Below are 72,089 nucleotides of genomic sequence, written 5' to 3'. Positions count from 1 at the left end.
AGGCAAAGATCTGATGGTTAAAACATATCAATCATTATCAAATGAATTCAGCGGAAATCATTGTGTATAAAACTCAAAAGTCATGGCAGAACAAAAGCAAACTCTAATTGCTAATCATCACCCTTGTAGATAGCCTGGACCCATTCCTCTGCACTATTGGGAAGATAAAGCGAGATGAAGAAGTTTTGGGAGAGTATAAAAAGTACCTGAGTTGTGGCGGCTATTTTCGTTGAAGAACGTGGCCTGAGGGCTAAGACTTGAGGTGACCTGCTCAAAGTCGCAATGTCTTTTGGAGATCTTTTGGTGTTGATGATGGGAGAATCATTATGAGTTTAATTCTAAGACAGGTCCTTTTTATTCACACTCAGTGAAAGAAGAAAAGTCTTCTTCATGGTGAGCATGTCTACAGAACTCACCAGTGACCATCAGTTTTCTAAATGCTGCATAATTCTATTCTACTCATCCACAGAACCATTACAGGGGGGAGAGTGCTGCTATTAACTCTAGTTTTCATTAGATGATGCGAAGCTTATGGAAAGTTAATTGAAGAGGCAATGATACTACTTCTCTTGAAATGATCATTACATATGGCGTATTTGTGTGAAATGTCACACTGTGTCCACAAATACATTCAGTTATCATGTATTAGTCAAAAGCATTAAAAGGCCTAAAAGGTGAGTAGCAAGATGACTCAGCAGGTAAAGGTGTCCAGTTGTCAAGCTTGACATCCTTAGTTAAATCATTGGGCCCATGTTGCTGAAGGAGTAAATCAGTTCCCCAAAAACTGTCCTCTGAACTCCATGTATAAATAAACATGTTTCATTGTCTATTAAAGCTATGAAGTTAATAAGATCTTCATTCATTATGCCAAATGTGTGCCTGTGATGACACTGATGTGAGCAAACCCACCGCACCACCAGTCACAAAGCTGAACTTGGCAGTTGTCATGAATAGCACTTTTACTGCTTTGTAAGAAAATGTCAGTGAACATCCTTACGGTAACTTCATAGTAAGTGGTGGGGTCACATTTTGCACGTGAGTCTTTTACTGAGCTCTTTGTCAACGTCGCTGAACTCATGCAGAGGAATGGAAGGAAATAGCCAGGAAAATAAACATGAACGTGCAAGTATGTCACATCTCCACGCACCTGAGAGTGAAGGGACACAAACCCGGGTCCCTAGACAGAAGCCTCTGAGTATGAAACGTGTCTCATTCCACAAGGCTGTTCGGTTGTTTGACGCACTCTACCACCCGTCTTTTTGATGAAGGCTTAGGAACGTCCTTTCATGTCTCCAGAGAATATTCCTCTCCTTGCTGTGTATTCTCATTGCTCCTGCATCGTAACTTCTGCCATCACCTCTGTAACACAACGTCAGTCTCTTGGGATTAAAATATTTCTACTTTATTTGTGAGTCCTGAAATATGTGGGCTTTGCTGTGCTCATTTTCACATCCCTGAAAAAGCATGCAATCTCAATGAGTCTATCCGCAAAGAAATGTGGGGGGGGGTTGAAGTGAGAGGAAGGGGTGGGTTTAGAACTCATAATAGGAATGGAGGGGAGAGGAGACACTCAGAGTTATGTAATGGCTTCTTTGGTAGCATACGAAAGCAGTTGAAAGGCCCCCTATTGCAGCTGAATGTTGAACTGGAAGTTAACATGAACCTGGGTTTTGCTAAGAATAACACCTATGAGATAGCAATGTTTGAAATAAGCCTGTCTCTGGAAAGGTTCCCAAACCTTGTAATTTTACTTTTATAGTCATGGCCCCAGAGTGTTTGACTTTCCAGATCCTCTTGCTGAGATTCAAGGGTCTGTTTATAAAAGCTGTATCTTAAACATGTTCCTCTGTGAGGTACAAGTGGGATTTGTACTCTGTATAAATGAATCCCCTGGAGCGGTGTTGCATTCCCTTCTTGTAACCTTCTCTATTTGATGGAATAGAAAGAGAAGGCAAAACAATATCATATATGGTTGAACATAAATGTCTCTAGGGGAACAAAGCCACCGAACAACGAAAATAACAATAAGAACAGTTGTAACAATACCCCAAACATTGTCATCCAAGAGGCAAGTGCACAGATGGGTGTGGTAGGAAAAAAAAACTAGATTAGTCCTAGAGAACAAATGGGGCATTTTAAGGATAGTGTTATACCAGGTAAACAGGAGACAGAGATACTAAAATAGGGTTGGAAAACAAAGAAGCATGAAACACTATGGAGGATTCAGGAAGGGCTACAATGGCACCACCTCTATTGGATTCTATTGTATTCTGAACAAGACATTTAGGTCTAGAGCAGAGTCCAGTAAGGAATCATGAAGTAAGGTAGTCTAATGAATTGATTCGTCAAGACTACGGTACCTTTCCAGGATTCCATTCCTGGAACATGTCTGGTTAGTGCAAACACACCAACTAAGAACACACGCCTTTAATCCCAGCACTCGGGAGGCAGAGGCACGTGGATCTCTGTGAGTTCGAGGCCGGGCTGAACTGACAGCCTCCAAAACAATACAGAGAAACCCTGTCTCGTAAAACCAAAAAAAAAAAAAAAAAAAAAAAGAAAAAGAAATCCTTTGGGTTATGCTTACTGTGGCTCATCAGTCTCTACTTGCACAGCTAACTGTGTACCCACTACTGATATTTAGCAGTGTGTCTTGACTGACCACCAGGGGCATTCATTGGTACACTGTTGCTCAAAGCATAGACTATGACACCCAGTTACATGTTCGTGCAAATCAACCCAATCACGAAGTCCATGCAGCAAAGGGAAGAGTTGAGATATCTGGGACCTTTCCATCAACAGTTTCCTATTTTGAGGCAGAGAATCTAGATTCCTTTTCTATTGTCTTGTTTTCTCCTTGTCTCTCCTATATACCTCAGGCACAAACATTTCTCCTTAATTCCTAGAGAGATTGATTTCCTCGCAATATCTCACTTCCTTTGACACATGTTTTCTGCATAAATCACAAAGCAATTTCTCACAGCCTTCCTTTTGACACATTTTCTCTTGTTGTTTTAATATTCTGTAACAAAGTCTAAATGTTTAATTCTTTGCTTTGCTCGTGTCTTTCTGTTTGCTTATTCTAGCAGAATGTTGCACTGTCTGGCTCATGGCAACATCAGGAAAGTATTTGTTGCTTGAGTGTCTAGTTCTCTGCTTACCAACATGTGTTGAACTACAATTTTTCAGAGATCAGAAATGACATGGAGCTGGGGAGGGGAGAAATCTGAGACCCACGAGGAAAAAGTGCTATTCCACAAATCCCATGAAGGATGCATATGGACTGGGGTATAGCCTTGTTCCTAGCCAATGCATTTTTCCAGTATTTACTATGTCCTCTGCAGTGGATCAGCACACTTAAGGGTAAGTAACTTGTTCTGTAGACTTACTCTGTGACTTCTCCTCTGTTGAATAAATACAAGGAACATTTTGATCAAAGAACCTCTCGCCAGCAACCTATTTCTGTCAAAATCTGTCATTAACCTAATAAAATCGGTTTGTGTTTCAAGACAGCTCCTAGAGTCAAGCTATAGACTTCTTGGTGGGAAAGCTTTCAGAGGTGGTTGGTGGCCCCTGCTAGTGACTCACCAGGGCTTCATGAAGCTGTCCAGCAAACCTTCATCTGCTTTTCCCTGGCATCTTTGCTGCCCCCATTCTCTATATCTGAGAACTAACAGAGGCAAGGAGAGATGGAAGAGTCAATACTTGGGACTCTAAGCCAGAAGACCATATGGAAATGTTTGGAGATTAGAGCCAACACATGTGCTAGGCTCATTCTGGGTGAGACATTGGTATCCCCCTACAGTAAAGAGGAAATTGCCTGCAGTGACTCACTTTAGAGAAAGCAAACATAGCTTTAGTCAATCTAGCCCTGCCTCCATCACTTTCTCAAAGGGGAAAGCTGTAAGCATTCTTCACAGTTAAACTGAGGAGGGCATATCAGGTACCATATATCCTAAGATAGCTGTTCTGGAGAGACTGAGAAGAGCAGATGTCTATGTCAATAAAGAACCAAGTAGCCGACTTTCCAACACTGCCACTACCACAGTGGGTCACCTACTGTGAATGAAAGGCCCCTCACTTTTGCTTTCTTAATTTTATCACAATCCTATGAAGAAGACATTGCAAGTCTGTCAAAAGCAAGAAATCCTGTGATCATTAGAATAAAGATTCTATATGAAGCCAAGCATGGTGGATCATGTCTATAATTCTAGTACCTGGAAAGACTAGGCGTAACCCTGAAACAACATTCATAATCTTTCTGTTCGGTTGAAAATGCATCCATCAACCCTTGTCCAATCAGAATGATAGGAAGCAGAATTGTGGAGATTATAGGAAACAGTAAGGATCTGAAGGATATTCTTTAAGATTATAGGCTTTATTATCTACTGACCTGAAGCCCAAAAGGCAGTCTTTGGAAGGGAGATGTCAGGATGGATGGATATAAACTAATGTGAGTAAAGGCAACCTGGAGCTCTCAGCTGATATGTGTGCTATACCTCTGGATGTGCTGATAAGAGCACCCTATGGGAGATGCTTTGTTCACAGCACTAAGCATACTTGTCTGGCCTAAAATGTCAAGACGCTAAAGAAGGAACCAGGGAAGCACAATGCCTATTGGATTAACTACTGCCTTATGTTGACCAGGTGCTCTAGGAGAAAAGTGACATTTGTAATTTGTCATACAATATTGGCACCTTTCAACGTGTGTAAAAATGTTTAGCAATCCTGATGAAACAGGAATTGTGTATTCCAAATATCATCACAAAGTCCCAAAGTGTGGGTTCTGAACTCAAGCAAGATGAAGATATTTCTATGTGGCTTGAAAACCAAGTCAGTATAAAATGGGAGCTTTTTGACTCAAATTCCCACCCACTGTGGGAGAGAACAAAAAATGTTACAAGGAGGGGAAAATGTCTGAAAATCGCCACTACAATCTCTTTCATAGCACTAAGAACTTGCTCTCTTCTCCTCCTCCTCTTCTTCCTCCTCCTCCTCCTCTTCCCCCATCATGCTCCACCTTGTTCCTTCCTTCCTTTCTTCCTTTCTTTCTTTCTATTCCTCTTCATCCTCTTTCTTCTAAGAAGATTGTGATATGGCAAAAACTTTCCTTGAACTGTTGGGAACAAATTGTCCCTTTGACCCCAGTAGAAGAAGCTATAGAGCTGACATCTGAGTAACATGTCTGAAGCACAGATATATTCTGATTTCAGCTTCAGTGGTTTGAATGGCATGACAGAAGCTTTTTGTAGAATTTTCTTTTGGCCCTCTACTTTCACCAATCTGCCTTCAATCAAGAGGAATCTCATCTCTTGAATGGTGAAATATCCACAAGAATGAGTGGTGTGTTTGTACCAGATCTGAGCTTCATAGCATCTCCAATTCATGGACTTTTAGTGAAAGGTACCATTGGGTGAAGAATCTGGTCATCTGAAGGTAGCAACAGCTCTCCTCACATGTCAGAAAGTCAACTTTTGACATTTCAGAGCAAAGGGAAGGTGTTTCAGCCTCTACTCATGTCTTCTTCACCTGGCACCATGACACTATAGCTCGTCAGAGTAGTCTTTAGCTTGGAAATTAATTTAAAGAATTTCTGGAATAAGGTGTCAATGAATATGGTTGAGCAGGTGTCTGTAGAGCATAATGTCAAATCCTTTGGGTGTATGTCAAGGAGTGGTACAGCTAGGGCATATGGTATAATTATTTTAGTTTTTGAGGGCTACCTGTACTCATTCCCAGACTTGCTGCACCTGTTTGCATTGCCACCAACAGACAATGACGGCTTTTCTCTCTCCAGAACCTTCCCAGAGTTTGTTATAAGATGTCTAGCTTATCTGCACCATTGTGACTGGTAAGATGAAATCTCAGAGGTGTTTTAATTTGCATTTCCCTAACTGTTAAAGATGATGAATGCTTCTTTGCTTTATTCCTTAGCCATTTTTATTTCTTCTACTGAGAACTTCTATTGAGATCCCTAACCCTTTTTTGAGTCATTAGTTCCCTTGATTCACTCTTTTCTGAGTTATTTCTATATTTTGAATATGAATTGTCTTTATGTTTCACTGGTATCTCTACAGTAAATGGAGATCATTACAGAAAAACCACAACTGGACACAATGCAATGATCAATGGAGTGTAGAGAGAAACACTCCAATGGATACAGCTGTAGCACAACTCCTACATCTATTGCTCAGGGAACATCACAGAAGAGGGGGGCACAAAGATTGTTAAAAAATCAGAATACCAGGAAGTTGTGAAATAGTCTCCCCTAGAAATAGCTGCATGAACAAGATTGAAACAATGAAATTATCAATTGATATGTTCACATGGAAGGAGGTAAGTTTCATGGGTTTCTTTCCCTAGACAAAGAACTACAAACAGCTAATGACTGCTGGCAGGAGGAGAATTAGGCTCTCCCAAGGATGAACCCCTTGTTTGGCTACCCAATACAAAGAGGTCATCTGTGACTCCATATACACACAAATAATAAAAAATGACCTCAGGCCGGGCGGTGGTGGCGCACGTCTTTAATCCCAGCACTCGGGAGACAGAGTTCGAGGCCGGGCTGGACCGATAGCCTCGAGAAACCCTGTCTCGTAAAAACCAAAAAAAAAAAAAATGAACTCAAAAGGTTTCTATATGTGTATGTGTGTGTGTATGTATGTATGTGTCCCTATATACACAAATAATAAAAAATGGACTCAGAAGATATATACATATATGTACATATATATAATAAAGAAGTCATCAATTTGAGAGTGGAGGGACACTGAAGGTTATGAAGAGAGGAAATGGAAGGGGAATTCATAGAATATTCTTTAAAGTGTAAAATATCTTCTGAAGTCATTAATTTAAGGATTTTTTTCTTACATTTCTTATCCTAGTTACTGCTACTTGACAACACTGTCCAGCTTCTTGCTTTCCTCTTGGGTCACTACTGTGATACAGGTGTGTATTACTTGTCTTTGTATCTCCTCCAGTGCCTGGCTTTTAATTTTAGTGAAAAAGTTTCTCTAAGCATTTTCCTAAGTGATTTTGATTTCCCAAAATAGAGATAGATAGGACAGAAATTTTACCAGCAGAAGCTGGGACAATGATTTGAGGATCAGTGTCTTCCCCCATAATTTATTCTTTTCTAAGTAAAGAATTCACTGATGCCTGGTCTGGTTTTGTTGTTGTTGTTGTTTGTTTGTTTGTTTGTTTTACCTGAAGTCCCTGTCATCATCTGGATATACACTGACCATTCCAAGATTCCTTTAAAGGAAATGTCATGATCTGAGGCTATAGTTTACTCCAATGTTTTCAACATCAGTCTAGTTATACATAATAAAACAAAAATCTCAAAAGCTCCTTCTATTGGAAGTCAACATTTTCAAACTACTATAAGATGTTAAAATTTTTATTTTATTTGTAATAATAATTCAGCAGTTAAGCTGAATGATAATTCTCAGTTGTTGTAGGCACAGCTATCTGTAAGGACATATGTCAGTTAATTAAAATAATTGGCTCATTCCATTCCTATATGCACACATTATTGATTAACAGTTAAGAGTTTAGCCCACCAGCCTATTTTCCTCAGTTAAACAGGAGTATTTTATTGTAAAACCTGGTGTTGTTTTGGTTATTTTTTATGGAATGCTGTTATAACAGACTTTCTCTTTTTAGATCAGGCTTGCCTAATCTCTCAATATTTCAAGATTACTGGAGCATGTCCCAATAGTTGCCTAATATCTCTCTGTCTGTCTACACACACACACACACACACACACACACACACACACACACACAGAGAGAGAGAGAGAGAGAGAGAGAGAGAGAGAGAAAGAGAGAGAGAGAAAACCACCACATTCCCCCCACACAAGACATTCTACATAAATATTTTATTCATGTTTTAAAAATGCATAATTTATGTCCTCAAATTTTAAAGCATCTGGTATATGTTTTCAAAACAACATGAGTTTTGATATTTAATTTCTTCAAATATAGAATTCTTATTATCTCCACTCCATTTTTGGAAAGTCCATTTCTCCAATACTTTGCCACATTATATCAACATTTTTACATTCACAGATACATTTCTGAGTAGAATGTTCAGTTCTAGCTATTGCATATTTTTCTTTTATTCCTGTCTTGTACATTTCATCCTGACCAAATTTTCTCCTCACTCCAATCCTCCCCATCATTCCCCTACCTTCCCTTTCCCCAAGACCTCCTGCATTTCCCTTAAAAATATAAAAGCAGTCTCCCACTGATATCTATCAAACAAGGGCTAATAAGATATGATGGGGATGTCTTCTGTACATGTGTTTTTCTTATTGGTTGATGAATAAAGCTCTGTAGCCAATGAGACAGGATGATAGGTGGGACTAGGAACAAAGAGGATTCTGGGAAGTGTAGGCAGAGAGTAGTCGATATGTAGGACACCAGAGGAGTAAGAGGTCCCCGGACCTTTCTCTGTTAAGATAACACCATGTGGAAGCACATAGATTTATAGAAATTGGTTAGTAATTAAGGCAGAGCTAGCCAATAACGAGCCCAAGCCAACAGCCAACAGTATTATAAGTAATATAGCATCCACATGCTTCTTTTGGAGGTCTGAGGTGGTTGCAGAACCAGGAGGGAATTCCGCAACAAAGATACAATAAGACTAGGCACAAAACCTCATATCAAGGCTGGACAGGTAAAAATCAGTAGGAGAAAAAGGATCCCAAGAACCAGCAAAGGAGTTAGAGATTCCCCTCACTCCTGTTGTTAGGAGTCCCACAAGAACACCAGGCTACACAATCATTAGGTGTATGCAGAGGACCTACCTCAGACCCATACAGGTTCTGTGTTTGTCACTTCAACCTCTGCAAGCCCCTGTGAGGTCTGCTTAGTTGGTTCTGTGGGCCATGTTCTCATGGTGTCCTTGACCCCTCTGTCTCCTACAATCCTTCCTCCCCCTCTTCTGTGCTGTTCCCCTGTTAAGAGAAGCTTTTCCTTTGCTAGCCGCTTTGGTTTATTCCCCGCCAGCCGCCTGGGCTCTGCCACATTGTAGTTTCCAAATAAACACACAGGAGGCTATATTAATTATGAAGCTGTTGGCCTTGCTTGTTTCTTACTGGCTACCTCTGACTTAAGTAATTACCCCATAATTGTAAGTATGTCTCTTACCGGAGAATGGTTCTGGGCTTCCTACCCCCATGGCGTTACATGTCGACTCTCTTGTGTTTCTCCTTCCCAGAATCCTCCTGGATTCCTAGCCCCACCTATCTAGATTCCTATTGGCCAGACAGTGCTTTATTGACATATACACAGGACTTCCTCAACACTCTGCTAAGTGTTTGATGCTGGATCTCTGAATCCATTCCCATCAGTTGCTTGATGACTCCCCTTTGATGACAATTGGGCTAGGCACTAATCTGTGAGTACAGCCAAATATCAATAGAAATATCCGAAATATATAAAGAACACAAAAAACTAAATATCAACAAGCCAAATAATCCAATTATAAAAATGTGGCACAGACCTAAACAGAGGAGTCTCAGCAGAGGGATCTCAAATGGCTGAGAAACACTTCAAGAAATGTTCAACATCCTTATGTTCAACATTAGGGTAATGCAAATAAGACTACTTTGAGAGTCTACGTTACACCTGCCAGAATGGCTAAGATCAAATTGGGAGCATGGTGGGGAAGGGGGGGGAGTGAGATGGGTAGAGGGGGAGAAGAGGAGGGGGAGGAGAACAGAGGCCTGAGACAGAGGAGGAATAGAGGAGGGTAAGAATGGAGATGCCTTGATAGAGGAAGGCAGTACAGGTTTTGAGAGAGGTCTGGCACAGAGGAAATGGTAGGGGATCCACAGGGATGACCCCAACTAAGAATCTAGGCAGTGGTGGAGAGGCTTCCTTTGATGCCCTTTCCCTATAATGAGATTGATGACTACCTTGGTTGCCATTCCTAGAGCCTCCACCCAGTAGCTAATCGAAGCAGAAGCAGGCACCCACAGATAAACACTGAGCCTTCTTCCTGGAATCCAGTTGCATAGAGGTAGCAGGGATGAACAAAGGAACAAAGACATTGCTGGAGAAACCTGCAGAAATAGTTAACCTGACCTAGTGAGATCACAGAGACCCTCATTGTAAAGCTGGAGAACCAGCATTGAACCAAGGTCCTCTGAATGTGGGTGCTAGCTAGGAGGCCAGGGCAGTCTATGGGACCTCTATCGGTGGAACCAGTGTTTAACCCTAGAGCACAAATAAACTTTGGGAGCTCTTTCCCTATTGAGGGATACTATTGCAGCCCAGATACGGGAAGGAGAGCCTGGACCCTCCCCCAAATGATGTGATGGACTTTGCTGATCCCCCATGGAAGGCCTCACTATCCCTGGGGAGTGGGTGGGGAGTTGGGGGGTCGGTGGGGAGCCTGGGAGGATGGGAGGGCAAGGGAATGGAGGGATTGATATGCAAAGTGCCTCTAAAATAAAACATATATATTGAAAAAAAAACCCTTCAACACACAATCTGCCCTGGCTACAAGATGTGCTGAGGTTGTGGTAACACAGAGCTTGTGGCCAACTGTTGACTGGTCCAGCTTAAAGCCCATACCACAAGAGGGAGCCCATACCTAATACTGCCTGGGTGGCCAGAAACCAGTGGTAGAGGTAGGATAGCCCTGAGATCCAGGATAGAACCAAACAAGACTGGGGGGTGGGATTCAGAAATTTTAATTAGTATATCTCATAAGTAAGTTTTTGATACCTGCTAGAAAAAGTAAAAATTTCTTTCTTTTCAGAATTTCCATAGCTATTTTTGAACAACTGTTCTTTAAGTAACATTTGGTATGGCATGAAATTCCATTAGGTTCATTAGGAAATGATCCTACTGAAAAGTTGACTGGCATGTCAAATTTGGCGCAAGCCAACAGCCATTTAAATAGTCCTTTCTCTAAGCTAACCAAATATCACACTGTTTTCTCTAATTCTCCAAACCTTTTTCCAGTACAGTTAGGAATTTAGGGTCAGAAATTTGCAAATCACCTCTAATATAGCCCTGAAGACAGAGATATGCCTTTGATAAACACCTGTTAGCCTGTTTATATTTGTTATTGCACAGAACTCCCGGGCAATTTCTCCTCTGTATTATATTTCCTCACTTGTTTCATAAATTTTTCTCTGCAATGACACTTGACATCCTTGTTGGTAATTTGTACATTCATAAATATGGGTGTTTCCATCACCAGATTGATCTTCTTTGTGTAAACTCATTCTCCTTCTTCATTAACCTACTCAAGCCTATGTCCTGACTTATGCTTGACCTACACCTATGTTTATCCCTCCACAAAAGGTACAAACTTCACCTTCCAGATCTTCTTCTGACCAAAAGCCTGTATCTTGTTAGTCTTCTCTCTCCCTCTGTCTCAATCTGTTGTGCTTGCCTTCTTTCCAAACATAACTTCTTTGCCTCACTGGCAACCCCTGTGCATGATAACAGGTGGCAGTTCTACTAATCAGATGTTTTCACGAATCAGTCTTTTCCCTATCTCATGTCCCTACACACCTGTTATTATAGAGCTATAGTCCTCAAAACTGCTTGGTATTGGCACAAAAATAGACAAGTGGACCAATGGAATAGAATTAACACCCTAAGATTAATCCACAAACCTATGAACAGCTGATTTTCGACAAAGAAACTAAAATTATACAATGGAAAAAAGATAGCATCTTCAACAAATGGTGCTGGCATAACTGGATATTGGCATGTAGAAGACTGCAGATAGATCCATGTCTATCACCATGTACTAAACTTAAGTCCAAATGGATCAAAGACCTCAACATAAATCCAGCCACACTGAACTTGTTAGAAGAGAAAGTGGGAGGTACCCTTGAACAAATTATAACACAAATACTGAGATGAAAAATTAATAAATGGGACCTCCTGAAACTGAGAAGCTTCTGTAAGGCAAATGACACACTCAGCAAGACAAAAAAGCAGCCCAAAGAATGGAAAAAGATACTCACTAACTCCACATCTGACAGAGGGCTGATCTCCAAAATTTACAAAGAACTCAAGAAGCAAGTCTCCAAAACACTAAAGGATGCAATTAAAAAGTGGGATACAGAACTAAATAGAGAATTCTCAATAGAGGAGTCTAAATGGCTGAGAGACACTTGAGAAAGTGTTCAACATCCTTAGCCATTAGGGAAATGCAAATCAAAACAACTCTGAGATACCATCTCACCCCTTTCAAAATGGCTAAAATCAAAAACACCACTGACAGTTCATGCTGGAGAGGATGTGGAGAAAGGGAAACACTCATCCATTGGTGCTGGGAGTGCAAACTTGTACAGCCAATTTGGAAATCAGTATGGAGATTCCTCAGGAAAATGGGACTCTGTCTACCAAAAGACCCAGAAATTTTACTCTTAGGCATATACCCAAAAGATGCCCATTCACACAACAATAATGTCTGTTCCACTAGGTTCATAGCAGCATTATATATAATAGCTAGATACTGGAAGCAACATAGATGCCCCACAACTGAAGAGTAGATAGAGAAAATGTGGTACATTTACACACTAGAGTACTACTCAGCAGAAAAAACAATGGAATCTTGAAATTTGCAGGCAAATGGAAGGCACTTGAAGAAACCATCCTGAGTGAGGTAACCCAGTCACAAAAAGACAAACATGGTATGTACTCACTCATATATAGATTTTAGACATGGATCAGGGGAGTGTCAGCTTACAGTCAATCCCAGTGCCAGTTAGTCTGGGAAACATGGAGTTTCCCAGGAGAGATGCATGATACCCCAGAGAAGTGGAGTGAGGCAAGATCTCCTGAGCAGATTGGGAACATCGGGGTAGGAGAGAAGGAACCAGGAAAAAGAGAAGCGAAAAAGAGGAGGGGAGAAGAAGGCATGGGGGAGCAGGAAGGTTGAGTCGAGATAAGAATAGAGGAGAACAGGATGAGAGATACCATAATAGATGGAGTCATTATAGGTTTGAAGAGAGAGCTGACACTAGTGAGATTTCCAGAGATCTACAAGGATAACACCAACTGGTAAACTAAGCAATAGCCGGAAGACTATATTAATAGCCCCTCCCTGATGATAAGGTTGATGACTACCTCCTTATATGTCATCTTAGAACCTGTGACTGATGGAAGTAGAGACAGATACCCACAGCTAAACACTGAACTGAACTCCTGGAACCCAGTGGCAGAGATGGAGGAGTGATGAGCAAAGGGGTCAAAACAAGGATAGTGAAACCCACAAAGACATCTTACTGGACAAGGGGGAGATTTTGAGTCCCAGACTGATGGCTAAGAGACCAACAGGGGACTTATCCAGACTCCATGAATGTGTTGTCAGTGAGGAGGGCACAGAAATCACTGGGGCCTTGGGTAGTAGATTGGTGTTTACCATGGCATACAAATGAACTTTGGGAGCCCATTCCACATGATATGGACACATGGGGCAGGGCCTAGTTCCTTCCCTGGATGAAATGTCAGACTCTGGATATCCCCCCAAGGAGGGCCTCATCCTCCCTGGGGAATGATGTGGGCATTGGGTGGGGAGCTGGGAGGGGGCTGGTGGAGTGACAAGGAAGGAGGGGTGGGAGAAGGAGCTGAGATTGACATGTGAAGCATCCATGATTCTAATCTAAATAAAAACATATATTGAGAGAAAAAAAGTAAGCACCCTGGCTGAAACTACAGGGCTGAGTTTATTTACATGGTGAGTTTTGTGAAAGGACATTTTCATTTGAAGTTTCCAGCTTCCTTAGCCTGCCTTCAGCTTGCATTCCATTCATCTCTGAGTTAGCATGCCTGACTATAACCTGACAACACAGCAGGGTGATGTTGGGGTGATGATTTGGTCCCTCATCCCCACCAAATAATCTTCTCTCTATTGATTAACAAATAAAATTCAATAACATTTACCTCTAGTTTTACTTAAGACTTGTCATATAAACTGGCATAACAGGTTCCTGAGATTCAGTCTGGACCACGATTCTATCTGCCACAGTACCAAAGAGACAAAGGTCACTGGAGTGAAATTTAAACTCACCTCCACAGTCTGCCCACCCTCTAGGAACTGAACTTGGCAGACCATGGCTTGCTGCATCCTGTGAAAGGAAAGCTCAGGTGTTAGACGGTCGTTCTGAATTAGCTCATTTTGATGTCACTGTTCACACAACTCTCTTTTCTCACCAGCTCATCTCACCTTCCTCCTTTGGCTGTGACCTTGCTTTTGTTACAGAGAAAGCAGGAGCAATTAGAAGAGAATTTCCAGTTCTTTCAATAGCACATTTATCACCTTAGTAGCTTCTAGGTGCTTTATTTTCCTCCTCTTAAAATGGGAGAGCTGTCCTTGCGTCTCTGCAGATCAATTCCTAGACCTAGGAACTGCATTTTACAGTGGCAACCACACAATGCCTTCTGCATTCGTTTATTTCTTCCTTCTTGTGTCTTTATTTTCCTCTCATTCACATTATGCAACAAATAGGCTACTATATTTTTCCAACTAAAATAAATCAAAAGCAAAAACTTCCTTTAGGATGTCTTTGAAGGAGATCATTTTTGTTTATTTGTTTTGTTGGTTTGTTTTTATGTGTGCTCATCTCAGTTGCAAACTCCTGATTTGTTTATACATTCAGCTATCACTTCTGCAATTTTTTCATTCTCTCTTTTTCTTTCCTACATTCCTTCTTCCTTTGTTTCTTCCTTCCTTCCATCTGCCCCCTCTCCTTCCTTCCTTCATTTTTTCCTTCCTTCCATCCGTCCCTCCTTCCTTCCTTTCTTCTATCCTTCCTTCTTTCCTTCCTTCCTTCCTTCCTTCCTTCCTTCCTTCCTTCCTTCCTTCCTTTCCTCTCTCTCCCATTGGCTCCGTTAAGATCCTTTGACGGTCTCCTGTAAGGGAATGTCTTCCCATAGTCTGTTAGCATTCCCTCTTCCCCTTCTGTTGTATCCACTGTATTGATTTCGCTCATCTCCTTCCTTTCTATTTCTCACTCAGGCAGGATGCCCTTTGGGGTCAGAGAAGGGACTGTGTTTGTCTGAGTCCTCAGCTTCATGAAGATGCAATGGAAAATCAGTGCTCTTGGAGTTGATGGCTAGAGGTCAAGAGCATGTCTGAGGCAAGAACTGACTGGCCCTGCCACAGCGGCAAGGCCAAGGTCGCAGTGATTTACAAGAAGCAGTGAGAGGAAAGATGCTGTGGTCATCATGGCAAGCGCTTTAGGGAATTGCTTCATCTTGGATGAGATGGCATGCCTCCGAGCAAGAAGCATGTGTTACTCTCTGTTGGAAAGGAGCCTTTTCTGAATGGAGATTTGACAGAATTATGTCGTGGATGCTATGTAGTTCAGTGGTCCCAATTTAATTTTCTTCAGATCTCACTTCATTTACATTCATCATATGTGAAAAAGGTGGCTTTAAATTAAATTACGTCCTACCTTGGTATTCAGGGGGGAAAAAGACCAGGAATTATACTCTCAATCTATTTTGATCAAGTATTTTACAAACCGCCTAGTTGAGGAACAAAAAGTGCTAAATCAGTGTCCCATAATTTTATATGATTTGATAGTCATATGAATAAGATTATCTTAGTTGACTCTTCTATAAGTTATATTTTTCTTCTCAAGAATATGAAAAAAAGAATATGAAGTTATATTTTTCTTCTCAAGAATATGAAAAAAAGAATATGACCTTCAGTATTTTTAGCTAATATTCTGGTTGTTTCTATTATGAAGGGAACAGATCTTCTATTTTTTTCTTCAAGACAGTGTTTCTCTGTGTAATAACCCTGGATGTCCTGTAACTCTCTCTGTAGACTAGGTTGTCCTGGAACTCACAGAGATCTGCCTGCCTCTGCCTACTGAGTGATGGGTTTAAAGGCATGTGCCACTACCACACAGCAGTTCTTTTCTAAATCAAGGTGTCTATGTAAATAAAGATAGATGGTTACCAACAATGAAGCAAAAATGATGTAACTCAGGATCGAGACAAGGAAAGAAGCTCACTCTTAGCATGCAGTACTATAGTATCCAAGTGTACAGCTCAACACAGGCCTGGAACACACCCCAAAGAACTCTATTTATGCCAGAAGTGATGCATCTACTGAAAAATTACATCATGATTCATCTTATCTACAGTCAGACAATAATGACAATGAAAAAAGTCGTCAAGAAGAACTATAACTACACCTAGAGCTGTGGATTATATTCCTGTCCATGTTCATTGTTCTATAATAGGGAATAGTTCCTACTTCCATAAAGGATGAGTTAAAAGTAAATAACAAATGATAGAGAGAACAATATTTTTTATGCTGAAAGGAATTTTTACTAAGGGCTGGATACATATCTTAGTGGACAAGAGCTTTTGCTATGCATACATAAGGATCCAGGTTCAGAGCTCCAGAAAACATTTAAGAAGTAGTTAATGTGTGTCTCTAACCCCAGTGTGTGGGATACAGAGATAGAAAAACTTCTGGGATTTGCTGGCTGCCAGTCCGGTTTCAAATTCAATAAGAGATCATGTTTCAAAGGAATAGGTATAGAGTGATAGGGCAGGAGATTTAATGTCGTCCCCTTGTCTCTGCAACAACCATGTACATACACCACACATACACATAACACATACACACACACACACCTTAATAAAATAGAGATGCACATTCTTAATGAAGAGCTTGGGCCTTACAGAGACTTAACATTGAGTTCAAGGAGCAAAGATGACAGCATTGGTCAGGTTAGACAGAATGGGATACTTCAGGGTAAGGCAGTTGTTTTACCCTGGGGACAATTTTACTCCCAAAGGACATTGGGCAGTGATCTAGACACACACGGATGGCACTATTTCAATAAGGGGATACTAGTGGCTAAGACATAAAGTCAAGGAAGCTTCTAAGTGTCCTGAAGCATGCCAGATATTCCCCACAAGAAAGAAGTTTCTGAATAAAAATATTAATGGTGTAGAGGCTGAGAAACTCTTCTTACAAGGCAAACCCAGACAAAAGTTTGACCTTATCACTGAACAATGAGGCTTGGGAAATTTTTCTTGCCCATCTGTACCTCATCTTCCTTGTACATAAGATGAAGAAAGCAGTGTCTACCTAACGGAGTTTTCCTAATGTTATATTCTACTTACTAGATATGTGAGGCACTTTTATGTGACCCAGAGAGTAATCCTATAGTGTTTAGGGATTATTTAACTCTGTGTCCTATCCACAAAGATTCTTTCTAATAACAATACAGTCAGATGATTATTCATTTGTTTTCTGATTTTCTTGACAGCCAAAAATCATCTTTAGATACTCTAATAGTTAGGTATCATTCTCTTAAATTATTTTTAAGGTTCCTCCTCAAAGTTTCAACTCATTCATTTTAAGTTTTTTGTTGTTGTTGTTGTTTAGAAAGGTATGTCAGGAGTCACAGTGTTCTATCACATTGTAGCCCCACAATACCTGCAGGGGATAGCAGGAGAGTAAATAGGGATGATTTCTAGGCAACAGCCATAAGCCAAGAATCATCATGACTATCTCACATCTATATATGGCAATACCTACCATGCGCCAACTGAAGTCGCACAATTTTAACTAATGTTTACAAGTGAAATTGTCAGACGGATTGTTTTCTTTCTATTTTTACCCTTGTATCAAATTCTAATTTAATATCAGATATTAATTTATATAAGATCTACTTTTAGTTGCTTAGAGTTTCGGCTTCTTGCTATACTAGTTATAGTTTCTCTATCATCATTTGTTGATATCAGCCAGTGTTTTTCTTTCTTACTTTTGTTTTATGTCCAAATAGAGCAACTGAATCACTAAGAAAAGATGTTGCTAATGTCACATAGCCAATGATCCACAGATCCTACAGATAAAAGTGATAAAACTTCTGTCATCACTTCCTCCTTTTTCTCTGTCACCAGCCCTCCTCTTGAGATAGGATCCTATCCAGTGTAGCAGGCTAGTTATTCTTTTTTTAAATAATTTATTTACTCTTTTAAATTTCACTTTACATTCCAACCACAGTTCTCCCACCTCTCTTTATGTTGAGTCACGTTTTCCAGTCACATAGGTTGAGTATACACCTTCACAGGTACACTGAGTTATTGACTCATAGTTATTAAGTTCACAGAGTACCTCCGAGACTTTAGAGCCTAGAGACATGGTAAATAAAGGGCCAAAAAGAGGCAATCACTGGCATGAGGTACTTTCACTTCTGCAGTGGGAATAGAAACCTCTAGGTCCTGAAATTTCAGTATATCCAATCTTTAGTGTGAAGACTGTTGATACTTGTCCTTTTCAGGAATATTAGAGAGAAAGAAAAAAATCCTGCTAATATAACACAGGATATTTCAAACTATCTTAAATGAAGTTATGCCTATATTTTAACAGTTTCTAGAGCAGATAACTGCACACTAGATTTTTGAAAACAGCCTAGAAGCTTTCCAGCTCACCTATAAGATGTGTTAAGATGCATAAGGAGGAGTATGTTCCTTGAGGTTTACAAACTAATGGGGGGTATTTGTAGTACAAGAATTGGGTTTTAGTTACAGAAACAGGTCATAAGGAGTCAGATGACACTTGCGCCCACAAACAACAAGAATGGAGTTCTACTAATATAGACCGAGCCCCTCAAAACCACAAGTGCAGGTAGTGGCAAATTTAAGGTCACCGAGGCTAGTGCAGTGTTGATGCATGAGTACCCAGAGACACCACTTTTGATAAGTAAGAAAAGTGGTGCTGGGACAAGTGTGGAGACCAAAGGTTAATTGAAACCTCTTAAGGAACTTTTAAAAATAGCCTCGGGTACTTATGCCCTCATTCTTCGAATGGTACCAAAACTCAGTTCACAGCAGAAAGAACTTAAAAGACATGTTCTACCATCATCATTGAAGGCAATCATTTCGAAGACACCTGACTTTCACAGTCTGTGCAGTTATATCTAAAATGTCATGACTTTCCCAGAGCAAGCAAATAGAATGGCAGAGGCTGGTAAGTCAAACTGGGACCCAGTGGCTTGCCTTTGGAAGTCTTTTATTGGAGTTCATTGGGACCAAGAGGAAGTGAGATGTGTGTGAAAGGTGATGATGCTGACTCCTTGGCTATGTGCCAATGGGTCAGTCACTGCTTTGGGGTCTTCGTTCCACATTTTTAAAGTAGGAGTTGAGCAAGAAGCCTTAGATCGTGTGTCTATTCAGGATCTGTACAGCTCAGTGACCCTCTCAGGAAGGGGCCTAGGGTGGGGTTCTAAGTTCATCTCACTTCTGTCACTTTGCTATCTGTGGCTAAGATCACCGGTGTGTCAGCTCGAGGGCCATTTATCACACTCTGAACTTCTTTCCAGGAAGTTATTTTCTGTTAAGAAGACTCTCGTTCTTTTGTCCCACTCTGACACATCTCGCCTATCAATTAAGAGTTAAATCCGTCTCAGAGTGATAACTATCACATTTTCTGTAATTCTGGAGTCCTAGTGTTTACAGTTATATAATATTTTAAGTGTACAGATGCCATGAAAGTAGAGGCAAAGTCTCTGGAGAGGAATGGAAACTAATAAAAGGAGGAGGGAGAGGGTCAAGAAAAGGGAAATACCCTCCAAGCGCATTGTGTGTTTGCATGGCAACAGCCTTATGTGATCTTATATAATGAAAACCCAACCATCTAATCATCATTGAGCCCTGTGGGCCCGCTCATTTGCATGGTGCCTAAATTTGCTGCCTCAATCCCTCATTAGACTTAGCAAGCCTTGATACCTGATCTGTGTGTCAAAGAAGAGGAGGATCTTTTAAAAGGAATGGCAGAATCTTAAAGGAAGTGCTTCCAAAGACTCTCAATTTCAATAGCTACATCCTGGGTATGAGCAGGGAACAGTGAACATTAGGAGAATGGACTTTTCTATACATTGGTTCCATAGAGAATTATTAAGTACCTCAAGTCTACTCAATAATGCACTAAGAGCTTACATGTATTTATGTAATCAATTGGAATAAAAACATTCAACACATACTATGGATCTGAAAATATAACTATTTAATTTCTGATACATTTTTCTTTCTAACTGGGAAAGTAGAAGAAGGCTTGACTATGTAGCTCACAATGACCCTGGACGAAAATTCCTCAAGCAAGGAAGTATACCACTACAACCAGTTCTAATTTTTGCCATAGTATCTCCTTGCCTTTAAAAATTTTTTAATCCAACTTAAATTTTAGTGTACAATTCCATGAGCTTCAAAAATATATGCATCTATACATATATATACATACACATAATTGCATATATACATATATATAATTACCTTTTCTTCAATTGTTTATACTATCTTTTGTGTTATTAACTTAATACATACTACAAAATATTTACAAAAGAAAAAGATCTTAATATATTTTCAATATAGGAAAACTTAACTCTGAGATTGAAATTATTTTTCCATCTATCTTATTTTGATGTGCGACAATGATCCACTTTGACCTTATTTTGCACATGGTATGAAGTAAAAGGGCTTTCTGTTCTTTAAAGAAAGAAAAAATACTTAACGAAATAGGTAATATAGATAGGTGGATAGAGATGGATAGCTGATAGATACATAGATAGTAGCTATTTCTTACTCTCCTATTTGTTAAAATTAACTTCTTTTCCTTGTTGTCTATGCCTACTTGGTGTACTTTGTGAAAACAACTATCAAGGCACAACTAAGGGTTCCTGGAATGTCTTTCTGTTACACTGGTTGATTCCCAACCTTCAATCAATTCTTTTACAAGATTGTGTTGCCACTTTAGTTCCTCGGATTTTTTATATTAATTTTATATGACTTCATGAATCTTACTTAAAAATAACTTGTTGGGTTTCGACTGAGATCAGCATATCCACCTGGAAAGGACTGGAATCATGTTAGTGTTCCAATCCATGAGCACAGTGTTGCCTGCAAACTGATGTCTCCTTTAGTTCCCTCCTAATGTTAATTTGAGGTTGCCAATATCATTATCGAGAAGGGCATTTTAAGGTAGCCTCACCACTAGTGCTTAGATTGACAGTTGGTGTCATCCTTGTAGATTTCTGGAAATCTCACTAGTGTCAGATCTCTCCTCAGAACCATAATGATTCCTTCTATTATGGTACCTTCAATCGTGCTCTCCTCTATTCTACCCCCCTGACTCAAACTTCCTGCTCCTCCATGTCCTACTCTCCCCTCCTTTTCTCCCCCTGTTTTTCCCCTGCTCACTCTCCCCTCTCCCCATGTTCCCAACCATTCAGGAGATCCTGTCCCTTTCTCCTTTTCCAGGGTACAATGCATATCTCTCTTAGGGCCCTCCCTGTTTCCCAGACTTTCTGGTGGTGGGATTGCAGGCTGGCAATCCCCTACTCCATGTCTAATATCCATATATGAGTGAGTAAACATCATGTTTGTCTTTTTGTAACTGGGTTACCTCCCTCAGGATGGTTTCTTCTAGTGCCATCCATTGGCCTGCAAATTTCAAGATTCCATTGTTTTTTTTTCCCACTGAGTAGTACTCCATTGTGTAAATGTACCACATTTTCTCTATAGCTTATGTGCTGCCCTAGAGCATGCCTCCAGTGGCTGAAGAAAGCAAAGGCAGACACCCACAGCTAAACACTGAACTGAACTCCTAGAATCCAGTTGCAGAGAGGGAGGAGTGATGAGCAAAGGGGTCAAGACCGGGCTGGTGAACCCCATAGAAACAGCTGATGAGAAAAAAAGGGGAGCTCATGGACACCAGACTGATGGCTGAGAGTCCAGCATGGGACTGATCCAGACCTCCTGAGTTTGGGTGTCAGTGAGAAGTCTTTGGCAATCTATGGGGCTTCAGGTACTAGATCAGTATTTATCCCTGGCATAAGATTGGACTTTGGGAGCCCATTCCACATGGAGGAATGCTCTCGCAGCCTGGACTCATGGGGGATGGCCTAGGCCCTGCCCTGGATTATATGGCAGACTTAGAGATTCCCCTTGGAGGGCCTCATCCCACCCTGGGGAGAGGATTGGGGATTGGGTGGGGGGTTGGGGGTGCTGATGGGTGGCTGGGGAGGAGGGGAGAGAGAGGGATTTGGGATTGACATGTGAAGCAAGCTTATTTTTTAATTTAAATTAAAAAAGAATACAGAGGTTTCATATCCAATTTTGCAAAACTTGTCCTAAAATATTCCCTGTTTTCATGTGATTATGAAATATAGCTACAATTTTAACTTCCAATTATTTATTACTAATACAAAATTGCACAAGTTATTTTTTCATATTGAATTCTTGTGTTACCAGAGTGACAACTTAGTTCATAATGTGCTGCTTTCATTATCATTTCTATGTATATTTTAACTTTTACATGAAAGATACTTATTTATAATCTGTTGCCTTTTTATTTCTTTTAAATGTACTGTGATAATTGATTTCTTGGGGTTTTATTCTTGTTGCTGTTGTGTAGAAATAGCGGGAATGGTCACCCTCTTCTTCTTTGGGAGAATATATTCAGTAGTAAACCATGATATATGAAGTTAAAGATAACTGTATACGTACTGTATTGGAACGATTCATTCATAAGCATGTTTTTAGTGATCTTTCTTAGATATTTATGTAGGGTTTCTCCTTTGTCTGATGGGAATATTGATTAATTTTGACTAAATCTTAGACCATTATCCTTTCTGTCATTGTTGGATTTTGTTTGTTGAAAGCTTGTTAAGAATATTCTTTTCTGTTAGTATTCGAGGAATAAACACTGACCCACTGCTCAGGGCCCCATAGGTTGCCCAGAGGGATGCTCCCTCAGCCTGGACTCTTAGGGGAGTGCCTGAACCCTACCCTGAGTGAAATGACAGACTCTAGATAATCCCTATGTGGAAGGAATTGGCAATAGGGTGGGAGGATGGGGGGATGGTGGGGGGGTGAGGGAGGAGAGGACGGAGAGGGAACTGGGATTGACATGTAAAACAAGCTATTTAAAATTAAAATATTAAAAAAAAAGAAATCTCAAAAAAAAAGAAATGTAAAAAGCCCAGAGGCAAGAGACTGTTAAGCAAAAATGAGATAATTTAAGTTAGAAGAGCTGACTAGGAACAAGCCAGGCAAAGGCTGTGCATCCATAAGTATAACAAAGTCTGTGTGTGTTTACCTGGCAGCTGGGTGGCGGGCCAGCAGGTGCAAAAACAAAACAATAATTCTTTTCTCTCTTTATGAAGCATGTTTGTTTATACTTACTGTATTCTAGTATATTTGAGGAAACAAACCTGAAAGTATTCCCACTTTCCATTTCAGAGTTTGTGTAAGTGGATAGAGTTCATCTCAAATACTTAATACAAACCATAGAACTGGAATTTTCTTTGTGGTTAAGTCTTGTATTTACAAATTCAGTTTATTTAGATGTTGTAATTTTTTTAATTCTTATTTTATCATCTTCAGAAACTTATACAATTTAAGGAAGCAGATACTTTTTCTATGTTGACAAATGTACTGTCATTAAATTATTTTTAATATTCAAGCTGGCATTTAGTATTTGTAGTGAACATTTTTCATTTCACTTTGATATCGCTATTTATTCTCCGAGCTCCCCTCTCTGCGTGTCTTTAGTTTTCCTATACATTTTACCAGCTTTGTTTTTTCCAATTAAGGAGATTTTGAATTTGTTTAATTTTTACTATTTTGATCTCAATTTTTATAGACATCATTTCTGTTCTTACACTTATTTTAAATTTTATTTCCTTTTGTTATTTATTAGTGAAGAACATTAGATTTAACTCTACCTTTGTTATCAACAGTGCTGTGCAGCTATTTAGAACTCTTCAGAAAATTCTTAGTGATAGCTTCTCATCTGACATATTTTTCATTTAAGAGCAATTACTAGTGTTCTGTATAATTGCTATTTTAAATAGTCATTCACCTTGCATTGTGACCAGGCATGTGATCTTCCTCGGTGAATGTTCAGAGGTACCTGAAATATTCTAAAGAAGCAATCAGTTCAGCTTAAGGTGTTACACTAGTCTTCATTGTCCCCCCTAGTTTTTTTTATAGCAAGCCATGTGCAAGATTCTAGATTTGTCTTCCTTTGCAGTTGCCTGGTTCTTAAGTGAGTGGATGCATTCTTTCAGAGTACAAAGATATTTCGTGTTAAGTTCTGATAAATATGAATATTTTATCTTCATAAAACTATTTGGAATGCTGTCTTTAGATGTGAAATATGCTTTGTATGACATTAACATTGAAGTTCATTGTTCTTCACAGCTAGTGTCTGTGTAAATGCTTTTACATAATTTGAAGCTTACTCATTTCTGAGTTTAATAGTTGTTGCTTGATGACAAAAATATTTGGTCTGTGTCTGTGCTTTATGGAATGTCTATTTAAGCCACTTATATTTAATGTGCTCATAAACCTGGTTGGATTCAAAACCATTATTCTGGGTTTTTTGCTTTGATTTTTGATTCTTTTTTTGCTTTACATTTTTCATATATAATTTTCTCATTTTCCCTCTGTCACCACAATCTTTGAGACAATTAATATTTAATATTTGTGTTCATTTTCTGTTGTTTTTTTTCAAGTATACTATCCCGATTTATTTTATAAAGGTTGTTCTATACCTTACAACATTTACTTTTAACTCATTACAGTCTCTTTATTATATTTAAAGAATAATATATATTTTAAAATATGAGTATATTATATAGCATATTTATTGTTCATGAAATCCTTTCTGCTATCATCATAATACTTAGTACATAGTGTTTTAATAAAAGATAAAAGTGTGAAGTATTTCTTCTTATACTTACCATTTTCAGTGACCTTTATTGCTTTGAATAGAACTAGAATTTTATCTGCTGTCTCATTCCTTCAATCTAAATTTTTAATGGTGTAAATGAATGTATACATGTATGTTTGTGTTTGGGGGAGTGTATAGTGTGTGTGTGGTGTATAGTATGTTTCTGTGTGTATAGTGCATGGGGTGTGTGATTGTATGTGTGTGTATGTGTGGTGTATACTATGTGTTTGTGTGTGTGGTGTATGATGTGTGTGTGTTTGAGGGTTTGTCATGTGTGCGTATGCCATGGATGTGTGTCTGTGGTGTGTGTATGGTGCAGTGTGGTTTGTGTGAGTGTATGTGCAGTGTGTATGTCTCTATGGGTGCATGCACATTCATAGCTCTGTTGACCCTGGTGTTTATAGTTCAGACACACAGACAATGTATGATTTATGACATTTCTTATGAGTTCCTGATGGTTGAGGAATAACAATAATGAAATGTCTGATTTGTACTCCTGAGGCAGTTATTTCTTTGAAAGCAAAGGTGTGCACTCCCTTCTAGCTACTGAGGAGAAAGAATAGGAAACATTCTTTCTCCAAACCTGTGGCACCTGCTCAAAGTTAGCCGTGTCTCTACTGGACAACGTCTGTGCAAAGCTGGTCAGTTTCTTCATTCATGGTGATCTACCTTTAATTCTTCACTTATTAAGCTCCATCCAAGACCTTTTTCTTTTAAGTCTTGTTACATTGCATTCTTGCATAGTACCTGCATAGTCACTTACAGTTGTGTCAGATAAATGCTCTATTACTTATAATCCTTACATTTAAATCCTGCCTTGTGTTTTGTGGCTCATGGTTGTGCATGTTTTCCCTGACTAGTTCAAAATACTTTGTGAATATTCTATTCTGTGGTATTGTCTGTTCCTCCCTCTATCACACTGCAGAGGGGCAAACTGAGGCGGGGGGTAGAATATAGAACTTCATATCATAGGCATCTAAATTTGCAAATAGTTTCTGGAATATACTAATAATGTGGCTGGAAACTTTTCTCAGCGTTCAAGCCTATTTCTACCTGGTAAATAATGGAAGCATTTACTGCCCAAGACATTTTCTGTATTAACTTCCCTGGTTAATATAAAGAAAGATAGACACAGGGAGGCATGAAATTACTATATCTTCCTCAAATCCTTCATTTCCCAAGTTCAAGCATAATTCCCATTCTGTCTCCCTCTTCCTAGTTAAATTCCACCAGGCATACGTTGTTCCTTAATTGGACAGAATCTAGTCTCTGGTTCTCCTGAATTAGGAATCAACTCACAGTTTTAAATACCTTTGTTCCTTTGTGAAGCGTATTTGGAGCCTTGTGTCTTTGTTTTCTTCCTTCTCTCTTTTATCAGCTATGAATTCTTTCGTGTTCTGTCTGTGCTGCAAAATTTTATTTTAAACTTCAAGTGCTTTGTTTACCCTGCATGTCTTCTTCTGGAAGATCAGTGCCTTATGAAGTTGATATGTATTCTATCATCTGGTTTATCAAAACCCGTGTCTGTGCGTTTCCCAGTGTTGGGACCTCAGTTCTTATGATAGAGATGGTGAATAAGTGCTCTCACCTGAAAGGGGAGCCATTCCAAGATTCTGACACTTCCTCATTTGCAACCAAGCAAAATAAAAGTTTCCATGGAGATGAAACAGAAAGGAGCCTGTCTGATCAACTTTGATTTTTATAAATAGAAATTCATTTCGAAGCTATACTTGTGGCTTGAGCTGCTTGCTTGTCGTGTAACACACATGTAGGAAGTTATCTAGTAAATTCCTAGCACTAATTATTTCTACTAGGGTCAATATAAAAGACAAGTTTGGTCACTTACATTGATGGGAGCTTAAAATTTAGTTCGAAAATAAAACCTAATTTAGGAGAGAGGGTAATTAAAGGCTACGAGTTTGGAGAGCTGGTTTAATTAATGTTTATTGACTAGGTTAAATAAATACACAGCCAAACAAATGAATAAAGTGTAAGTCAATGAATAAACAAATGGAAGACTTGAATTTTAAGAAATGTGTTAAAAACCATTAATTTGAAGCTATTTAAATCAGCTTTACATTCATTTCAGTGGAAACCAAACTTATCTCATTAAGTAAATGAAATAAGCTTTTGTAACAAAGATGCCACTAAATACTAAATAACAGTGGGCCAAAGACAGACCTTTAAAAAACTCCAAAATTAAAACAAGATGGATATGAAAGATCTCCTTCTAGAGGATGCTAACAAAGTTATGAATTACCAATAATATATTTTATCAACATACCTGCTTCCTCCAACCTAGCTTTAAATCCCATGACAGGCTGAATGCCAAATGTCTTGGGACTTAGGTCTTCCTGCTACTTGGATGTCTATCACCAGTTTCAGAGTCATACCCTCCCATCTCTGAAAATCAATTCATACTGTCTCTTCACTGTCCTGGATGCATGAACTACTTGCTGAGGGACTGAAAATTGCATCTTAATTTCTGAAGTTAGCGTGCTTGGATGAGATAATAAGCAGCTGTGTTGGTTGTTTTGAAGGCTTCATTGTGAGTAATGTAAGGCAGGAACTGATGCTGAGCTTGACTGCCCAGAAAGAACTTGCCTATGTCAGGGGCAAGTAACAATGGGATGAGATGTGGCTGCTTTGCTTTCCACTAGCCTCTAATATGGCAAGACACATGGAAAAAAAGAGGATGAGATGGAGGTACTGGCTTGCCATTTCTTATCAGCCAGCAGGATACAAAGAGACAAGAGAATACATTGCACCTCTGTTGAAAAACCCTTTTCCGGAATATAAATTTTTGGAATCTACAGTAAAAAGGAGAAAATGCAGCAGAAACAATAAAAGTAGTCTTGAGGTCCCTGGATCCTACCTTAAATACAGACACAGGGAGAGTCCAACACTCAGCATGCATGCAAAGGCCTTGGTGATGATCCCATATAGGAAACTGTGATAATGAAGGGGTATGCTACCTCTAAATGACTGGAGTAGGGAAGAAACTGAACAAGAAATGAAATAGCTGGTAACAGTCTCACATCCTCACGTGTGAGGTTCTGGAACACGGGGTATACGTGGAATCATCTTGAGTGCCACAAAGCAGAGAAATTGAATTTTATCACACGTAACCCTCTTTGAGACAAAGACTGCAAGAAGCTCAGGACATGGAAAAACTTCTTCTAATACATTTGGGACACTATAGATATTTTGGCTATTGTCAGTTTAGGCCTCTGTCAACATTAAGGACTGGAAGGTAACAGAGGAATGACAGGCGATTGTAAGGAACCTGGGTAGAGGAGATGAGGTGTTTGATGCTCACCAGTCATGACAGGACTGCTTTCACACAATAGTTAAGAAACATGTAATCTCATTATGGATTTCAAGACTGGTCTGGGACATGATTGGTCTTGCTGAGCCTTATAGTGGCATGTAATTGTCATGAGGTAGGAAAGGCTTTGGAGGTCTCAATGATTTAGACTGGTATCTGAATTGAGTTCTTAAAATCCAGGGAAAAAACAGAGGAAGCAACATGGTCTTTCCATATCACCAAAAACAAACTTGGTCAGATTTATGTCAAACTGGTGTGTGTGTGTGGGGGGGGTGACAAAAATTCAAATGCTGGCCCAGTGAGTCTCTAGAAGGCTTTAAAATAAGAATGAGAGGTTGCTGAAGGAATGACATTATGGTAGATAGACTGCTACTGATAAAACATATTAAGATATTAAATTTATCCTAGGGCTGGGTAATCACTGCTTGCTGCAGAGAATGTTGTGTGTACTTTTCCCACTGAAAAAAATATAGTAACTACTGGATATTTTTCACCTACGCTTGGACACATCCGTGATGGAGTATGCCCTGCTCTCCTTAACCTGGCTGGATGGAGACTAATTGCCAGAATCTGAGACCCTACTCCTATTTATATACTCTCTAGTGCTGGAATTAAAGACATAAGCTCTGTTTCTCATTTAGACTGATTAACTCTCATGTAGCCCTGGGTGGCCATGAACTCACAGATCCATCTTCTGCTGTCTCCTGAGCACTGGCATTTAAGGTGTGTGCCACAACTGCCTGTCCACTGTGGCTAGCTATTGTGGCTGCTGGGATTAGAGAGGTGTGTATCACCACCACCTGTCCTCTATGACTGTGGCTTGCTTTACATTCTGATCTTCAGGCAATTTTTATTATTAGATGCTAAACAATGTGTCACCACAAGTGTGTGTGTGTGTGCATGTGTGTGTGTGTGTGTGTTTGTGTGTATGTGTGAGTGTGCTTGCTAACATTTTGAAGTATCCCCCCAGCTTGGATTGGAGAGGATGCTGATAAGCCTTAAGAGGTTGTCCATCGTTTGAAAATCTTTCAGGGTATAACACTGACATAACAGTTAAAGATATTGAATGAGCTATACCATGTGAGTAGCGAAAGTAATTCCCAGGAGTCTTAAGTTTGGCATAAAAAAAAAACACACACACACACATTGCTAGGTATAAGCCACCTCTCTACTAATTATTCAGCAAAGGCTCATAAACCACAAAGTCTATTTGTCATCTTTTACAAAATGTTTACTGCATAGCAAAACCAGATGCCAAATCTGTGTTGCTGAAAGCATCACACATTTTGAATGCAGACTACTAAGCAATCAGGCTGAGCCCTAGCTGGAAGCTACCTCCTTCCAGAATGATCTAAGCAGGCTGTGGTGAGAAAATTGTTAACATCAGTCTTTCATGGTTTTGAGACCTGCATTCTGTTGAGTGCAACCTGCCCAGCCATTCTCCTGGGCCATGCCACATTTGCAGTCCCCAAATAATACACAAGACACTGTATAATTATGAAGCTGTTGGCCGTTTGCTTGGCTTCTTACTGGCTATCTCTGACTTAAGTATTTACTCCATAATTGTTCATCTAAGTATTTCTTTTACTGGAGAAAGGATCCGGACTTCTTACCCCTATGGCAGCTACTTCGTGACCGCCTGTATTTTTTCTTCCCAGAATTCTCCTCGATTCCTAGTCCCACCTATCTTGCTTCCCTATTGGCCAACAGTGCTTTATTCAACAACCAATAGGAGACAGATTTAAGAATGACATCTCCCAAGGAACTAGTTTTGAGAGCTCCACGCCCCCTCTCCCTACTATTGATATTATAGGATAGTTTACATCTGTTAGTGTTAGTTTTCAATTATTTTAGAGTTGGGATTGGAAGGAGCTGTTCAGACTTGGGTGTTTCTTTCAGATAAGTTTAGGTTTAGATGGGATAGATGTTTGAGATATTTTGTTCATTGACACAAGTTAGTTTTGTTTTAAGTATAAATATCTTTTGTAGACTATAAGGAGAACTGTAAGGAGAAACAGAATTCCTCCATTAGCCATGTGACACACTAAAGACACATACAGATGTGGTAACGAAAGAGGGGAACCACACTGATAACCACACCCACTTTAGGCATGACTAGAGACAGGGCAGCAGAACAACGCCACTGGCCACGCCCACTTTTGGGCATGACTAGGGGCGTGTACTGAGGAAGGAATAAAAGAAGGAACAGCAGAGTGCTTGCCCCTTTTTTCAGCTTCTAGTTCGGTGGTGGAAAACTGCTCAACTCATCAGGGTTGCTTGTTTCTCTCTAATGAGTAATTTCTACAATAAACAGTTACCTATACCCTCAAGTGTGCCATTTATCGTTGCAGCATCAGCATTCTATGCTCTTATCATCACACCAGGCAAGGTGTGCAGACTGGTATGGTGGCCACATGATTATCATGGGTGCATCCCATCTCTTTAAGCATGGACTTAAGGCCCTGATGCTTCAGGAGGAACCTGTTACTGTAATCCAAAGCAAAACATGCTTGTCCGTGGCTGGTTATTGCTATTGTTTTGTTAAGTGGGTGTGGTGTGGCTGTCATGATGCTTTCCATGACTGTGCTTATACTCACATATTAATGCTCCTGTCAGACTCACTTACAAAGGGGGGGTCTGTTCTGTAGTGAGGGTTGGTTGATACTGAGACTCATAGTCAAGCTATTGACCTTAAGCAACTATTGTTGTGGCGTGGTGGTCCATGGCTCAAGGAATAAATGGAAGGATGCTATAATATATGCTATACCACTTTCTCCAAAGATTGGGTGACACTGTGGAATAGAGGAAGGGTGGGAAAAATAGAAGTTATAGGAAAGGCTGGAGTATTGTATAGATGCTTCCTTTGAGTTTCAAGATCATGAGAAGGAGGAGAGAAGCTCATAAGATTCAACAAGTTCACAGACTTAAATACTTTGGAGGCCACTTCCCAAATTTAATTAAGTAGCTAACAATTGACATAGGAGAGGGGATTCTGTTGTTACGGATGCCTCTACTTTGTACAGGAAAATTTGTTTTGTTAGTTTCATTAGCCATATCCCATGCTGGAGTAGGATTGTCAATGATGCAGCTGCCTAAATCTCCCACGCTCCTGCAAGTAACCCTCACCCATGCTCCTATTTTGTAGTACCCTATATTGAGTGAAGAGACCCTTACTCATGTTTTCCTATGAATATTTACATAACAGAAAGGAGAAGTGCTTCAGGCTTTCAGAGCATTTTGGCATGGCTTATCAGTGTTTATAGAGACTTGGGCATTGAGATAATCTTAAGCAGGAACCAAGTTTAGCAAAGGTAGAGGACACAGCATGCTAAGAGGCATAGGAATAAATAAATATGAAACTTACACATAAATTAAGATGGTAGAATGGAGATGTATACTAAAGAACTATAGGATATATGGGGAGAGATGCGACCAGGTCATCCCAAGGACTCTGAACTCTGTTACTTGGAATAAGTGGTCATTAGTATTCTGCATCAGACTCTAGAGATATGACCACCTTTTTAAAACATAGAAATTTGAGGGGAGACTATGATCCCAAGAAGCAAGCAGAGAAGAACACATTTTGGGATGATTTCTGTGTGTTAGAGAATTCACCAGTGGAATTTATCTAGTTGTAATCTCATTTGATTTCATTAGCATACTCAAGTAACCAAAGAGTATTGCATGCTGGAAGTTTAATGGAAGAAGGACTAGACATTAAGAAGTATTTTATGTTGTAGCGAAGACCAAAGATAGGTGCCTTCCAGAACAGTGGTGTTGAATATAGGAAGAGAAGGCAAAGTGACAATATTGTATATTTTGTACATTACAGGAGACACAGAAAGCCACATAATTGTGTGTCCACTTGTTGAACGGGGACATAGGAAATGGGTTATTTAACAATAAATTTATAATCTGCAGATGCTTAGGCAGTTGCAATATTTGATACTATAGTCAGCTTTCTGCAATGTTTTTAAATCTCACACATTTTATCTAATAACATTACCTGGACATCCAAAGCAGAGGAGATTGCCTTTCAAGGTACAAAACAAAGGATTAGAGATTCAAGTCTTCAGTGTGCCCCCTGCAAATTAGTGAATGTATGGGAAAAGAACTTAAGTCTCCATTTTCAGGTTAGCTGACACATGCGTTGTTTCTGTTATATTGAAGGGATAAACTGCTAATACGTTGCTCAGAGGACTTTGGGAGCACACACATATGCAAGTGCAGAGTAAAGAATGGAGTCAGATGAGAGACACCACCCAGACTCTTGGCAATCTAAACTTCACTTGGAAGCAATTAGCAGCTCAAGACTGATATCATAGAGGATCAAAGTGTTCACTGTGGAGTGATTTGGAGAGCTGGGGCCACCAGTGACTTCACAGAAAACCAGGCAGAGATTGTGAAACTCATTGCATTTTGCAACTCCATACACAGCACGGCAATCAGTCCTAATCCAGAGAAATCCTGCTGACATTAAATAAAAAGGAAGACTCTTTCTTATGCTTCCAAGGAGTTCTAGTATCACACACTCTCCTTCCTCCCCCAGGCCCAGCTTTTGGTGGTCTGCTCTCTATTTAGGGAACTTCCCTAACAGTAAGCATGGTTACTGAATTTAGCCATGTACATAGCCAGCCATCTGCCTTGCAAAGGAGACAAGAATGGAGGACAAGCGCTAAAGTTTGGAAAGTAAAGGCAGACTTTAAATGCACCATCTTGGCTTGTTTATAGAAATTCTGACCATTTCCATAAACCAAAGTGAAGAAAGAAGAAATAAGAACAAATATGTGATTGGCACAGGACAGTAGAGAGCTGGGTAAGATGCAGAGAGATCTCAGGAAAATCTTTCTTGTCTTGAATAAAATGTAACTAAGACTTTGTATTAATTGCTCCCATTCCAGCCTGATCTTTTGTTTTATGACTTTCTATCAAAGTTTGTGACTATATTTTTCCAAGTGGATAAAGTGCTTACTTACTTAAGAGATCATGGCATGCAAGAAACAATAGTGAATGGTTTTGTGTGCCTGTGTGTGGGTGAGTGTTTGGAATAATGCTGGCTCCTAAGCTGAGAGGGAACTCAAAGTCTAACATGGAGCTCTGTCTGTAAGAGGATGGGATGCATAGTTGCCAAATGCGAACTTTAAGGGGAAAGTCAGAACAAAGAAACAAACAGAATGCTAGCTTCTGTACAAGGATCATGCTCCCAAGATCTCATTCTCTTGGGGAAATTCAGACTTCTTAGTTAGAAAGTTCTGCATAGTGAGTGGTCATCTTCTTCTCCATTGACATCATGCTCGACCACCCTTCTTCCAACCCCTAAACACACACACACATGTAGGGCGTTGGTGGCACACACCTTTAATCCCAGCACTTGGGAGGCAGAGGCAGATGGATCTTTGTGAGTTCGAGGCCAGCCTGGTCTACAGAGTGAGTTCCAGGACAGCCTCCAAAACAATACAGAGAAACCCTGCCTTGAAAAACTAAAATACATGCACACATGCACGCGTGTGTACTCACACACACACACACACACACACACACACACAAACACCAGACATTTCAGAATGCTATGTAAACTTCTATGTTAGTTTACTACTGATGCTATAGCAACCACCAGACTATAGTTAAAACAGCATAAATTGACTCTCTTATCCTGCTAGAGTTCAGACAGGCAACATTACTCTTATTAGACCAAAATGAAGCTGCTTAGAGCTTGGTCGCTGCTTAAGAACCCATGGATAATACATAATTTAACTTTTTTAGTGTCTAGAGAGTGTCTGAATCCTTGGTTTCATTACCCATTTTCATCTACTTCAAAGTCAGCAGCATGCCACTTACCATGTCTCTATGGCTCTGACCTTGTCTTGTTTCCGTCTTTTTTGAATGCTCATGTGTGAATTTGTCCACTAGGGCCCTGCAGGACAACCTCTCTGTTTCAAAAATTCTCTATAATCACAACTGTGACTTATAGGGTAGCAATTCATGGAAACAGAAATAGACAATGGACATCTTTGGAAGGGTTTTAGTTTCCCTACCGTGAAAAACACTAGGCATGTTACAAATTCCATATCTTCTCTAGGTAACTTCTCTGCCCATTCCTACTCCTCCTGAGAGGAAAGACCCCTTCTCCTGGCTATGACTTTGTGGAATCTTGCTCTAATTACCTAAGTTTGCCTTGGAAGATTAACTTCACTTCTTATCTCCATGGCAACATGCTAAATACTGAGTTTATTATAGCACATTTCACATGGCATTCTTTTTTTTGTCATTTATGTTCTTCCTGAACAAGGTGAGAGTTTATCTGGGTCAGAATGTATACTTTATTCTGTAAGTTTCCATTGATAGAACCAAGGAGATTCCATTGGTAAAGTCAGATGATCATTGATGAAAAGATGATGTTTTTGCCATGAGAATATCTTGTTTTGTTCCCCTCTAACTCCAATGTTACAATAGCTATTAACTGAATGCTAAATGGTTGTGCTACATGAATTCAAAATTCAGAAGAACCCTGAAGAAAATGTGTGATGGCAGAACCCAGAACTAAGAGTTCTGAATCAGCAACACTGGGTCTGGTTTTGATTCACCATGAGGAAAAGATATGTTCTCATCAAAACAGCTGTAAATTAAGAATATGCTCTTTGAAAAGAGATGCCATGTCACTGTACTGGGTATAATTAGCAAAAAATAGAAATGCATCCATCAGCAAGAATAGGAAGACGGTTTTTGTGAATGTGGGTAAGCCAATGGAGAACAGCTAATTTCATTCTGCAGGAGAAAATTCAAGAAAAAAATATTTAAAAGCAGTATCAAAATTCATGCTAATAGGATATTCATATTTTGTGGGGTTTTATTAAAATTCTTTGTATATTCTGGATATTGTTCCTCTGTCTGATATATAGCTAGCAAATAGTCTGCCCATTCTATGAGGTTTTGCTCTAGTTTCTTTCTGTCATTGTGGCAAACATCATGACCAAAAGCAGCTTAAGGGAGGAAAGTATTCACTTGGCTTATGCATCTATATCACAGTCCACCAGTGAAAGAGGTCAGGTCAGGAACTCGAGCAAGAATTTGAATGCAGAAATCACGGAGGAATGAAGCTTGGTAATTTCCTCAAAGACTCATGCTCAGCTACCTTTCTCATATAGGCCAAGACCACTTTCCCATGGAATGATGCCACCCACAGTAGGCTGGGCCCTCTTACAGTAATTAATAATCAAGACACCCCGCCACAGATATGCTCAATGGTCAATTTGCCCTGGGCAATACTTAATTGAGACTCCTCTCTCAGGTGACACCAGGCTCTTTCAATTTCGTAATTAAAGTTAAGTAGGACAGCTGCATTTTAAAAATACATTAGCTATCTCTTTGCTACTTTTAAATTTGATAATTAAAAGATTATGAATTTCACTCATCAATTGCTGACCTTATTTCTTGGTGATTACAGTCTTATTGAGAAGTTCCTTGTGTAGGGTTGCATGTTAATGTACCTTCTCTACTTTTCCCTCTAATAGCTACAGATTTTACATCTGTAATATGTAATAGATGGATGCATGCAAAATTTAATAGTGAATTGATTATGAAATCCCTGTAGAGGGACTAGGGAGAAGTTTCAGTGATTAAGGGAACTACCTGATCATTCAGGAAATATAGGTTCAATTCCTGGCACCAACATGGAGACCCACAACTGTCTCTAACTCCAGTTCCAGGGAAGAGCCAATGCCCTCGTCTAGTGACAATTTTCTTTGACATACTCTACAGAGATTTTTTAACATTTTTATTATTTTCTGTGTATTGGTGTTTCACCTGCATGTGTGTTTATGTTCCAGATATATGTGTGGCGCCTGCTTTGGGTGACTTTGCTTCTCCTTGTGTACCTTAAATTTGTGATACACGAGGATCTGTTATTACCTGCTTTCATTATAACTATTGTCCATGACTTCTGGTATCATCATCATTCTTTTCTCTGTGCAATGTTTCTGAGTTTGAAATCTATAGTGTAGTTCTTACTGCATTCTGTGAGTCTCATGAGAATCCTGAGAAGTTTATACAATATTGACATTTCTGTTATTAATTCACAGATTATTTTTGGTCAATTTCTTTCTTTCTTTCTTTCTTTCTTTTTTTTTTTTTTTTGGTTTTTTGAGATAGGGTTTCTCTGCATTGTTTTGGAGGCTGTTTTGGAACTTGCTCTGTAGACGAGGCTGGCCTTGAACTCACAGAGATTAACCTGTCTCTGCCTCCCGAGTGCTGGGATTAAAGGTGTGTGTCAATTTCAGAAACTTTATCTGACAGTTGCTCTATGACCTGTGATATAGATGATTTTTAACAAATGCACATTTTCTGTTAAGAAACTTCTTTGTTGCTCGGGGCAATGGTCTGCATTGCACAATAAACTTAACTAAGTTATAGTTTGGCACTTTGGAACATGACTGATTCCCTTCTTGAAGAATATCTTTACTTTTCCTGACTTTGTACATTTGTTTGTTACAGGGTATAACTTCCAGACAGTCATTATTGTATCCCACTGTAAGAAGATCACTATTTCATTGTCATTCTCGGGATATTAATAACTGTTGATGCATATTATTTTCCTTCTTTTTGTAAATTTTGATATTTCTTTCCAGTTGCCCCCCAGTTTTGCTCCTTGTTGATTTTTTTTTAGACTTTATGGTTGTTTTACATTTGTGGCTTGATATGCTTGATCAGTTTTGAAAAACAGCCAAGGTTGTTGATACTCACTGCTTTTGACACATTACTACTTATGTTATCTCCCTGGGTCACCAATTATAGGTAAAGGTTATCTTCTCAACATGTCTCAGGTATGTTTTGTGCTTTTATTATACATTCTATTTCTTACTTTTTATTTTCTCATTTGTAGTTTTCATGTTAACATACCATCATTTTTTATTTAAATTTCATTTTCAAACTTATTCCTATTTTTCCCTGTGGGCAACTTGAAAGATCCTTGCATCCATATTTTAATTAATTCATTTACTGAATTTAACCTGTTATTTACCCTATTTTATGAGTTCTCAATGATAAATGCTACAGTGAATTTTTCAGTCTGAATATTTACTGTGACTTCTGGTAATCATATAAGATTTTTATAGTTTTATTTATTTTATTACATCACTTAATACTTTGTGAGTCTGCTCTTAATTATTTCAAACTGTGTTTGTCATTTATCTTGCATTATTTTTTCATTTTTTCCTATTTTCTTTTCAGTTTTTAGTTTTATCTACTTGTATGACTGGTATTTTCATTATAGGCACCAAATAATGTGCATTTGAAGAATTAGGGGCTCAAAGTTGTATTATTTTATTGCAGAGACGATTCAATTGCCTTTCTGAATTGGTTAATAAAGTAAAGAGAATCCCTTAGTGAAAATCTGAGTTGGAAGTACTTTGAGCTTAGTTTTCAGTTACATAAGGGCTAATCTATTTTTAATCTGTCTACATTAATATATGCACTATTCCAGGAGTCTTAATGGAAAGTCTGAAATTTACAAAGGCTGCCTATCTACACTGAAAACTCACCTGTACACATTTGCTCCAGAACCTCACAAGATAGCTGAGTTCACCTTTGTTTTTAATTTGCATCTAATGTCTTAGTTTTTACTTAACAACTAGACCTTTGGCTTTAAGCGACTTAGAAATTAAGACGTAATTGGTGTACAGACTTGGTAGAAAGTTTAGTGTACTTCTGCTCACAAATTTCATTCTACCTCATTATATACAAAAGATTGTAAAGCTGGGTTACCTTTCTATGTAGACTCCTAGACTAGCAAAGATAGATGGAGAGAGATGCTGAGGAAGTGATAAGGCTTTGACCCTTCCCGCCCTGGCTTTCTGACTGCTTTGTTGACGTCTTCAAATATCTCGATTTTATCTAGACATGCCTTTGAATCAAAAGCATGTTTTACCAAGTTCTGAAGCACCTTAGCAGTGTTTGGATAGGAATGTTGGTCTGAAACTAGCTGTCCTGTCAGGGTGACTGTTCCTAGTAAAAATGATTGAGATTATTTAAAGTCTGTTTACGAAAAGCTGCATGTACAGAGGGAGCATTATCTTCTGTTTGTTACTCTAAGCTATGTGGCCATACTCTGATAATTAGTAAATACTGACTGGTGGACATGTTGTAGAAAACCTATTATTGCCTTTCCTTTTCCCCTATGAGGAATACTTGAGCACTCATCACATACCAACACTAACATATGTGCATAGATAGCAAGTATAAGTTATACTTTCTGCCTGAAATACCTCATACATTCTAATCAGTGACTGCTATAATTGAAGATAACATTGAGGCAGCCCACACTCTCTAAGATGTAATAATCAACAAATCATAATCACATAGTTTAAATAGACCATTAAGCTTTACAGTCCGGAGAAGCAGTTCTCAACCTTCCTAATGTTGTGACTCTTTAATTTAGTTCTTTATGTTATGCTGACCCCTGACCATAAAAATATTTTCATTGCTACTACATAACTGTAATTTTGCTACTATTATGAATCATAATGAAAATATGTGTTTTCTGATATTCTTGGGCTTCCCTTGTTAAAGGGTGGTTCAATCCCCCCATATAAAATCAGTAAGGTCAGGACCCAGAGTTTGAGAGCCAGTGTTATAGACAGAAATAGGTTTTACCCACAATTCTAACAGTTTGGTAGGATGTCTTTAGACTGAAGTGTTCTTTGAATGCATTTGGTGCCAGAAGAAAGATTTCCATGATTAATTTTTATTTAATTTTATTTGTGTTGGTATTAGAATGCTATGTCTGTGGCACTCCCTGATAAAGTCCATTTATATCACAAGAATAATTAAAGTTTTAGAAGTAAAGTTTCAATATGATATCTGCGTTCTGGAAGAGTTTGGAACTGACAAATTCTTATATTAGAGGCAAAAAAAACCTTACAGAAAATCTTGATTTAAGTTTTACTTTGGCTGAACAACACTGATATGTACTAACCACGTTTCTGGCACAATTTTTAGATTATATGTGTATTGACTTATTTACTCCTTACAGCTTCATCAATAAGTTATAACTTACATCATGATTTTGGCAAAGTCTTATATGCCATAATGTGTGAAAGAAATCTTTAATCTAAAAATGTAATATGATGTTATTTCCAACCTACCATACTGTTATGGCTATTGAATGTGGGAATAAGCTGGCACATAAAACAATGTGACATAGGGACTAGATTTTTCAGTGTAAAATATAACTACTGTGCCAAAGGAAATTAATGGGAGCTGGAATGGTAGAGCAAGAAATAGAATTATGACAAGTGACTTCAGTCATAAGTTAAAAATATGAGAATGAAGAAAATATGAAGACATTGAAACAAAAATGAGAATAATTCACAAAATACTGAGAAAGGTACCTGAGGGGAATACATACACACACACATACATACATTAAAACTAAAATCTAAGTATAGCAGAATTGATTTGCACTTGACATACGTTTATATAAGATATGGTAGTCATGGATATCCCTTTGCTATTATTTCTGTGTGATTTTCATATCCTGTTTGTGAGCTTTGTAAGGATCAGGACAAGCCCTAACTTATTGCTAAATACCTTAATATGTAGTGAAAGTGTATAGTATTTGGAGACATGGAGGTGAGTTGTAATCTTTTTATTTTTAGTTAATTCTTATGATTCTGTAATGTTTGTGAATTGTGACAAGGTGAGGATGAGCCTTGAACAACCGAAATCCCAATACAATTTGAATATTAGATGGTACTATGTATGTTATACTCCAAAACTTACTCTGTATGCCTTTATTATCAACACTATCATCATTGCCTCATAGGCAACATCTTAATTAGTTTAGTGCTAGTCTCTGAATCATATACTGAATGTTGGCTGAGTCACAGTATGAAGAGAAAAATGCATACATTTGTGAATTCAACAGTATAATCTAGAAACAAACATAAATTTAAATCATTCAAGGCTTTAAGAACTCACCTTTAATAAATACTTCAAGACAAAAGGTCAGCAAAAACAATCCTGAATTTTTAAATTCTGTCTGTGATAGTAAAATTTGACATAAATGGAACCCAAGGAGAGTCTTAGTACATGGGTGGGGTTAGAGTGGGGTGTAAATTTATCCAAAGAAGTCTCGAAATAATTTCTCTTTGAAAGGAAACCTAGTGTTTCATTTAGTGGACGCCATCAAAAGACCTTTCAGCCAAAAAGAGGAAAGAAGCAATCGAACACCCTTCTCAATGAATTCAGCCTCCAGCAATCCTACAACCTAAGTCTGCCCCGTTAAGGGTGCCAGCAGCTGTGTTCATGCATTTCTGGAAGTAAAAATCGGCCACTGAAATAGGGATATTATTCACAGAGAAATCATATCAGCCAAAATTTAAAGCTCATGACATTTCCTGTTCTTTTAGGGGAAATTTGTGTATGTTAGAAAATTCTTAAGGATCAAGACTCCCCTTTGTCTCAAAATAATATCTGTTCTTTGCTTGTTTCCAACTTCTGATGTTGCTGTTACTTGTTTTGGGGGATAGAGACACCAGATTGAAGTGGGTAGGGGAGGAGCAGATATGGGGGAAAAATCAGAGATTTAAAACCCATCCCATCTTAGGGCCTCATCCTGATGTGTATGGCCCACTTCTGATGTGTGAAAGGGAAGAAAACCCAGGAATCCCATTACTTAGGTGGGTGGAGGAGAAGAAAGGAAGAAAGAGGACTGTTGAAATGAAATTGAATGTTCCAAATAAAAGCAATACAGAAAGAACCCTAAATTGCAAAAACTACAAAGATTTGATGCCATTTTTTAATTTATTTTCAAAAATGCAGGTGTTTTTCTGCAACCACCTGTGAGTATTTAGATTTATATGTGTGCTTTGCTGGTTTTCTTTAAAAAAAAAAAGAAGAAAAGAAAGAAATAGTAATTCTAATCCAAGAATGTGCTCTCACTTATGAAAAATGGCTGTGATGGGTGTCACACATGTAGGTGACTGGGCTGGAGACACAGACGAGGCAATGGGTAACTTTTCAAGGTCTTTCTTCTTTTGACCTTGGCAGGTGTGTATCACAAAGCTTGAAGAACTATTGAATATTGAATTTCAGAACTCATTTGAACTTTTTGTTTTGAGTAATAAGTAGAAATATGACTTCCCATGCTAAATCTGGGGTGTGTAGATGCACCTCTGCATGTCTTCATATATGTGTATTATGTGCGGTTAATACATATGATTAAGTATTATGAGTAGTTGAAAGAATGAGACAGTGGTTAGGGTGCTTATGCAACCTTGAGGCCCGATTGAGTCTTAATCCTAAAATATTTTTTTTGAGTACCATCTGGCATGTGGGTCAGTCACCAGTGAGACCAGAGGACAATTAAAGTCAAGTGGCTTATCCTACTGGCTTATATTCCATCCTTATTTTTATGAAGCAGACCATGTGATACTGATACAAGTGATCAGTCCTATAAGGACAAACTGGAAAACCACTTGATGGGGAAAGAATATTTCATTAATAAATATCTTCCACTCCGAAATACCGAATTGCCAATATCATAATAATAAGAGCCCTATTAATGAGAACTATTGTTGTAGCTTTCTCAAAAGACATGGTGAAATCAAGAACATGTTACAGCTGATATGGAGTTAAACCAGGTTTCAAAGGCATATTATTCTCATTATTCTGTTCTTGACATCAAAAGGTTTCCCTTATGCCTAAATGTTGCTCAGTTCTGTGGACCAGGGGCCTTATGTTTCTTTGAAATAAAAGGTACAGTGCTTTATCTTTGTTTCATAAATTCATTTTTAGATTGACATTCATTTGGGTATCAGCATGTAGAACAGACCTACTCAAAATACAGGAAAAAAAGGTATTCTAGATACGTCTTGACTCATAATTATCTCCCACAAACAGCGGTGGGGTTTCTTTATGTGTTTATGTATATGTGTTATAAATACATGTATGTGTACATATATATATGTTGGTGCTTGTCTGTGCATGCATATTTATACATCTATGTCTAATACTTCTTCATCTTAGTTTTGAAAGGTTTTTCACTGAATCTAGAACTGAATGGCTAGCCGGAGAGGCCCTAGGACTCACCTGTTTGCAACTCCCCAACTCTCCAGCACTGGGCTTAGAGACATATGTTCCCATGTCTAGCTCATATTTGAGTGCTGAAGATCCAAACTTGTGTCCTTATGCTTGCATAGAAAACAGTTTACCTACTGGGTCATCATTTCAGTAAGGACAATTAAAGGCAAGTGGCTTATCCTACTGGCTTATATTCCATCCTTATTTTTATGAAGCAGACCACGTGATACTGATACAAGTGATCCGTCCTATGAGGACAAACTGGAAAACCACTTGATGGGGAAAGAATATTTCATTAATAAATATCTTCCAACCCTATTTAAGTGGTTATTGTTTGTTTTTATTGGGAATATGAATCCTCTTATTTAATATGAAAATTGCTGAATGATTTCCAGAAAAGAAAATTGGGGGGGAGTTGCCATATGGCTTGTAGATAATTATTTTGTCCTATAAACTAGTAGTTTTTTTTCTTATGGTTCTATTATCTTTAGAAAGTAAAAAAGTTGATGTATTTTTCCCATTCTTTTATATTGGTTTTCCATTCTTTATTTTACTATGATGCTAAAATTAGAATCAGGGCATTGTAATTATGCCATAATTACCATGATCATATTTTTTCTGTCATTGAAAATTAGCACTGAGTTTGATTTTTCTCCAAAACTACAACAGCTGCTCTCTTTCTGTAGCTCTGTAGATTAATACCAGAGTAAGCAGAAATGTACAAGCCATCTTCCTGGGCTGGCAAGGGGTGTGCCGAGCTCACTGCTTCATTGAAGTTAATTGTTTCCCCAAATTATCATTTTTATTGGTAACTTTATTGCAGAGGACCTACATTTTCTCTAATTACACTGAAAGCTGTTGTATTCTTACCATTCAGTAAGGAAAGTTTTATCCAAGAAAGAAAGGGAGAAAGAAAACCTGAAAGTGTCTTGTTACAAATAAGATAAAGAAATAAAATCAGAGAAAAGAAAGGGACTTTTCAAGGTCACTCAACAAGCTAGAAACATGAGACATAGATATTTTTCCCCAAATGTTTATTATTATATCAGCCAGACTTAACTCAACCTAAGTACAATGAGCAAAGATTGTCATATGAGTTCTAGTTGGTCATCCTGTTATTTCTGAACCATGGAAGGTGAGACGAGATGTGGGAAGTAAATTGGTATTTGTTAGAACAGAAGAACTTAGAGTATAACATGAGCTCTGAAGGAGACTAATGATGATGGAGAATCAGGAGTGCTATTGCTCTTTGCTCCACAAATTTCTTCACTAAAACTAAGAGGAACAAGACTTCAGCCATCACCCACTCATGTAACAAATACTGACAAACTTTGGTACATAGCCCCTGACGATACAAAGCTGAAGAATTTATTCCCCATCTGTCATCATCATCATCATGCAATAGATTAGTGTCCTTTTCAGAGTCAGGTACAGATATGTTATAGTTGGTCTCAGTGTTTAGTTTTATTCAAAATTAACTGTTTAAGAATAGTTTTTGATTGTTGGTTGTTGTGTGCTCTATGATGAAAACAAGTGAAGTATGTTTTTTTTTTTCCTCAAAGACTCTCAGTGTGGTAGAGAAAATAAATGTTTGAGAATAATTCAAGTCACAAACTGAACATGAACAGTCCAACTTTAGGAGTTACGGTGAGGGTCACATTTATACCGGTGCCCAACACACAGTTAGTTAGGAGCTTGGAGAAATGTCTCTTGCACAGGATTAAATATACATCCAGCACCCACCTTGGGCAGCTAACAACTTTTTGTAACTCCAGTTTTCAGAGATCTAACAACTTTTTCTCGCACCTTTGGGCATCCATACATGAGACCCATACACTCTCACCTCCCCCAACACACACAACATACATGTAAATAATAATAAAAATATATAAAAGAGAAACACTTATTTGGGGTGATGGGCCATGTTTACAATTCAAATACTTAAGATACTGGTTTAGGAAGGCTGTGCTTAAAACTAGCTTCAACTCCCTTCCTCCAATGAGGGAATTGTTGTATTGGTTCAAGCAAATGAAGAATGGAATATACCTGATAGTGGAGATCTTGTTTGCAGAGATCTGAAGTTTACCATTTCTGTGGGTGCTAGATATAAGGAAAGAAATGGTAAATTTTTCAGTGTGAAAAGATGGTGTAGCAATAGACAGAAAGCAATGCAAGACAAGCAGGAGATGAGATTTTAAAAGCAAAATCCCAGGCCAAAACAAAAATATTATAAAAGTAGTGTTTGTAAGTCTACTGAAGTAGCCTACACATCAGCTAAATAGCCCATCTAAGTGTAGGGGATTTTTATTTTGGAAAGTTCATCCATTCACCAACTATTACACAGTAATTTTCCATGGTTTACATGGGAGTTTATGTGTGGAGGAAGGCATAAACAACATGTGCATGTGTGTATATGAGAGAGTGTACACTGTAATCTGGGCAGTAGGGACAAAACTGTTCATTCATCTAAATAGAATGTAAGTAATAATGCTATGTATATAATATTAAGTCTTAGACGGAGTTTGGGCAAAGGTCATTAATCTTAATGAGGGTGGTTTCTTCATGTGATTTTTAGATGTTGGATTAGCACTTGTTCTAATCTCTTCTCTGGTGGAGCTACAGCTTGTATCACCAGAAATGCCCTCTTCTCTCTGAAAAAGCTGGTCATAGAAGTAGATTGGTTTGCAAGAAAAAGAAAACAGAGAATCTGGAGCTTGATTAGTTAAGGAAAATTGACATCTTGTAACATGGGAAATAGGTCATAGAACCTGACAGTAAAGGAAATAGGATGGCTTAACTTGGGCTATTCAAATAGTGGTACTGACATCTAGGTAACATAGAAGGCTTCTATGCAGAAAATGAATGAAGGCAGATGAGGGAACTAAGTTGCCTATCTAAGTTTTATCTTCATAAATATTGCACACAGATATACATATTCAAAATACGAATTTTCTATAACTTTTAAGTGATGTCAGTTCATTAGAAATTACTAGTGAAACAACTTAAAACTGATATGTACATCAATAGCCTCCATAACAAAAATTCCTATAACCCCCTCTCTAAGACACTGATTGTTGCCTTACTATTGGCATCCAGATCAGAGCTCCACCAGGATAAGATAGGATATTCTGCATTTCTTTTCTAAGAAGGAAGCAGGAAAGAGATGCCAAGAGATGAAGAACAGGGTACTTCATCAAAGACTAACACAGGACGGTGTCAAAATACATCTGGACAAGTCATTCCATGGTAGTCAAAGCAGAAGAATAACATTTATGAAGTGGATTTTGCATCTGAGATTCTTTACAATGTGTCTCTATTCAAAAGGAGAAACTGAGCCTCTGAGAAGTTATGTAATTATTGCAACTCAAATGTTTGTGTGGGACAATTCTAATATTCTGACTGTATCCACATAACTTCAAAGAGATTATAGCATGTTGAATTATTGATAATGGTTGTCAAGGATTGCAGGCTTACTATATTCCTATTTCTATATCAGAAAATTAGTGCCATTAAAAACACAAATGTACCTAGTACTACTATACTCATTTTATAGATGAAGAAATTAAAGTTGAAAGGGCTGATAAAATTAAAGTAACTAAAAAATAAAAATGGGATTAAAGCGTAAGTATGTCTAAATCAGATCATTTGTCTTTTCTACTCATTATGACCTACCATTAGTTTTGGGGTATTTAGCCAATAAACATGATCCATCAGTTTTCACTAAGACAAGAACAAGAAGAATCATCCTGTGTTCCTTTTCAGTATAGATATCATGGTACTATGACTTCATATGCTCATTGTAAAATTGATCTTGTACAGTGGATTGTTTCTCTGTGTGTTTCCATGGGTAGACTATGCATTGAGGTTTCTCTTGTTGAGTCAGCTTCCAATCCAAGGAGCCAATAGAATGTCTGGAACAGAGTAGGAATTCAGCAAGAATAATGAATGCTGGATCTGATGAGAGTGTTTCTCAATGGCAAATGCTGGAGTGAATACTGAGCTTGTACTGAAGGAACTCAGAGAGCTCTGAAGTATAAAGGGCTCTCAGGGATCCAGATCAGGGCATAGAATCACACTTTCACTACTGCTTTCTCATGATTTTCCCATGTTTTGGAAAGAGACAGGTAACATGTCTTTCACGGAAATCACAAGATGAATAGCCACTCTAGTTGGCTTACAATACACTTGCTCATTTGCATCAGTGGATAGCTTGGGCTGGAGCAGATAAGGAGACAGTCTGACCCAGAGATCAAACCACAGATGTTCCTTGCTTCTTTTTGCAATGATAGCCAATGATGCCAATCATCAAATAACAATCCCATGGCCTTTCTATTTTCTGTAGTGGCAAACTAAGTGGAAGGTAATTAATAAAACGTCATATTCCTTGAAAAACAGTTTAGCATCAAGCACTATCACTGACATCTAGTGTAGGCTGGAACATTTTAGTTCACTGTGTGAACATAGCGCAGAAAACAAACAAAATGCAATATTCCACAAGGAATAGCATTTCTCTTTCCCAAGCCCATAACATTTCTCATACACAGCTACTAAAATTCTCATATTGATCTTTCTTCATTTCATTGTCATGAACTACTGACATTTTACCTGATTTTTTATCCTGTTTTAGTAGTTTCTATTGTGTATTTACCATTCAGAAATTTAGCGCTTTTCTGTCTAAGCTACAACTTGCAGAGTCACAGCTTAGTGCCCCTCCAGATCTTCTCCCTGTCTCTTTGCTCACACTTCACTCCATAACATGCCATTAAGTCAGGAATGGCTAGTGGGCATCTGATGATTGCTTTACATTTTCTTCTTTTTCCATAGGAGATTAGCAATGGCACAAATTTAGTATGTTTCTTTAGATTCCTTATCAAAGGCTCATAATATTGATCTCTGATGGACTGTGGACAGCCAGTTAGAGGTGAAAACTCTTCACAAGTTAAAACATTGGGAAGTGAAAACATTTCAAGGATTTTAAAAGTTATGATTCCTGTTCCATGGTCTTTGCAGCTTTGCCAGTGGGTTTATGCTGTTTTGTTCGGGGAGACTTCAGACATTCTTTCTACACAATAACATCATTATTCACCTTTTAATGAAATCTTTAGCAAAAATTTTACCACATTATCTTCCAAGGGAATTCCCATGCTAACCATAAAAATAAAGACCAATTGAAGCAGTAATAGTATTTCATCTCAAATGAATAATTTGTAATGTGAAGATTTCCATTTAGAGTTATCCTTCTGTCTCAAAAAATTTGAGGCATGTCCTCACAGTCCTTGGTTAAAACAGTTTGGGAAATTATGACATAGACTGTGACACACAGTGACACAAATGAGTGGTAACAAAAGTTGATAGATTCTCAATGAACTTTGAAGCAAATATAACTTATCAATTCTACAAATGTGTATTTAAATGCAAATATCAAGCTTTGGCCTGAGCAATTAAATAACTGAATAAAACTCAAGAAACTAGAGGAGATATGATGTCAACTTGAATACTTAAGAATTAGTTTTTCTCCCACAAGGACAATATTCTAGGAACAAAATTGTGTGTGTGTGTGTGTGTGTGTGTGTGTGTGTGTGTGTGTGTGTGTGTGCATGTGTGTGTATTGGGGTCTGAGGAGTCAGATGCAGACTGGGGGTAACCTTGAAGGAATTCCTCTTACTGTTCTTGAATAAATTGCTTACCTGTATATTATAAGAAAAGAGTATATTTCAGTGCAGGTTTTTACAGAAAATTCTCACTGAGAAAATGAACAACTTATATGAGGATTCCCAAAATACTCAGAGTCCTAAAAGAAGAGCTTGGAAGTCTCAAATGACACTGGTAGGGAAGAACAGGTTTATAAAAGAATTCTCTAAGACCTCAATTTCAACAATCTTAATACCTCTTCATCATTGGCTTTCTCGTTGATTCCCTTAAAATTAATCTCTATATTGAAAATTTCATCTGTTTAGAATGTCAAGACATATCTTTTAGGCAAAGCAAGAATCTATGGAGTAAAGAGACTGTCAGCATTGAAAATAACATGCGTATATTTTTTACAAAGTGAAATAAACATGTTTGGAGGACCAACACAAAAACATACCATGAAAGTCAAGAACCAACTGATTCTGAAAAGCATACTATTAACTCCTGTAGAAAAAGAAATTAAAATAATAACAAGCTTACAAGCCTGAGGAAATTTATTAACAATGGTTTGTCCTTTTAAAAGTGAAGAAATTAGTTTTTTGATATTTTGGCTAAACTTAAAATTTTTTAATTGAATTAACTAATTATGTACAAGTAAATAATGTATTGGCAAAAAGAGCTCAGTTAAAGGCAACAGATAGTAAAGAAAATAAAAACTCAACTAAATATAAATGTGTAAGCAAAAATATTTGAGAGCGGTGGCTGTTATGGAAGAGATGAAAAATGCATCTACGTAAGTTCTAGAGAAAATCAAGTAGACCCAATGGATAGAGAAGATAACCAACTAAGTCATAAACCATTTTCCTGAGTTAAAATACTTTTTTCGCATTATTTTTAGTTGTTGGCTTATGTTTTAAGCAGGATCACATTCTGTAGCCCAAGCTGGGCTCAAACTCTTTATGTAGATTAGAGTGGTCTTAAAATCACAGGGGATCTACCAGCTGACCTTCCTGAGGTCTCGGGCCTATACCGAAATACCTAGCAAAGATTTACTTCTGATTAACACAGTACATGCACAGAGTCAAAAAATGTCAAATGATCAGTAAAGGGAAAAAAATAGTTACTGAGGCATCAAGACGTGATTTTTTTGTTCATAAGAAGATGTTGATGCTATTTCTGTACTCAGTTCATGACCCCAAAATGAGACATGCAAATTTCTAGTAAGAAAAGAAAGGTAATGATGTCTCTTCATCTTTTCTCTGAAAAGATGTAAAAAGTGCAGGCAGAGTACACAAAGAATGGAGTTACTATCAAGCTAACTTAGAGGGAAGCAAAGAAGTTTGATCTGAGAAGAGAAATAAATTTACCCATGGTATTACTGTAGATAACTCTAAATCTTGTGGCCGTTAACAGCTGTCTAACTGTGTAGGAAGAGAAGAGAGCTTTGTATCCCAAGGGCTGGTTGTCAAGTAAATCCCTGTAGTGAAGAAAGAGCTCAGTCTGAACAGTCATTCTCCAGCAACTGAAGAGAAAATACGATGACACTAGAGAAGACATCCAGACAGAACTTTCACAGCATGGTGACAAAGATGGTTAGAACATTTTTCCCAACTTAGTTTGAATTCACAAGCCCCAGAGTTAGGAGTTGAAACCAGTTGAGAGGCATTAACTGTGGTGAGAGAGCATCAAGATTTTCTCTGTCGTGTACTGGGGATTCTGCTGCTCTACTTTCTGGCAATGGTAAACATTGTGTTCTGGGAACATAATTTTTTCAGTGATAATTGCTTTAGGGAGTTGGAGATTCACTTGTTTTCCAAATTTTCCGTGTGTGAGCCAGCAAACATCTGTGTGTATGGTGGGAGAGGTTACCTGCCATATTTTCTTAGTAAAAGTGTGTATATTGCATTAATTATTTAAGTTATTTGAAAACTAGTCAAGGAATGTCTACTTCCATAAAAATGGTGCAAACACACATTTCTTAATACTTGTGCTAAGGACAACTCAAATCTTGTATATTGTGTACAAGACCAGCATAAAAAAGACTAAAATGAAAAGGTGTATCTTCCTAGCAACATTGCATTGTGAGGAATGTCAAAGAAGCCATCACACAGGAAACGCCAATGGATACTGATCTCTTTGATCAAGACCATCCAGGGCCTCTCTCCAGACAAAGGATGGGGAAAAGAACAGCATAGCCAGAAACAGAAACTTTGGGTAATGTTGACTGTACTCAAGCCAAGTTCCTCAGGGAACTTTGTCTTAGTTGAAACTGTGCCTGCAAAAGCTGAGTTATAAAACAGACTCAACAAACACTGAGCACAGTTTCATGAGGAGGTAACAAAATGTTCCAAGAACATAACTGTGTGATGTCAAAGAAGGTCTGTCAAGCAGCCTTAATGCCCCTGCAGGTGGAACACATCCTCCTTCTCTTGGGCTGCTAGTGGAGAATCTCCTGGCATCCAGTACTCACACCTCAGCAACTGCCCATGTAGTATCCACAGAGGTCAAATGGGAACGGTCTCCTCTTGAAAGTACTGAAGCAGTGACCTTCTATCTCTTGCCAGAAACATCCAACTAAATAATAGTTGAATAAGAAATTCATCTGTATACCAAGAAAACAATAAACAAACAAAAGCCAGGAAGATCTAAATCTAGCACACAGAAACAATATGTCAGAAAAACTAGCAAAGAGTTTAAACAACCATGGTTTAAAAAAAGCAAAAAACAAAAAAGTTTCAGCAAGAGGTTATATACACACTTTGCAAAAACGAGAAAATTGGAAATCTCAGCAAAGCATTGGAAGGGCTCAGCTAGGGAAAAAGAAAAAAAATGAGAGAAATGAAAAGACCAGCACTGAAAACTATAATAACTGAATTTAAAAGCTTGGAAGGCGAGCTCTGCAGAAGAAGGAAGGGAAAGAATAAATGATCTAGAAGAAAGAAAAACATTGAGTAAACATCTGATCAGAGATAAATGTGTAAATAAATAACAATACATAAAATATCAATGATCTGTTGGAAATTTACAAAAGAGAGAACCGTCATGTCATGTCAGCTTTGGAAACTGAAGAAAGAAATGGGGGGGGCGCTTCTGCAATTATATAAATAATGGTTGAGAGCATTTTCAAGATGGCAAGAAACACAAAACTAAGAGTTTCGGGATGTTGAGTGAAACCCGCACAAGATTATCCACCACCCAAAACTATGTGTCAAGTTCACAAAATTATGAGATTAAATGCTCAAAATAGCTAGCAAGAAACAGGAGAAGCTTTTACCAAGTAGGCAACAATTCCTGGTCAGAAGCCACTGATGCCTTGAGAAAATGGCACAGAATGCTTCTAGTCTGGAAGGAAGGAATGAAGGGGAATATGCATCATAGTTGACCTCAGGAAATTTCATCAGAGTGGCTAAAGCAGAAATGCTGGAGACGGTGCATGGAAAGCAGACCACTCGTGTATCTATCACACACAGCACCATCACCTGGAGGAAGCTTGGACACTTGTCTTTTCAAAATCTAAACATTCATATCTTGTATGACCTAGATATTATATCCCTGAATTTGTCTCAGACGAATGAATACATGCCTTTACTCAAAAGCTATACACAAACACTTCTGTTGCCTTTGTCTATTACCATCTAAATCTTCAAACATTACAGATATCCTTCAGTGCAGATTTTACCAAACAAACAGCAATACATCAAAAAACTTAAACAGTCCCGTGCAATAAGCAATTAGCTCACTGTGAGGGAAACAATCGTGTGCACTCACGCATGCAGGATTTCACACGTATCCATATGGTCGCTCTTCTTTTGTTAACTTTATAGTTCTTTTGTTTGTGTATTATGGATTCCAGTGATGCGATTGATGGCATATCTGTGTGTGTGTGTGTGTGTGTGTGTGTGTGTGTGTGTAAGCTTGTGTCTGTGTCTAGATGTTCTTCTGTGCTGCTTGTTGGGCTCTTATTCTCTGTTCATTTGTGTTGTCCTTATTCTATTTTATCTTCTTCCTTTTCAAAAAGAGTTAGGTGCCTGTTGGTTTTCTAATGAGACAGAGAAAGCAAAGGTGGTGGGGATAGGGATTTGGCCAGAGGTAGAAGGGAAACCATAACCAAAATATGTCGTATTTTCAATACAGAATGAAGAATACTAATCTGGGGGTGGGGAACAGAAAGAAAACTTAGGAATGTACATTCTGAGCTTAAGAAGGGGCACATTTCTTTGTGTGTCCCTTCCTAAGTGGCGCAAAGGAACGCAGAGAAGAAAGCAGGCCACATTCTCTGTCCTCCTGATAGAACCCTGTGTGAGAAACATTGTTCCAGTCTATAGGAAGGAGTGTGACAAGCGTCTAACAGTACTGTCTAACAGTACTATCCTACCTTAGAAATCTGTTAGTCCATGTTCTACATTTAGATCTTCAGCAGTAATTAAGAAGTTTTTGATAACTTCATTTGCCATTCATTTGATATATTTTTCAGTGTCTTCAAAACACAGATAATGGAGAGAGAGAGAGGCTCACAGCTGAGAATTATCTAGTTTCTTAATAAATAGCTTACATTTCAAATCATATTAATTTCTAAGGTTGACATAACAATAGTTTAAATTGGTGTCAGATGCCAATAGAAATAAACTTTTCTCACATTTTGGAGACTGGAAGTTCAAGATCAAGTTGTTGGCAACTTTGACTCCCTCTGAGATCTCTGTCTCCTTACATTGTATGTTGATATCTTCTTGATATGCCCTCATTTGTACTTTCTGCTGCATAACCCGCCAACAGCTATCTCTGCCCCTCCTAGGACATAAATAACACTAGCTTAGGGCTCTAACTGTAAGATATCACTAAGCTTCAGTTACCTCTTTAAAGATCCTTCCCAAATACCACCATTTTGGGGGGCAGTTAGGCCTTCCACATGTGAATTTGGGGCAATAATCTAGTCTATAACATATTTCAAAGAAAGCAATATTCTGTGTGAATTTTTGAAACACATAAAATCCTACCTGAGACATTAAAGGAAGAGAAACTTAAACAGGAAAAGTTGAGCAAAAGAAACATAGAAGAGTACTATACAGTAGTGGATATGAGGGAAATAAGTTTATAGTATTTGTGATGCTCAGTAGTTGAGTATGATATGAAAATCGGTGGTTATGATGGACAAGGATAACAGAGGATATGCTCAGTAAAACACGGAAGCACAACTGATGGGGGAAGGCCTTCTGTGTCAGCTCAGCAAAGACAACTTAATCAGGAAAGGGCTTGCCTTTCAGCAAGACAACATGAGTTGGATCCTAGAATTCAGGGAAAAATGATTACTTGAGATCCCATCACGGGGAAGGCAGAAAAAAGCAGGTCACTGGGGCTTACTGGTTCTGGATATTACTTTAACATTGTAAAGATGTGTTACATTTGTTTATGCGGCCTTTGTTTAATCATGTAACGATGTGTTGATTTGTTTCACCTTGCCTGCCCAAGGCACCTGATTGGTTTAACGAAAAGCTAAATGGTCAATAGCTAGGCAGTAGAGGGTTGCTGAGCAGAGAGAATAGTGGGAGGAATCCAGGCTCAAGAGGAGAAGAGAGAACGAGGGAGAAGTAGAGAGAGACTCCTGGGGTCAGCCAGGCAGCCACCACCCAGCAGACTTGGAATAAGACATACAGAATGAAGCAAAACTTAGATGAAAAGAAACAGGTTAACGCAAGTTATAAGAGTTAGCAAGAAATGAGCATGAGATAAGGCTGAGCATTCATAGCTAATAGTAAGTCTCTGTGTCATGATTTGGGAGCTGCTTGGTGGCCCAAGAGAAGGCCTGATACAGTTTACTATATAGATAGCTAATCAATGAATTTCAGGCCAGTGGGTTGAGCCTATGGAATGACACCCACAATTGTTCTGGGCCCTCATACACATCCGTATACATACATACACAGAAAGGAAATTCGTAGTAAGGCAATTTGGGTAACCAGTTTACATGAGAAGAAAGTACATATTGAGAGTCATTAGATAAACATGAATTAAAAAAAAAGATTCATTACTAGTTGCAAAGAATAAAAACAAATACTGAAAAAAGGACTTTATTTATTTTAGATTTGTTGTGCTTTTTTTGTTTTATTGTTTTTTATTTAGTTTAGAAACTATCTTGTTTCACATGTCAATCCCAGATCCCTCTCCCTCCCCTCCTCCCCTGCCCTCCCCACCAAGTCCCCCAATCCCCTACCCAGTCTCCACTCCCATCCCCAAGGAGGATGAGGTCCTCCATGATGGATCTCCAGTAACTGTCATTTCATCCAGGACAGGGCCTAGGCCCTCCCCCCAAGAGTCCTGACCGAGAAAGCCTCCCATATTGTGGCATGGGCACTCAAAGTCTATTTGTTCGCCAGGGATAAATACTACCCAAGGCCCCATGGATTACCTAGGCCTCCGCACTGACACCCACATTCAGGGGGTCTGGGTCAGTCCCATGCTTTCCACACAGCCATCAATCTGGAGTCCAAGAGCTCCCCGTTGTTCAGGTCAACTGTTTCTGTGGGTTAAACCAGCCCCAAAACAAGGTCGCTCCACAGGTCAATCCCAGCTCCCACTCTGTCCCCTCCTCCCAAGAAAGTAATGTCTCTCATTGACACAATCACTTGCAGTGGGCAAGAGTTCCCAGGTTGAATGCAGACCTAAGTGTAGTGTCCCTCCACAAAGAGTTTCAACAGTACACTTCCATGAAAACTATGCCAAATGAAGAGGAATTGGTGCATATGTGCCATTTCCCATGCTGTTTACCCACCATGAGTAATAAAGACCTTTGCCTTTGAGTCAGGCGTTGCCTATCTTCAGCCAGAATTCATGAAACTTGAGGCAGGCGAACTGGTAAGCTTATGAACCAGATGAATTTCCAAACTTTTAGCAGTTCTTGACAGAGAGATGTGCAAGTTAATTGTTTCATGGTGTGTGACAATAAAAATAGAAGCAAACGAAGTGTCCAGTGACAGAAGGATGTGTTTTAAGGCTGTGGAATATTAAACAGCAATTAATATGAGAACAATTAATAAATGATGTTTAATAATACGGCTGCAATTATTACAAAGTCATCTGCCTGGTGGCAGTATTGTGAGGTCTAGTTGAACATTTATATTAACATAAACCTGAATGTTAAATTTGTTCTGTTCAAACAATGTATGTAAATGACTATGAAGGAGTCATGGTCCCCCTAGTCTCACAGATGGTATAAAGGAATTCTAATTCATTGTAGCAGGAGAGGCGTGGACTTACAGGTAATGGTTAATTATCTCTGGACTCGATGGGAAGATTACAGAGATATAATGAATGATGGTGGGATTTGAGTTTTATTGGCAAAACTCTAGCTCTAAAAACAATCAAGTTGGAATTAAACACCACCACAGGCTAAGAATTTTTTTTAGTGCTTATTTGTATGCTTGGCGAGATTACATAAAACTCCTCAAACTTGTGTCATATTTTGACTGCATTTTTCCAAAATCCAAAAGCTATATAAGGTCTGATGAGAACCATACATATCAGTTCTTAGCTAAAACAGTATTAGCTGGTGGAGTGGAGGATCTTTGGCGACAGAAGAAACAGTGGAAGCCCAAGGTCAGCCTGAGCTATGGAAGAAGGCTGTGTTTCAAACAAACAGTCCACATCTCCACAACGCAATGAGCAGCAGAAAATCAAGTTGGTGGCCCCAGTCTGGATGGCAATCCTCTGAAAGTGCCTTTCCATCCGTCACAGCGTCACCATCTGTCCATCCACTCCTTTTCTCTAACTTGCCTTGGTTTGTAGAATGCTGGGTTTTGTTTTTCTACGAAGCAAGTTATGAGTCATTCAGAAGAGCACAGACCAATGTACATTTTTTACCATGTGTCATCAAATGTCAACAGCTCAACAGCAGGAATTTTTTTTCTCATAATGATAAATGCAGAGTCTGGGTTGGTTTGGGGGTTTCAGATTTTTGTTTCTGCTAATGCTAAGAAAACATTAGTGAACTCAGAGAGCAAAAAAAAGAAGAAAAGAAATTTAAAAATCTTCCATTAGCTGCTAAACTATCTCCTATATTCTAGATTAATGGACTGCTCAGTAATATTTGAAAACAGTTTTACCATGCATATTTCTGAAATAGAAGTATCTGAATAAAATAAATGAAGAGAATTATGAATGTCGGCCATCTAAAGAGACTTCTTTATTGTCTTTGAAGTGAAAACACAGCCTTATGTCTACGCGATGATTACATTCACATTTAATCCCACATTTCCTGACTTACCAGGTAGCAGTAACATTGTAAATAAGCCTAACAATAAATTAAAATGAGACACTTACTTAGTGCTAACTGTGTATCAGAAATACTCTAAATATTTCCCCAACTTAACTCATTCAACACTCAGCTCTATGAGCTAATGCTATTAATTTTTCCCATGGAAAAGATAAGGGAGAAAGGAGAGGGAGGCAGAGAGGGAGAGGGAGACAGAGACAGAGACCAGAGATGCAAGGAATCCTCCTCAGCTGTAGGAACCAGGATTCTAATCTGGCAGTTTTCTTCCACAACTCAGTTGACCAAAGAAAACAGGTGTCTTTTATTTACCAGCTTTAAATTCTAAAGAGGAACACATCCAGTCTCGTTAAGGAACCAACAAGGTTAATTTTTCTTTCCATTCTATGAACACAAAATATAAGAATCAGAAGGAAGAATGAGGCCAATCATTTGACCAAGAAAATTACAACTGTCAAGACTCCATGGTCTGTATGTTAGAATCTGGTACATTAGTAACTGTGATATTGTAATTAGTGCCTTTCCAAAAAGAGTGGAGTGAGCAGAGAGATTGGTAAGTCTGGTGTCTCACACGGCATAGAAACATCTCAAGCTTTCTAAATCATGTACTTGATCATGGATTGGTTGAGTAGGACAAAGGCTATTTTTTTTTTTGCTTTGTGGATATCATGGAATGTCCTTGAGATAAAAACTACCAACTCCAGACCATCATCTGCAGTCACTGTGAGTCTACTGCAGAAATGGAATGAAAAGTTTCATCTCTGTGGATTTTTACTTATTGTATGGCTGCTATGTATGGTTCCCACATTGTTTTGGATACTCTTCCAGAAGTATGTGACAAATTTCATTCCTGTAAAACTATGTGAAGTATATGCTATAGTTGCTTTCATTTTACAGGTTAAAAAAAAGTGGAGCAGCAGAGCCCAAATTTCAACCTTAGGAAGTCAAAGACCAAAACTGTCCAAGCTATCATGAAATCTCTCCTATTTATCGCAACAATGCACACATCATTGTTCAATGAGGAACACTGGCCTCTGAGAGAGAGACTAAGTAAACTTCTCCAGTGTTGTTTGGTACAATTATGCTTAGAAGAGAGACTATTTAAGCCTAATAACTGTACACCACTATGATTTAGTTCCCCGGCCCTCTTTCTCCCTCATCCTACTTTCTATAGCTTCTGCCACATTTCTGCCTCCTTGATTTATTGGCTTGAGGGAATGGCCATCTCCCATATTAGTTATACATTTGTTATTCTCATTGCCTGTTTAGTATCAGTCATCTATAGCTGCCCTTTAACTGGCACCACTCCCCTTGGCAGTTTAGATGAGCATGTGTATCTGGCGGACCGGAGGCCTGTCTTTAAAGGCTAGGAGAAAATACCACCAGGGCTCTGGACTGAGGGAAGGCCATGCGGTGACATGTCCATCACTTCTGGAAGACTACTGCAGAATGATGGCCATGGAAGATGGGCAGAGTCAACCATCTGATTTTGCTGTTGGGGGTCCCTGTAAAAGGTTTGCCGTTTCCTCGGTTCCTGCATTCTGATTCTAGTACTGACTAATGCCTGCAATGCATTGTCCCAACCCACCATGTTTTTATCTTTGGTGTGAAGTAGGTGATTCACATTCACAGCTCCTTCATATGGGTTAGAGATAACTTGAAAGATGGTTTCTAGAAAGACTACCTCAGCTAAGTGTGTCGTATCAAGAGTGTCCCAAACTGGTAGTTATTTTATAGTGGTGTGTGTGTGTGTGTGTGTGTGTGTGTGTGTGTGTGTAAAACATTACAGATATTTAAGACATCAAACTTGTAGTGAATTTTCTTTTTTTAAATGTCATTTGATATTGGCTTGTGTTTACTGAATGTGGTATGTCACTAGAGTTTTCAAAAATTTTGTTCATGTGTCTCTATGTGTGTCTTTGTGACTAGGTGTGTAAGTGTGTGGCTACTCAGGGAAACCAGGAGAGGGCACCAAACCTGCTGCAGCTGAAACTTACAGGTGGTTGTGGGCAACCTTACATGTATGCTGGGGACTGAAATCTAGTCTTGTGGAAGAGTGACGAGTGGGTCCAACTGCTGAGCCATCTCTCCGCACACCTCACTAGATATTTTAACAGGACATGTAATCAATTCCAAATGTGGCAGGGTCACTGGTTCATTCCATGTTAATTATCAACATGCGAAATTTTTATTCTTAAAATTTGAACTGACAACTAATAGTCTGAATATACTTATGGGGTGTGATGTAAAGTTTCAAGAAAACTGATTAAATATTTGTTTGACAAGCATTCTGTCAGAATCAGTTTTTTTAAGTTACCACAAGTTCTCCATTTATAAATTGAATAATCATTTAGTTCCAGAGGCAAAGCTATAGAGCACACAAAACAGATGATCCTTATTTTTATGACCAAATGGACACATAACATAATTCAAGACTTTTTGCTGGCTTCCTCACTTCCTATCGAGGACTACAGGTGTGATGCCAGAGAACAATCTGTTTATCTCAATGCTGGCATTTCTCAGGCATTTTCAAGCATCTGACCTGCCCTATGTGTACCTGTTCTAAGTGCTTTGCTTGTGTCCAACTAAGCCGCTTCTTTTTTTCCGTGGCTCTGTCTTCATAGGATAAAGTAATTCCTGCCTACAAAAGTTTGCTGGTAATTCCTTGTGAAAGGCACCAGGCCAGACACCAGTGATAGAAATTTTCTTTGGAATTCATGTAACAACGGAAATGAAGAGATGACCCTGTGAGTAAGATGCTGATCCCTAGCATCATGTAAAAGCCAGGTGATGGCACCCTTTTGAATCCCAGCTCTGGGAGTTCAAGACTGTAGGATTTTTGTAGCTTACTAGACAGGTGGTCGAGTCAATATAGCACATGCTTGGTTTCCTGAAAGATCCTGCCTCAAAAAAACAGAAAGAAGAGCAATTGAAAAAAAATTATGCTGATGCCAACATCTGCCTCCAACACAAGTACAAAAGGGGAAACATCTCCGACATACACAATCTTTAAGGAAATAGTTGGGAGGCCCCTGACAGAGGGACCAGAACTTATCCTGGGTGCATGAACAGGCTTTTTGGAGCCCCGTCCGATGGTGGAATACCTTGCTCAGCCTTGATGGAGGGCGAGAAGCGGGTGCTTAGTCCTTCCTCAACTTGGTATTCCAGACTCTGTTGACTCCCTATGCAAGGTCTTACCTCCTCTGAGAGGTAGATGGAAGGTAGGAAGGCAGTGAGGTGGGGTGTGGGAGAAGGGGAGGGAGGGTGAACTGGGGTTGTATGTGAAATGACATTTTTTAATAAAAAAAAGAAATTCATAAAATGTGGAGGCTTTGCCAGCTGGCCTCTTCTACCCACTCCTTTTGCTACTAGATATTTGGATACTAGAGCCGGGTGAACCAGCGTGAAATCAAGCTGGAATCTTCAGCTCCTGTGAAAAGAAGGATTCAGTCTCTCAGTGAAACTGATGGGATGAGTTTGCAAGTCTTCTGTGGCTTCAGGACTTGGTCATTAAGGAGTTATTTAAAGATGACTTTTTACTCACATTTGGCATGGTATCTTTATCTCCAATGTGGCATGTGTGTGTACTGTTCTTTGTTGTTTCTAGACAGGGTCTCCCTATGTAACTCTGGCTTTCCTGGAGCTCACTATGTAAATGAGGCTGGCCTCAAACTCACCTCTGCCTCCCAAGTGATAGTATTAGAGGTGTGTGCTACCATGCCTAGCTAACTTTATCACCAATATTAATGATGACTACAATATCCAGTAATTCTAATTCTGCATGAAGAGGAAGACAGTTTGTTAGAAAATGTACTCAGCCATTGAACAAACACTTATGGAACCATCATCCTACTATAACTAGAGCTAAAATGCGAATAATGCGGGCAGCCCCTTCTGAAAGAAATTCATAAACTAGTGGAGGCATGACTATTTGGGCCTTTAATCTCACAACAAACATTTTAAAAAGATAATTCCATTACCAAGATTTGAAGTTTTCTTAGAAAATAGCTACTAATACTCATTTATAAGCTGAATGGTTTTTAACTACAAAATTTAGGAATATGAGAAATGCACATAAGTGTAGTTAGTCAATGGATGAGCAATATCTTGAGTCTTATCATTGTTCTTCTGGCCCTAATAACAAATAGGTTGAGACAAAATTAATAGAAAACCCTGAGGGGAGAGGGTGTTAACTCTGCCTGGACAAGACATTTTTAGAAAGAATAAGAAGCATTTGTCAGGAAGACGAATTGACAAAGAGTAATTTCAAGCAAGTGACACATGTTCAGTATGTGTTACCTATTGTTACTACAATTAAAGGAAGTGTCTTTATAATAGGTTTCGATAGATAAAATGAGACTAGGAGGCAAAAGAAGGGGCTTGGAGGCAGTGAAAATTGTTGTACAAAAGAGGCTCACTGTGCTCCATTGTGTCACCACGTGATGAGTGGTCCAGGACCACTGCAATATTGTGTGTGAGAAGCTGATGCAGGTATGCCACAGTCTGAGGGGGTTTTCATACCAGGCTTACCAGTGTATACTATGCCCTGCTGCCTACAGGAGCTCAATAACAAGGTTTAGTTTTTTTTAGAGACATGATCACCTTTTAGACTGGTCACCAGTGTGGCAACAGACAGAAAGTTCTCATGGATAGCCAGGGGCAGAAAAATGTTTAAAATAAACAAGAATGTGATGAAGTTTTTCATGTGGGTGGCCTTTCTATGTTTCCCAGGCTGGCCTCATATCCCTGGGTTAAAGTGACACTCTTGCCTCAGTGTCCCTTGTAGCTAGAATCACAGGTGTACACCACCACACTGACTCACCTGTAAATTGGCCAATTTATTTTGAAGTTTGTACCTTAGGGAAAAATAAAAAACAATAGAACTTTGCTCTTTCCTTGCAATATTGCCTATAATAGCAAAAAGGAGCAAGATATGATCCAAACATCCAACTTCCAGGGCAGAATTATAAGAGCAACAATATTTGGTGAAGACATGAATAGAAGATTATACACCAAAAGCTAATAAGTATAAATGTGATTATGTAAGCAGGCTTGATCCTATAAATTGGCATTATTAAATATAATCCCTTGAATGTTGTGACATGTTAGGGATTGTTCCTGCTTGTGAATACACAGAACACAAATATAGATCTACCACCTTTGTCTCTTCCAGCAACTTCAACTTAAGCTCAAGAATCGGGTAGAGGGAGTCATTGCATACTCCTAGCTACCAGCTCTCACAAATAACACAAAGGTTCTTGACAGTTTTCAAACGAGGGAAGGAAATGAGACCAAGTACTGGCCATGAAGAGGAGTCTTCAGGGGAGACAGACATGGGGTGGGTGTGATAACCCAAGATTTGTAGCAGGAATGAGTCAGTCTTGGGGTTTCAGGGAAATGGGACAGTACCTTTGCAGCTCCTGCTGAAACACTTTACTTCCCCTCCTACCTCCTATCACAAATAGCTTTAAAACTGTTTTTTAAGGGAGGGATGGAAAATATTATCTTCAAACACACCCTTTTGCTGTTACTGAAAGTTGCAGCGGAAGACCCTACTGAAGAGAGACAAAATAATGTAACAAAGACCCAAAACTCAGTCAAAGTGAAGAGAAGGGACTGCAGAGTTCTTGGTGCAAACAGTGACATCTATATCACACACTCTATTCCCAAGGCTCAGGGATCATTCCGGAAAAGCCAGAGGAGGTGGGGGGGGGGACTACAAAGAAACAGTGATTTCAAGACAAAGCAAGGTGACCTCATGGAGTGATTCACAGCAGTTGAGACAATGTGCACACTCGAGCTAAACAAAAGCTCACAGTTGAGCCAATGTGCACTCTCCAGCTAAACAAAGTCTCAGCATGAAGACGGGAGGTGGGCAGGAAGTCCAGATCCCAGGTTTGGGTCTATTAGCAGCTCATAGCTGCTGCTCTCTAAGGGTGGCCCCGGGTGAGCTGACTATGCTTGGTGGACGTCTGTGTATCTAAGAGTATGCAGACACCAACAATGGTACTAGATAGTTTAAAAAGGACACCGAGTTTGAGGGGGTGGATATGGGAGAAGTTTGGAGGGCATGGGTATACTCAAAATATATGGTACTACATCATTGAAGAACTAATAAAAAACGAGGGAAAATAATATGAATGAAATGCCCTCTTCAATATTTCGAGCTTTCAATTCAATTCAGGTCAGCAATCACTTTGTGCTTGCTTTCTGCATTATGTTCTAAAATTTGTGACAAATTGGCTACAGAGGGGATAAACTATAAGGAAACACTTTTTGCAATCATGAATACTTACAGTCTAAATTGCAAGAACAAAAGGCCCTTGAGTGGTTAGCTGTAAATTAGCCATCTGTATCACCCTTTCCAAGGCTCAGGTCGCATTACAGGAAAGAAGGGGGAGAGAACAGAAGAGCCAGGGGATGGGGATCCTTGTTTTCAAAAAGGCATCTGAATAGGACATGGCCACTGTATTTGTGAACTCACTAAAGCTGAGATTGTACATGTCCTGCGTAAGATGGGACCTCACAATATTTCATCATAGGAAGGGGAAGGACTTGTGGGGCTCCTCCCATCCCTTGAGGATTATTGACAGTTAATACCATCTGTGGAGAGTTGTTGGTGTTACTTTCTTCAGCCACTGACAAACTGCCTATGCTTCTGTAAATAACCTCTGACTGACATGCATTAGGGTCACTGTAGTTAAACTCCATGGATCACACCCATGAATGGAACAGGAAGTAGGAGAGTTTCTCACTGGGGAAGAGAAGGATTTAAGTGGGAGAAGAGAGGATAATGGGGGTGAAATGTTTAAAATTCATTTTAAACAACTATGAAACTGCTGAAGAATCAAAAAATGAATTTAAAATACTGTGTTTACACTCAAAATACTGGTCTTAAAGTATATACCATAAGCTATATGATTAGTGCATGCCATGGTTACTATCTCAAAGCAGAGAAACCAAACAAGCATTGCATAACAAGAGGGATAATGTGTACAGTTTTTGCATTTTCACCATGTCTTATAAAGATAGTGGGTTTTGGAGAAGAGATGGTCAAAGAAAAGAATGGTTGGCCATGGAATGAGGAAATCCAAAGAAAAGATTGTTGGACATGGAATGAAAAAATCCAACAGGAAGGAGGCATAACTATCTAGAAGCATGCCAATAGTGCAGTTTAGGTACCTGCAAGGTTTAAGGATTCATAGGGTGTAGATCTCTTGAAATATACCCATCTACAACAGGCAATAAAAAAGGAGGTCAGAAAAGCATATGTAGGTATAATAACTTCAGGACATTCCTTAGTTGCTTGGATTCTTTTCTGGACCACAGACAGCTTCCTTTTTCACACACTTAGAAATCCCTACTGGGAGACCAAAACCAAGGGTAACCAAACCCCCCTCCCAAAGATATTAAAAATAACATGAGTGACATCCAGGAATTTCAATGTAACCATCCCAGACCATCAAACCATCAGGTGACTTAACAACTACTGAAGGTGTCTGAAAAAGTGGGACACCTAGTCGTATTACTTTCCCATAGAACCATGAACCCAGTAATTTGTTGTTCTGTTAAGATGTGATATGTCAGACCATTTAACTACCCAGTAGTAGAAGTATATATAGTCTTTATCATTCAGGCATGAATTAACATGAAGTCATGTGTTTACATTGTTCAGTACTGAATTGTACTTATTAACTACTGCAAGTCTTAGATTTGATAGATCTCCATGGATGATGGGCACAATCCCTAATGTTGTACTAGCTTTAACTTTCGATCCACATGCTTTTCTCTAAGGGTTTGGGGAAATAGAACCCTTAGTATCCCATCCTCTTCCTCTCAGGTGTTCCAATTGAGACCAAACAGAGTCAGAGTCAAGATTAAGACGCCTTCTCTTCTCTCCCTATCCATCTCTCTTCCTCTTTGTACCATTGTAACATGATGCTTATACTTAGAGCACGGAAATGAAGGACATGAAGAAAGATAAACCAGGCTGCAGTTTTTGTGCTTTCTAATGGGACCAAGATGAAGAGACCTAGCTACTTCTTCACTTACAATTCTTACCATTTCTCTCCATTTAGACATATATTTTCCTGTCCTGTTGCGTTTGATTTTCTGTTCATGTGTTTATCACATTTATTAACATATAAGGCCTCATGTCTCACACTCAAGTTTGATGAGTAGAGACTATGACTACAGTTTACATAGGGCCCGGTGGCCCATAGTAGACAGCTAAGAAGTCGATGGAGAAAGTGGCCACAGACTCCTTCCATTTCAGTGAATTCTTCTTGCCATCCTAGGCATGGAACACAACACTGGTTCAATTTTATATTCAGTTAGAATGTTAATTTTAGAATAAGTCAAAGAAACAAAAGTCAGATCTCCACAGATTTCCTGAGTGTTAAGGACAACTATGGAAGAGTGGCTGAGGAGATTTATCTCACCAGATCCACCTTTTTAACTATAAAGTGATAGTTTAATCCCACTGAAGGGACTGAAATATTGAAGACACAATGAAAACATATTTCAACTATTAGTGACTAGTGCCTCCTTGCTATGGTTTCAGTAATTGCTTGCTGACTTGGCTCACAGACCTTGTTGTAAAGGACCACCATATTTCACATGATACATTTATCAGTCAACTACTTGTGAGTATAAACCACATCAAACATTGGCATTTAGCAATCAATTACGTGGTTCATGATTCTTCATACCAAGAAATTAGGGTATTTTCAGCCAGGAGGTACTTGTCTTGCCCGTTCTGCACATGGTTCAGGCAAACAATTCTGCTGTTGATGAGTTACTCCTGGACCTTCAGTGCAGATGTACTGTCTCCTCTCCATGTTGCTTCTGCTTTTCCACGAGACCAGGCTTCTTCTTGGGAGGGTAGAATCATTACCAGAGAAAAAAACGAAGAGAAGCTTAAAATCTCCCCCACCTGAGGTTTGCAAGTTGTAAGATGTCAATGCTGACACAATGTTGTTCCCAGAAACCTTAGGACCTGCCTAAACTACAATGAGGGAAAATTGTCATAACTGTAACTGGACATAGAAAATAATCAAATGAAGGGCTGGGTGATGACTCAGTGGGTAAAAGTATATGTCAAGTATGTGTACTTGACTTAGGATATTCAGAACATGCAGAAAACCCCAGGCATGAACAGATATAATCCTGTTGGTCCTTCCAGATGAGAGGAAATTGAGAAAAGCAAATCCTAGAAGCTCCTGTGCCTGCCAGGCTGAAGTTCATAGCAGAAAAGCACCAGAGGCGCTTTCTCAAGCAACATGAAAAGATGATGGCATGCATATGAGCATGTCCTCTGGTCTCTACATGCTCTTGTGGCACACATACACTAGTGTTAACATATATACTACATACTTGTACTGTCTGCACACATACAGAAACCTACACACACATAAGCAAAATGATCACATTGCAAATATGTGTGCCAGGATATGAGAAGCTATTGAGACCATCTTTGCAAAGTGTGTGCTAAAGTTGGTTTGCTGTTCTCTGAAAAAGGCACTGGATGCCTCATACTGGTTTGTTTGGCCAGTCAATGGTGAACAAAAGAAGATATTGGTATCTGTTTGAATTTCACAGAATCCAGTCTTCATACAGACTTACACTGCAACTGCATAAAGATTTCTCTGACAGCGTCTATTTTAACCATTCATTTGTTTCTTCCCAGCAATATATAGAACATAGACTTCATATCCAATAAAAAGGTGCATTTTAATTTTCTCCTAAAGCATTCTCTCTCCAAAGAGAGCCCCAGTGTGCAAGTATTTTTCTATACTCCATTTATTTTTGTTAGGATATTGAAACTTCTGCTTAAATTTTACAGTATAGCATCCTTCAGTGTTACCACATCTACTTGACTTATGTGAGAGTTGAATTTGGCAAGGCAGCACAGTAAGAAATGTGGTTACCTCCAGGGAGCTCTCATCCTGAAGAGGGGATTGATTTATACAAGGCGATAAGTACCATAGTCAGAATATGCAACTTCTCTGTTTCACATTCCTCCCTGGTCTATGAGTCAATACTGACTCAAATGTCTTTTTTAATTTTTAAGAAACTTTGTGTGTATTTGTATTTGTGCAAAGAGCAGGTGTACATGAGGGTATACATGCCAGAAATTGGCACTGGGTATCTTTTCCAGATACTCTCCATCTTAGTTTCTTTTAATATGATTTTTTGAGAATTTTGTACATGCATACAATATATTTTGGTCAAATGCACCCTCCACTCCTTCCCTTAACTCCTCAGCGTCTGTCTTCTCCCATCTTCCCAGCTCTGTGTTTCATGTCTTCCTTTTTTCATACCCACTAAATTAAGTTTTTGCTGCCTCAATGTTCTTGCTACCCACCACAGCACTATCAGCCTACCAAGGACTAGACACCTAAAGAAAACTCCACGTTAGTCTTTTGAAGCAGGGTCTCTCACTGAACCTGGATTATCTAAACTGGCTGGCTAGTGAACGCTAAGGATCTGCCTGAACTCATGCCACTCTGCCTGTCTTTTCCAGGGTACTAGGGATAGGACCTTAGGTCCCCATGCATGGGAGGCAGCATTTCCAACTGAGCCATCTCCTCAAGCCCCACTCCATTGTCCTAACTAGGCAGCATATAGTTTCCACCTGAATTGCTGCAAAGCCAGTCTTTAAACATATTTTCTGCTTAGAGGGCTGTCTATGCACACAGAAATATGAGTAGCATGAGAGAGAAATGGACAAAGTCCATGGGAAACTAGATGCTATGTGTGGTGTGTGTGTGTGTGTGTGTGTGTGTGTGTGTGTGTGTTTGTTCAGAATTACCTCCAAGTATCTATCTTTCACTTACATAACAGGCCAATGAGACAGTGTACCTCAATTGCCACAACCCAAAGCACAGAGTTTTGTATTTGTAAGCAAAGGGAACTCTTACTGCTTTTACAGGGCTGCCCCTACATTTAGCATATCATCACTTGTCAATTTCTTTGCTCTGATATTCAAATAGCAGAATATCAGAGGAGGCAGAAATATCTAGTGCCAGCTATTGAGCTCCAATGCTCATCTCTCCATCTGTTGGACAGCTGGACAAGGCAACAGCTGCCCATTAAAGCTGCTTTGCCTGGCATGATCAGGTCTGTTGGCACCCAAAGCTGTATGCCAGCTGGCTCCTGCTCTTGGTGAATAGACCTTATTTGGGCAGAGTAAGTCTCCAGTTGTTATGGAATACAGTCAGAATCTTCATCTCCCTTCAAAATGCAAGTCTTAACATCATCATGAGAAAAATGAATCAGATTCCTTGCTGAGGCAGGTTTTCTTTGGAGGGGTAAATTTTCAGATAGGACAGGACACAAGTCCCACATTTTCCATCTCTCCATTGTAAGGTGAAGGTTCCTTCGTCTACATTGGGAAACAGCACCCTCCTTGCTGATGTTTCTCACAAGGAGTTCAACATCAGTGGAAAGGCCCCGCATGTCACAGACTTTCCTTCAGTGTGAATGGACCCTAAAGCCACTGAAGTCCTGACTCGGGAGCTGCCTCAAGAAAGGACGTCTCTGGGGTCACTTGTCATCAATCCTTAATTATCCAAAGGGCTTGACTGTGCTGCTTTGCATGACTCTAGTGAGAGTACATGAGACTGAAGTTTTAAACATTCCCCACAAAATAAAATTAGATCCAAATTCATAGCAACATTCCATCACCCTAAGAGTTGAGCAGTAGGGATAGGCCATCAACTTATATACACCCACAGGATAGCTTCCTAGGAAGAATGCAAAAAGCAACTCATATATATACCACAGAGAGTACCTTCTCTTTCCATTCTTTCATTCTGTTCTGCTTCCTGCCTTCGACACTCAGGCCATGCCCTGTTCCAAATGTATTGTACAGAGATGCAAGTAACTAATAAATATCCTTACCTTGAAGAAACAACATGCATTATGAGGTAGTGCATGAAAAGAGATGGAGACAATGTGTTATGGAAATTAGCATGCCTGAGAGGCAATGGAAGTCTGCATGCATTCATCCTGCGATAAGTAAGTGCTAAGTCACAGGGGAAGTATCCTGTGTGTTTTCATCACTAAACTAAACCCCTTTGAAGCCAAGGAAATAACTTCATCACATCCATTTCAGGAGCAATTCTTTTGCCATGCAGTATGTTTGGACTGAATTAGTCTCCTAGGGCTGCTACGTGGCAAATGGTTTAAGAATAGACGTGCTTTCTCTCATAGTACGAGTGTTCAATGTCTAAGATGTCAGAGTCAGCAACATAAGACTTTTCCGAGGACTGTGCGGCAACATCGGCTCCACACTTCTCCCTAGAATTCTTCTGATTTGGCTAGCGTTAAACCCCCTTGCCTGTGGAAGTTTGATCTCTGCCTTCATCTTCCTTTGAGCTTTCAAATATGTTCATTGCTACACCTGAATTTCCTTGTGTTCCATTAGGGCCTGTCCTTCCTAATGACCTATGCTAAACAATATCATAAACCATAAGCAAATCACACTCTGAGATACTGAAAGTGAGAACTTTACTATATGAATTTTATGTGAAGACAATTAAACTCGTACCATGGCCTTGAATGGTTAACCAGACTCCCTGTGTTTCTTTCTAAGTATACCTGAAAACATAATGTTCAAACCTGTGAATTACAAGTAAATTAATGAAGCAAGCTCTCTACCTCTTATATTTAAATCCTATTTGCAATTTAGGCATTCCTTCCAAGCCCATGGTTACAGTAATCAGATACAAGACTTTGGATTCACCAAAGTAGTATAAATAATGGAGCATTCTCTCTGAATTTGTCAAATGCAAATGGACTAGACATTGTTGATGTACTTATTTCCTGCATATACTGTATTGTACTTACTGTATATAGTTTTTCATATATTAGTTATAGCCTTCTTTTTGTATTAGACAAAAAAGGGTAATTGTGGTGATGTATTATTTATGATTTATGAAAGTTTTATGGTTTATTAAATGGAAAACAACTGAACACAGATTAATAAATGATTGCTTAAAAACTTTGACTCTTCGTTGTTCCTTAGTAAACAGTTAATGCCTTCTGTGTAACTACCAAAAGAAAATAATAGAGAACAGACACTTAGAAATGTATGAATTACTTATGATGCGCCACAGACTATACGAGGTTGTTTCTCTGAGTGTGTGAGAAACATGTCAAGCCGCAAAAGTATAGACGTTCATTCCTGGCGCACAGAGGAGAGAGTGAGCCCTCAGGTAATGTGTGGACTGTCTTACAGTTTGAAAGGTATCTAAAGATTTGGGGGGAAATGGAAAAAACTCAATTTATGCCAAAGTCTCATGTAGCAATCCTGATCCATATTTACTCTATTTTTTCTTCATGATACAATTAAAATGAAGCTTCACTGGCCCAGGGTGAAAGTGGAGTGTGGTAAGGATGTTTACATAAGCAGCCATGAATAAAACCAAAGGCTTTAAAGAGAGAAGGAAGTGGGGAGGAAGAATAAGAGACTTGATTCAAAGAAGGGAAAATACTGCTTTATGTTCCTCCCAAGGAGGTGGTAGGAAGGTGGGTGGTTGTTTACAACTTGCTCACTTCAAGTTAAATATGGCTGTTGCCACCACCAATACATGACAGAAGGACAATTCAGAAAATCCTGTTTCCTAGAAAGGTACTGGGCCCGCTCTTCTGCGGGGGTGTGAGGTAGATGTTAGGGTGTGTCTACCATAGCATTCACTCATGGGTCTTCGCCACTGTGTCTGGAAAAGAAATTATCGCAGGTGAGTTAATTGAATTAAAGAAGAAATGAAGTAATGAAGTTGTATTGGTCTGTGACACTGACAATGCTGCTGAATGACCCTTGCTATTCTGTGGCTTGATGTCAGAAAACTATTTGTGAACCTGCTGACCAAAACAAGAAGGCTTGAGATGTTCAATATGTTCCCTTTCTTGCCACAGCGCACACGGACGTTATCTCTTAAGATATTTCCTTTATTCTCATCTTGATGCTGAAGATGTCTACTCTTTCAGCAAAGTTCCATTGTGGAGGATTCCAGAGTATCCTGACCATGCTTCTCTGTATCCATCATACACGCATTTGTCTGAGAGTCTCTGAGTATGTGTCTCTATTGATGTGTGTGATATATTTACTCATTATGGTGAAGTTTTTTTGATATGAGTTATCTAACAATCAGAAATACAGAGTTGTAAAGTACCTAGGAAAAATGTTTCTTGTAATAACGTTAAAACATTTAAACAGCAGTTTTATGTAAAACTCATTTATTCAATATAAATTTATATTGTGCTAATGGGGTTAGAAAATAAATAGTAAGATATTATATACGTGCTAGACACTTATAACTCCTATAAATATACATTAAAGAAAGAGTGTATAAATGAAGGTCTCCATCTGGCCTGTTAGAAGTGCTTTGAGGAAACATAACTTAAGTCAAGACATGATGGATAAGCAAGAGTTAGCTTGAAAGGGAGATGGCTGATGAGAGGCATTATCCAGCAATACATAGGAGAACAAAGGCCCAGATAAATGAGAAGACACAATATGGGATAGGGTTGGTATTATAGAATGAAATAGAATCACAAAACTACACTGAATCTATTTCAAAGCTGGTACATATCCTTAGAATGAGAGGATGCAAAGAGTGTCACGGGTCAGAAGTATAGGTAAAAGATCAATTTTGCTGGGACAATAGGGAGATGAGGGGAAGGAACAGACGGTTGAAAACATGTTATAATCCTCTGGAGATACCACAGTATCATGACACAATATTACGACTGCAAAGCTTTGAATATGTAACCAGAGTTAGAAAATAAATGACGTCATGCTGACATTTGACTCTTCAGTTGGTATATACTTGAGGTTGAAGGAAATATCCAAGATGAGTGTTGTGTAGGTGGAGATGCAAGTTGAAGGGGGGAGGGAGAGGGAATGTTTGGGAATGTTAGTTTAGAGCTACTTATGAAACACCCAGACACCAGTGACTGTATATCAGGTAGGGATCTAGAGTTCATAGAACTGATTTAATTTGGAAATATCAGCCTAAAATTCATAGTCTTTGAGGTGTTGATGAATCCCCCAATATATAAAATACGATCAAATTAGAAGCCTTCAGCCAAGATAACAAGAAATCACCGAGGAAACTTGAACTTTAGAGGTCAAGATGTCAAGTAGGGTGATTGGGAAAGGCTGTGTCCAAAGGTACAGTTAGAAAAAAGAAATTATTGCATTAGGATATTCAAAAGGTTACCTCAAGGAGGCAGAGATCAAGAACAAGAGTGATAAAAAAGTTGAATGATTTTGCTAAGTCCACAGATTTTTGTGGAATTGATGGATTGGGTGTCACTGAAGTTCTTGTGGACAGTGACTGCTAAGAATTCACATGCAGAGAAAATCAGCATAGAGTGGGAGGTAAGCAAATGGGTACAGATAACCAGAAATCTCTGAAAGCATGGTAAGAAAAGAGAAAAAACAGAAAGCAGTCAGAATGGAATAACATGCTCCAGACATCACAGGAGGAACGTTTCTCTAGTCACTTGATCCTAATTACCACCCCATCAAAAGCCCACCAGAGTATCATTGCAGACAGTCTGAACACTGATGGCTGCAAACGTTCTGAACTGGTGACAGAAAGCTTAAAGATTGGAGTTAGTATGGTAAAGTCTCTGCTAAGCTCAAGAAATACCCACAGGAAATGGAAGAACTTTCTGACTGGAGACCTAATCAGAGTAAAGGCCAAGGTCTTGAAAAACCAAATATGTGATATCCTTGTGAGCAGAATGACTAAGTGAGCAAGGGGGGAACAGAGTTCCTGCTAAGGGGCTGCGCTCTTACTGGCCAATGAAACCACCAATGCAGACACATCTCATTAGAAATGATTAATTTAGAAAGTAGAATGGTCCAACAGTTAGAAGCCCCTAGAAGGTCTACTGTAACAGTCAGTATTGAAATGATCTTTCTCACCATGTACTGCTATGAAATTAGTGTTAGACCTCAAGGAAATGATTTAAATCCAAACAGAGTAAAGACGAAAGTGCCTTGTACCTTCAGTTTCTCAAAAAAATGTATT

This window comes from Mesocricetus auratus, unplaced genomic scaffold, assembly GCF_017639785.1.
Source record: "Mesocricetus auratus isolate SY011 unplaced genomic scaffold, BCM_Maur_2.0 Super-Scaffold_100023, whole genome shotgun sequence".
Classification (NCBI taxonomy): domain Eukaryota; kingdom Metazoa; phylum Chordata; class Mammalia; order Rodentia; family Cricetidae; genus Mesocricetus; species Mesocricetus auratus.
This window is presented reverse-complemented; position numbering follows the sequence as displayed.